We start from the raw sequence: 70317 nt of genomic DNA, 5'->3' as shown, positions 1-70317 counted from the left end.
TTAAATGGGCAGGTTCAGGCCCGGCAGGGAGCATGCGCTGCCGCGGGCGGAGCGGGGCCGCCGGGGGGGGGGGGGGTTGCTCCGCCGCCCCGGGCCGCTCCCCCCCCCCCCCCCGCCTCCCCGGCCGGGGAGAGCAGCCCCTCTCCCGCGGAGCATCGCCGCCGAGCCCCGGCAGGAGCCACCGCTCGGAGAGGGGCTGCCCGAGCCCCGCTCCGCCGGGGCGCTCACCGTGCCCGGAGCGGGTCCCGCCGGTGCCGCTGCCATCAGCCTCGTGGGTTAGTCATTCAGCGGGGACGAGTCATTCAACGCAAATAACTCGCATTTTGAAAAAGCCCCGCGTTGTTTGTTTTTTTTTCTTTCTTTCCCTCCCTTCTTTCTGCTCCAGAATTACCCACAGTATGAACAGTTTCTTGGTTTGTTTGGTTTTACTAATCTATTCATTACTTGTAATTGCTTGGATTGTATGCAAATGGCTTCCATGCTATGGGAAGCTTGTGACCTGGCCCCTGGACGTTATTCATGGTAGATGACTGCTTAAAATCACATGGCGTGTGTGCGTGTGAGGGAGACACACACACAGAATATATATGCTTATACAGAGAGATCTAGACATTATATCGGTATCTAACTTGTCTAACAATAGCTGAAGAGAACCATGAGTTGAGGAAAAATGAATGCTCTTATTCATACACACAGCCCTCGAGATGAGAACCCGTAGAAAGAACAGCCTTCCTTAAACATCTGCATCAACAAATATTTTGTGTGAACACATGAGCAGAGCATAGGAAAAACGAGACAAGAATGCAGTTGACAAAAACAGCTGTTCTTAGTGTTTGCAAATGCTTGGGACAGTTCTTCAGCTGATAGGTCACCAAAAGACTTGTACTCGTTTGTACTATTTAAAGATTTGGCCCTCTGTTTTGCAATGGATTCATCCAGCTCTACCAGTTGCAGAAGCATTACAAAGATCTAGTTATTTTTAATCTTCACGGGGTCCCTCCTTTGAGCAACTTTGTACCTCTCAAGGTCAAAAATCCCATTTCCATGTCACATTTCAGCTTGGATCAGCAGGACAGTCTTGTTTTCACTGTGAGCAGCTGTTCCCTCCCAAAGTCTGCTGAAAGGACTCACCCTACATGGAAAAAGCAGAGAAGCACCTGCATTTGTTGTCGCTTGAACTGATGAGAACTCACTCACTGGGGTGGCTGACAAGGAGAAATGACACCGCTGTTTCCTGCAAAAAGTTTTTTGGCACTCCAGATGCAGCTAGGAACTCACTAGGGGAAAAAAAAAAAAAAACCCAAACACCCAAAAAACACTGAAGAGCTAGGCTATGACTTAAGTTGGTAAAGGGCCAGAGTCCAAATTTGGGTGGAGAGAACTGCCCCTGTTTTCTAGTCAGGGAAGTTCACAAGCAATTAAATAGCTATTAGTGCTGCTTTTTTAAAACTCTTTTGCACTGGAGCATATGACTCTCACTAGGTGGATTCCCAAATGCTGTGCCTACACTGAGCTCGAGGAGCTCGGCATTGCAGGGCTCAGTGGTTAGACTAGCAGCATGAACTTGAGTTTCCTATCTTCTATTCCCGGCTCTGACTCACTGTGTGATCTTGGTTCAGGCACAAGCAGCCAGTTTTAAAAAATAAATTGCAGGCTGTGGTGGTGGATACTCCTGGACCGTCACTAAGAGGAGGCTCTGCTCGTTTCACTCAACGCCACAGTACGCTGGCAGTTTCAACAGGCCGGGAGTTCTGCGAAGCTTTGCGAGTCAGAGAGCAAAACAGCAGCTCCACGTATCAGCTATACTAACGACAGGAGACAGGGCAGGTCATAGAAAGCCTTGCTTGTTACTCTCAAAAGTCATGAGATAGATTAACATTTACAGTTCCGTACCAGTACAAAAGACCAATACCTCCTGGAGACGGACAGGCTTTGTTCAGAAGTGGTGGTCCAGACCAGAGGCAGGGGAACTTGCATTGTTAACAGGCAGATCACATGTTCTAGATTCACCAGACAGAAAGTCGGTTTAACTATGACTAACAGAGAAGATTAGGACAACTGATATTCTGCTACATCAAATACTAGTTCATTCATGCTTCACTTAAATTCCTAGCGCAATGCCCTTCAACTGAGGCACTATAAAAGTTAGGTGCTACTCAAATATTTCAGCCTTCCCATGTCTCATCTCATTTTCCCTTTAATAAAGCAGTGATAACAATATTTACGCACTCTGACAAGCACTTGGCAACTTGTTGATAAAGGCTCCAGTTGGTGTGATGTATCTTTATTACAATAATCTCTTCAAATTCCAGCCAGACACTCTGCCCCTCCGTGGAAAGCATTCGTGGGTTCTAGCTGCCCGTAAACACAGCTCTAGTTCCTCCCTCTTCAGCAAGGCATTTTCACACTTAGCTTAAAGCACACCTGCATCTCACCTGGCTTCTGCTGTACAGGACTAGCTCCGTGCTGAACTGCTACGTCTTGTACTAGTTCCCGGGAGCGCAGAGGGAACCCTGAGCTCTTCTACATGTTTTTTCTTTGCACAACTTTTGCCCCTTCCTCTCCACAATGCCACTGCTTTCATTTACTGCCTCCTGCTCGTGAAGGTTAAATTCTTTGGGACAAGGCCATGCTTTTTTCTAAGCTGACAGCAAGGTACTAGTCCTGCACAGATAAAGAAGAAAAAAAAATGAAGAAAAATTACTCCCCTCTGGAGGAATAAGCACTGGAAGTTACAGCCAGAGACATACATAAGAGAGACTAAGATGGCAGCACATCAGGGACAGCACTTGCATAGCTGTGAGCAAGCACAAATTTTGTTTCATGGTCTGCAACACAGCAGGGACAGCTGCAAGGGCAGCTTTTCCCCTGCACTCCCTCTCACCAGCTCATGCACGTATGCAGCGTTGGAGTGCCGATTTCCAAAACACCGATGCTTGCCTACGGGGCCTCAGCTGAGGCTTTCCACGGTCATTTCATATACATTACCAGAGGGAAAGAGGGCACATGTCACCACAAGAAGTAACATGCAGCCACGCACTGGTGGAACTTCCACTCCTCCCTGCTCAGGTCCTCCTTCCTTCCACTACAGCTTTACAGATCTCGCATCTACCAGACGACAGCTCCCCACAACCGAGCAAGGACCAAAAGACTAGGCGTTTCCTGAGCCTTCTTATGCGCTCCTGTAGCTCCATGCTGACAGCTACTGAGGATCCCAGACCTAGTTCCCAGAAGCACTTTGGCAAGGGCCCAGTGGGATCTTTTGTGGGATCAGCAACTCTGAAAATTTAGACCATGTACTTGGGTACCTAAACATGGCTATAAGAGCCTGACATTGTTTTATACTACTGGTTTCAGTAGATCCAGTCCTGGGCTTATAAACAGACCTAATCATTTTGCTGAAGTAGGACTAGAAGGTTCAGAACATTGCAGGATTGAGCCATCATGGGAATCTGCAAACTAGATTAATTTATCAAAAGGGGGAAATACAGAGTCAACTGCCATCTCAGCTGCTCATGCCTGATTAGATCATAGCATAGATTTGCCCTGGTCTTATCTAAATCTCATGTACCCAGCCAAGTGGAGCTCGTGGTATCTGCTAGAATGTTGACAGGGGTCAGGCACATCACGTGGTGTTTTATTTGCCGCGTGGCAAATAAAACAAGGAGCCAGAGAGCAGGAGACCATCTCAGCTTTACCCTGGGCGCAGGGTGCGCTGTGACAGCTCAGACTCTTCTGCTGCAGCTATGCAGAGAATACACAATCCTTATCTCCTCTACAGATCTTAATCTTGCTGCACAGAGGGATTTCATGGATGCTCTGATTTACTCTGGAAGCCACAACAGCCCCAGATTGGCCAAAGGTAGCTTTAAGCCCATTTTGTGCTTAATTACAGAAAATGCGAGTCCTGAACTTGATTGCAGACTGTCTGCTGACTCACAATGCAAACCTTTCGCTCTCTGTAAGCCGAGAAAATAAACCCGTCCTCAGCACCCCACCCAGGGAGGTTAGGAGGCACTATTTACAGCGCACTCAGATACCAAGGTGGAAAAGTGTTAGAGAAATGCAAAGTAGAAACATACTTTGGTGGTTCTTAGTGGCGTTGCCTCAAGAACAAAGGTGGGAATTCATGCTGGACACTCAGGGCTTTTAGAAGGATCTTTCCTGAGAAGCTGACAGCCCCAGACCTCTCGTGCCAGTCAGGAGTGATGCTGCCAGAAGACGGACTTTGTATAATTGTGTCTAATGCACCTTTAAAAAGAAAAAGCCACTAGAACAAACAAAAGCAGCACCCGGCTGCACAGGCTGTTTATACTTGAGGTAGCCAGAGCAGGCGGCTGCACTTGAGGGCTTATCTGCGCTCTCTTTCTAAACAGGAAATGTATTTTTGACTCAAGCATTTCAGGAGAAGCCACCAGGCTAAAACTTTCAGAATGTGAGGTGCCAAAAATGAGCACTTGAACTCCCTCACGAGACCTGAGACATGGCGGGTGGGTACCCAGAACAGCAGGGGTATCGCCTCTAACCACAATGAGAGGAACTTGGCAGGGCCAGCTCTGCTGTGCACCAGGGGTCCTCCAACACATCAGCTGTAGGAAAATCAAGGGATGCAAGTGGGGCTACCAGATCAGCTCTCGTGCATGCAAAAACTGTCACAGTCAGCATAATTGAGGAGGGAGAATTTGGGGCAGGGAAACTACAGAAATTCTATTTTCCATGGCAGTAGGGGTTCCTTGGTAGAGGCATTACCTCCGGCTGGAGTAGCGCCAGGCTGCAAGGTGCCCGCTCCTGAAGACCGAAGAGAGCAGCACACGCTCTTGGTTCCTCTCTGACAGCAAACTGAAGCTGCAACATCCCACAGGTTTACTATCTCCTTGCTTAGCACCGTCATCCCTAACTAATGGTGCAAGCAGCTGGTTTTCTCTGTGTAGGACTGCAGGGAGGACACAGCATCAGCGCTATACCGGCTTTGCATGATTTTTAGCTCCCCCAGTTTTGCCATAAGTGTCACAATATTTAGTCTCAAAGCACTTGGAGTCATGGATTCAGTGAGGTGGGTTTTTTTGTTGGTGTTTTTTTTTTTTCTTTCTAAAGAGATCCATTTCCACATCTTTTGGTTGTAGAGAAAAGCTTGGAAACATGATTGGCCATAAACTGCCAAAACCAGAAAGCAATTAATATTTTTTTTTTTTAATTTGGAGTCTCAAGAGTTAAACAATCTCATGATTTTTGAGACTCTGCAAAGCCTGTCTCATATTGGAAGGGCTGGATTTGGTTAGAGAGATTTACTTGTTTGGTAGGGAGATGGGGTCACTGTGTACCCCTTACTGGATTCCAAGGCCGCTGCAGCCAAGCAAACAAACTTGCTCCCTCGTCAAAATCGTTATCGATACTGGAACAGGTCCCACTGTTTGCCGCTTCGCGTCAATGTTACTGTCCCTGCAGGTGATGCAGAAAGAAAGAAGCTGTCCGTGAAACTGTGTGTATATGAGTGTTGCTAAACCGGGTTTGAAATCCGGGCATATCTGCTATATTTACAGAGTGCAGGACAAACATTTTAGCATTCCCCCTGCTGTTCCCTGGGCTGCATTCTTAACCTCTGCCTCTTCTAAGCCAACCTCTTTTCCTTGTACACAGTATCATGTGCTCAGTTGCCTTCCCTGACTTTCAGGATGTAGCCAGTTTTGAACTGTGCCACCCGCCAAGCAAGCTGTGGCTGCCCCTTGCCCTGCCAGGAGGACACTGCAGAACCCGGCAGGGAGGGACATCCTTGCTACGAATGCACAAGGAGAAACACCCAACCACAACAGCAGCACAAAATCCAAACAGCTTCACTAAGGGGAAGTTAGAGAGGAACTGAACAACGGCTCTGCTGAATCCTCTCCCCCCTGCCGTGGCTTTGCTTTTTTTTTTTTTTGCTGTCACCTCCGGTGCACAGGTAAGCCCAAATTTCCCCTGTGTAAAAAGGAAGCACAGCTCTGTTTTGGTTCCTTGCCTGAGAGCAGCCACAGACTCCAGGAGTGCAGGCTCCAGCTCTCTGAACCTCTGGCTACTGTGAACTTTAATCCTTAGCATTGCACAGCCGTGCCCCCCACACCTGGCCTCTGGCCACAGCGAGCTCTTTAACCCTCTGCACCCTGAGGACAGCCAGGTGCCACTTAGGAAGGCCACTGTAAAGGTAAGGATCACTTTGCACCACCTTATTCTACAACTTACAGTCCATCTCTGATACCACCCTGCCTCTCCTCCCCTTAATACATCACTCCTCACCCACCCCAGTCCTACAAATGAGGCAGGGAAGAATTTCCTGGCCACTGCCTTCAGCAACAGCCCAGTAGACGCCAGGTTAGGAAGGGTCCCACTGTTCTCTGATGTAGCTCATGCTTTCCTCACCAGACTATTAGGTAATTGCTTGCATCCTGCCTGCTTGCTTCCCACTCTTACCCCAAGGGGGTAAATTTTATTTCACTGCAGCCCAGAGTCACATTGCCATGGGGCAGGGCAGACAACTCTGGTGTTAGTTTACAATTTCCAGCTCACAGGATAAGATTTGAGGGTCTTCCTTGTGAAATAGCCTATTTTGATTCAAATCTGGTTAGATAAAGCTGCCTACAGATTGAGCTCATTCCCACCCTGCACGTTTGGTACCTGCAACTTAAAGCTACTCTCTGCCTTGCCGCCCTTTAGTTCTGCTAAGCTAGAGACAAAGCAATGGATTTCTTTCTGGTTCGGGTGCCAAGGAAACTGTCAGCTCCCATTCAGTCTCCAAGCCATTCCCTACAACACATTTGCTCAGCCACTTGCAAATGATGCACCCCATGAGCCATCCAGTCAATTTCCCAGGACAGCTTCAGCGATGAGCGCTGGCCATGGGACCCTGGGACATTAGGTAGGTAACAGATGAAACCAGGGGCCCTGGTATGCAAGAGGCTGATGACCTTGACTGAACAATAACTTACAAATACAAGTCCCTCTGGAACAAGGACAACTAGACGAAAAAGCAGGTCTTGCTCTTTGTTCCACTTGGGGGCCATCTCATTTCTTTAATTAAATTCTACTTATTTGCAAAGCGACATAAGTTCCAGTTCCTTAAATAAAGCAAGGCCTAAACAATGAGAAATACCTTCTTTGATTATAAATCCAAACCCTTTCTCCAGGCAGCACCTAATGCCACAGCCCTCAGCTCACAGTGGAGGTGTCCCAAGACTCGTTCTGCCAGTGCCCTTGGCTTTTCTGCCTAAACGAAACACGCCACGTTCAGATGGCACTTACGCTTCTCATCACTGCAAATTGACTTGCAAGGTCGTGTTTGTTACCGCAGCAGCCACGCGGACGTCCACGTGCCCATATGCAGCACACCACGCGCCGATAAAAACCCCAACAGTCACAAACCCATTTGCTAGCTTTCAGCCTGCCATACTGAACAAGGCCTGAGCTCCCAGCCTGAAGGGGCTGTAGGAAATTATCTATGTCTTAATATACATTTTCCAGTCTAAACTGAGATCAAACTCCATCCATGAGGTGGAGAACTATGCATTGTTCTGGATACTGCCAGAATGAAGAGATTTCCAGGGGTATTTGCTCCAGCAGCTCAGCTGTTAAGAACAGTAATAAAGAAGGCAGAGAACTGCCACAATTCATCAGTATTGGATGAAGCAGGAAACATGAAACAGAAAATAACTATCAAGTATTTGCTGAAAAAGAAATTTCTTGTCAAACCAGTTGATCAAGAATAATAATCTATGAAACTTTACAAGATTAAAATTTCTCTTTTCTTATTATACAATTGATGGGCAGATATTTGCTTCAGGTAAACAACATGCACCCTGTTTATAGCACACAGTGCAAATATTTCCCAGCATGTTTATTCTGAAATATTTGTACTGTACAGACAGGAAGTGATGACAGAAGAAAGACACCCAAGCTATGCTCCTTTCCAAAGCACTGGCTGGAAGCAGCTGTTAAATAAGCTGCATCTTTGCTGGATGATGAATCCTGCCTTAGAGGAACTGAGATACTAGAGATGGAGAAGAAGGAAGCCATACACCTGTCTGCAAAGAAACATGGAAGTGATCCTGTAGGACTGGGAGAACTTTGATTCTATTGCATTAATTAAAAAAAAAAAAAAAAAGAGATCATCAAAAGAATAGTAAGAAAGTTTTCCATTCAGATCTCAATGACAGAACAGGGCAAACATGGCTATCTCATTTGCTTACCATCATCCCAGGTTTCTGTGTCTTCACAGGTCTTGCCCTTCTCTCCCTTTAATCTCTCTAAAAGCTATTTTTCTTTCTGTGTCACACTTCTCTAGAATTTTTATTGCTATTCACAGCACCAGGAGTCAGGAAGGACGTATTCTAGAACCAGCCAAGGCATCAGCTCCTTCGCTTCTGCTATTCCCAAACAAAATAAAAAATATTAATAGTGAGTGTACATTGATAACATTGTGATGAATTCACCTCCTAATCAGCCTCACTATCTTAAATCCTAGGGATGACTTTGACCTGAATGTTAAACATTATTCCATGATGAACCCTACCAGATCTCATTATTGACAATTCTGTGTCACTCCCAGCCCCAGCAGCTCAGGAGACTTACTAAGGGGTCACTGGCATTCAACAAATCACTTGTTTAACAAGGGAAGAATGGAAGAATTGCCTGGGGTCAAGACACACAAATATCATTGGAGACTTTCCCCAGCAGTGGTCCTAGGCAGAGTCCCCCCCTTTTTCCACATGGTAGAGTGAGTGCTCAAATTTGATGTAATGAGCACTGTCAGAATGGGATCAACTACCGAGGATGATCTATTACCCCGCCTTACTCCCTTTTTTTAAGGAGCTGAGAAACCTCTTCTGGAGTGGATTTAGCTGTCACTTGCCTTCATTTTTATAGGGGAATTTTTCTCTTGTAGAAGCCTAAACATGAGAGCTGGAAAAGATCAGACAGCCTTGCCACCAGAATGAACACAGGACTGCTTGTTACCATGCCTTCTCTACAGCAGGGCAGCGCAAAATCACCAGCTGATAGGCCACGGCCACTTCTCAGTAAAATTCAGAAGGAACATCTTAAAGTGCTCCAGCTGCGTACAGAGACAAGACACATGCTGAGAGGTGCACATGATCCAGACAGCATCCGAGTCAGCCTCATGAGGACAAGCGTCCTTGAGGTTCTTTCTCCTTTTCCTGACTTTTATACAGCATTTCTCAACTGTTCCACCACGTGACCCTCAGTTACAAAGAAAGAGAGCAGCTTCTCTCTCATTCAGCTGTAGCAAAAGGGTAGGGCTGCAGGAGTTTGACATCAAGTCTGCTCCTCAGTTAGATGGAGAAGATTCCCAAGAACACAAGTAATTTGTTTCAACTGACTTTCCTTTTATTTTTTTTTGGCCAGGGTAACTTCAGATATATTCCAATGAGGAATGTGCTGTAACTAGCAGCAGGTTGAGTCCAAGTTTATTATCAAGGCTCACTACACACCAGGACAAACTTTGTCTACACTAACAAGTTTTTAACCTGCTATGCATGCAAGCATAGCCCCCTAGAGCAGTTGCAACACGTGCCTAGAGATGGCATTTCCCACCCTTTCCTTGTTGTAGTAGGTCCACGTACTTCAGAGAAAAGCCTGGAGATCAAAGTAAGTTTTGAGAAATGTTGCAATATCAGTGAGGAAAAGGCTTTTTTAAAAAGTATGTTATGCCAACAGCTATTCTGCCAATGCTGCCAGATAGACCAGGTTTATGTTTAAAGCTTGGTTGGTTGTTTTGGTGTCAGCAACGCCTTCAAGCATTTAAAGCCTTGGGAAATTTTGTTTATTTAATTAGTACAGTGTTCTACCATCAGATCAGAGAACTGGTCTCTTCCTTGTTGGGTTTGAACTAAAATGACTGAACGTGCAAAGAGAATAAATCCCTACAGTCTACTTCCCACGCTACCCTCGTTGGGTACATTGGTCTCAGTCGCCGTCTTTCCAGCCATATGGAGTACTGCTTCAGGGGCATCTATATGAAGTTGTACCTAGGGAAGCAATACTGAAGAGGCAGAGAGCTATCCTTCAGCCTGTCAGATTTGCCAGGGGTCAAGTGAACTGGTTTCTCCTCCCCAAATTGTCTTAGGGTCCAAGCTGTAACATGGCTTGGGCCCCTCTTAAAGGAGACTTCACAGTTTCTGTCCTCACCTACACTCAGCACAGCCGTCCAGGAAAGGCCTGGCCAGCGGAAGGCAGAGTCCATGAATTTAAAGCAGACTGAAGGCGTATTTCTGGAAAGAAACAAATATCCAACAAGCTCACCTTAGATCTGAGCCAAGATAGCAATCTTTAGCATTCATATAGCAACTCTCTTTTTCAAAGTGATCTATTCACGCTAAGAATATTTATGTTTGCATTTAACAGACTTGGGAAGATGAAATATAAGAGGTAACACAAGTTGTTAAACTCTGCAACTTGGTCTTTTACACTTAAAAGCCCTTGGTGGTGTGGGGAAAAGGAGATGCAAGAGTGAGAACAAGGACTTGCACCCAAGGATATTTTCTTTTTCCTTTTGGCACCCTTGCTCAACAAAAGAAGGAAATGGGAAAAATGTTTAAAGTCACTTAAGTGGTATTACACATTTAAAGGCACAAAAACAGTTTAATGTGAATGAGACCAAAAGAATCTGACTTCCAAATATGAGACCTAGTTTGCCTTTGAGAAATGTGTCACATATTAGTTTAAAACTAATGTACTGAACTGTTTCTGGGAACAGAACGAACTGTTTCAAATGCAGTATTATAATCAGCAGTGAAGTAACATTTAAAAAATGCCAGTTTAGGGAAAAAGAAATGATGGCTCTATATAATAAATAGGATTATCCTCCAACTATTCCTTCCCTTCATTCATTTCTCAGGAAGTGAAGCAGAAACACAGCGCATGCTTTGGGAGAGACTACAATAATATCCTCTTTATAAAACATTCAGAAGACCATTTAGATAAAATTAAAAGTCCAAGCAGAAAGAGACAATTTTTTTTAAAAATCAGTACTAACTTCATCTGACAAGAAGAGGAGGACAGAAGTTCTCAGACATAAAACACTCCAATTAATCAAAAATGTTTGAAAATGTTTGTAATGAACAAAGCTAACAGACCCCACTGTTAAGGAAAGCCACTAATTGATAATGCTAACCAAAACGTCCTAACAAGGCTTAGTTAGAAATGCTTAAGGAAGAAAGATAGTGTGACAACAGGAAATTTATTGCTGCTGGAACTATTATCTTATCTACTCAAAACACAAATGTTATTCAACCTGAAAGACAGGAGATTATTCAAATAAAACACCAGTCTCTCTTCAAGCTACAGAATTTGCAAGCGAATATAAAGCAAACCCTTGAATATAAACCAAAACTTATCATTTTGAACGGTAAATGAAACATTATTAAGAGACAGAATAGGAAATGGCTTTGACTTTGTGCAAGATTGTTTTCATTTGTTGTCCACCAAAAAATACGCACATGCAGGAGACTAAACTGCAACCACGGTTTAAGGCCAAGGGCTGAATTTGACCTAGAGACTTTAATTCAGCATTGACTTTAAAAAGGAGCTATCCCTTACTGGTCTTTTTCATTCACAGGGGGAGAGTGCATTCCAATGCTTGCCCACAGTGGGATAACAGCACTTGAACTTGACCTGTATCTATGGAAAGAGGAAAAAACCCCAAAACACACAAAACCATTTCCTGGTCTACATAAAACTCTGAAGCTGGAGATGTGTGTTAGCCCAGGATGTGGTTATGAACAAACAAGCAGCACTCCCAGATCACATTCAAAGTCTAACATATCGCATGTTAGAGACGTTTAATGCTTTTCAATCAATGCACGATGAACAGACACAGAACAGACACCTTTCAGAGCTCTACGTTCTCCTTACCCTACACCTCCAGGATAGCCTTTGTACCAACTCCACAGGAGTTTAGGTTATTAGGGATATCTTTCTGTACTTGATTTATCATATTGCATGGTACCTAGACCCCAAATACCAGTGAAAGTAGTAAAAAAAAAAAAAAAAAAACACTGGTCACTTTGTGGTTTGCTACATCAAAACTATACCTAAAAATATACTTTTAAAGTACAGGGAATTTGCTGGGAAATCTCTCCATTTCCACAATTTTTCCAGGTTTCCTTCAACATGCAAGACTGGCAAGAACAGAACAGCAGCTCTTTAAATTAACTTCGTCCCATTTACTGACTCTTTCAAGGCCACCTATAGGGCCAAAACAAGCCGTACTGCAGAAAACAGATCTAATCTTGAATTCCACCTTTTGACTTTATTTTCATCCTATAACCAAATACTACCAAAAGAAACACAAACAGGATATTCCTGAGGCAAATTTCTGTTAGATTAAAACTTGACAGCTAGTATTCTTTGCCAAGAGAATCTTATCCCCCCGGTTTGGCAGCGCTTGCTGTAGTCAGAAAACCCTATGCGTGTCCACTTCTCAGATGCACATCCATTAAATCTGAAAAAAACCCATTTGTTTCTGGTATTAATTCCCTGTAAATACTACTACAAAGCCAATGGGAACTTTTAACTTATGCTGGCAGAGCATCTGCCTACAGGACTGAGCAGTCAGTAGATACACTGGGTTCAAAACAGCAATATTGAGGAGAAAAGCAGCCAGAGGCTGCATCTACTAATAGGATGGTCAAAGACTAGTGGCAGTGGGGAAGAAGAGTAGCTCTTGAAAGAGTTCACAGATCCTAGAATTGCACCATTTCTTAAAGTAAGTAGTGTTTACTTCTGGGGACAAAAGAAGTGCCACACTTGCTAACTGCTAATTAATCCTAACACTGAAGTAGTGTAGCAGTACCTGAAGGTAACTCTACAGCTGCTCCAGATAAAGAATCCATGCAAGACTGCAGCATATACTAATAACTACAGATAGCATAGCAGTGAGGAGAAATACCTGTCAAGGTTAATTGGCTGGTATGTTTAAAAAGAAAAGAGAGGAATGCCATAAGCTGCGTTACTAAACCACTCTGTTCCAGAAGCCTGGAGCATCATTGTCAACAGCAGCATCCAACACCAAACACACCTATGTTACATAATTGCATTTTACCACACTATGGAATAAAATAAACAGAACAGGTAGAGAAGCAGAATCTGCAGCCAGGCACCAGCTTACGGCTGTCAATAAGCGTACGGGATTTTGTGCTGGGCAACAGAGATGGCATTTCACAAAGTACCCCAAACAGCCTCTGAAAACAAATACATTAACCATCCTATGCTGCAACCAGGGGCAATGGCAACCTGGTCTCCCGCCCAATTGTAGCGAGCACCAAATGTCTCAGAGACCACTGTTCCGTTATGGCTGAGCGTGCTGCTGAACTGGGGCAAGTACAAGACATACCAAAATTACTTGCTCAATAAGGTCACAAGCATAAGTGTTTTGCCACACTGAACCCTTAGGAAAACTAGGTCCCTTAGGATCCCCAGAAGCAGCTTCATCCCAAACCCTACCACAAACAAACGCTTCCAGGCGTTCATCCTGAAGAACCACGACTTCAGTTTTTAAAACACAGACGAGCAAAACACAAACGTAACAACAAGATCTACGATTCACCGTGCCCATAACGACAAAACATTGTCAGCCGACGCCGGTTCAGCGCAGCCCTTGACACAGGCCGCGCTGTTCCCCGCCCGGCCCGGCCGCAGGGGCAGAGGAGCGGGCGGACAGCGCGGCAGCAGCCCGCGCTGCCGGCGGCGCGGCCGCGGCGCCCCCTGCTGGCGCAGCGCGGAGCCAGCCCGGGAGGACCCGGCGGGGGAACGGAAACGTGAGCCACCGCGTGTGGAACCGCTGCCCAGCCTGCTGTTGTACACCGCGAGAACCAAGATTCCGCAGGAAATTAAGAGGAAATCTGCTACAATGGGTTTCTTAAAAGCACGAACTCGCTATGCGGCATGACCTGCGGTGCACGGGACAATGCGTGGGGAAAGCGACCTGTACCTGCGTCAGTACATCTGCATTTGAAATGACAAGCGGCTCGCGATGATGTAGCGCACGTTCCTGATGAACACAGTTGTCCTCTTTCATATGATACCCGGAAAGAACAGGCTGTGTATTTACTGTCATTGCTGGGACATATATGGCAAAATAGAAAGCTCTTGGAGGCAAGCGTGACATTGAAAGGCTTTGTCTTGCCTCGTCATTGCTTTTTGTAATTGGTTTTGAACCTGAAAACCTCAACTCACAACTCTCGTGGAACAACCTGTGAAGCCAAGGATTGTGTTCTTTACAGCCAGTATGACTTAATTCTCTAAATCTTCCCCTCAACTCACAGGTAGCAATGGGAAGGTCGTACTTGCCAAACCATTCTGGCCAAAACCTGACTTAGCCTCCTCAGAGAAAGCACGAGCTCTGCAAAGGAATTAATCCCAAAACTATCAGACATCATGAAATACTAACACATTTCTACATCTCACTGACATTCACAAAATAAAAAACCACCACAGAGGAACAGTACCTTTGAATAGCAGAAAAATTACACAAGTCATGTTTATGGGTTATAAAAGCCCTTTTATAAAGCCATTTTTAAACAAAACCAAAAAGTTTACAAAAGAAAATAAAAGATACAGAAGAATGAGTTGCTTAATATATTCCAAAAAGGAGAAAAATAAAAGAGGGGACACAATTCCAACATGCTGAACAATAAAGGGTTCTTTTTCCTTGTGTTTTTTTTTAATACAAAATACAAGCGAAGGATACACATACTTAAAACAGAGCTCAGGAGCAGGTATGCAGTCCTGGGAACCCTTTCAATAAAAGCAAAGCAGGGTTTTGTTAATTTTTTTTTCTTTCTTTGCAGGTACATACAGAGACTGGAATATGTAAAATTAAGTAGCACAAAAGACCATCACACAATTCTACCAATGAATGTTGCATCTATAAATTCACGAACATGGTCAACAGTCATGTTCACTTCAACCCCTTAAAAAAAAAGTGTTGTTTTTATTTTAAATAAAGCATTAATGTTACATTCAGACTTAACTCCTAGTACCATGCGGTAGATCTCAGTATTGTCAAGGTATTGCAAGAGTCGCCAACCCTATTGGGCCCAGTGATGACAGCCATGTCTGCACACACACACCGACCATGGCCCAGCAGCACTGGAACACTGTTTGCAGCTGCCCCTTTTTCTGTCTGCTCTTGAGATTAAACAAAATTAAAAAGGGATGGGGAGGGGAACTGCAAAGAGCCCGATTTTTAGAAAAGCTCAACAGGGGATTGCAAATACTCAAGACAAATATTCATTGCATACCATATAATGATGCCTTGCTGATAGCCAAAGGCCCAAGGCCCTACCTGGAGTCTCCTCCTCTACCTTCAAAGTGATTATTCAGGGTTTGCTGTGACATGATGTTCATGGTTAAACAAAAATTATGTAGCTCTTATTTACAATTTTTTGTAATAATTGCTTCTGCAGGAAAAAAAAAAGTAAAACTCACAAATCTTCAGAACACAAAGGGAATAAGATGTCAGACACTCCCATGCGCGCACTCACACCCGCGCACTCGCACACAAAATACTTCAGGGGCTTTTACACACATTATTCTGGCTTAAGCTGATTGAGTATTTCTCCATCCCACCCACTACCCCTCCCAAAATATATATATAAAAAACCCTTGCCCCAATATACAAAGCATATGCACAATGGTGTTTTGCAGTCACACTGAGCATGCTCAGACCGATGGACCCACTCGATTCACCGCGGCTGAAGGGGGCAGGCAGTCTAGAGAGTCATTTCCAATAGTGGTTGATACACAGAGTCAGCACATGGTGAGAACTTGACTAGACTTAAAAATATTTGTGTTTTGTTTTTAATATAAAGAGTTCAATGAAAAGACATTCAAGTGCCAGTCATCTACTGAAGTGGGAAGTCTAAAACGAGGATACACTTGATTTGGGGAGGTCTCGAAAGGACACTGTCATCTTTCAGAGCTCTGATGTTCCTCATAGTACTTTAAAAAAAAAAGTCATCTTGGACAGTAAGAACAGAATAGTTAGTTTTGCTTCCTAGTTTCATTAGCACAACTTGTTTTTAAACCTCCCAAAACTGTAGGAAAATATTCAAAGTTCAGGGAAAACTTTCTATTTGATCATATACATATAGAATATATAACTTCCACATATAGATGTGACATCCCCCCCCCCCCCCCCAACCTAACATAACCTATATGCCAGCAACTATTTTGTGACAGTGTCCCTTTGAATATCTCATCTGCTTACATTTTCATATCCTGCCTCCTCCAACAGATGAACGTCCACTTCTCAAACATTTAACTCACGGATCAGTTTGTAGTTTTTAAGAACCATGTGTTCAACAATATGATCTGTTATAAAAATAAACACTTCACAAACAAATTACATAAAGCAAAGCACCAGTTTCTACAGCTCAAAAGCTTCCAGCATGTTACAGTTTACTTCCCTCCCTCCTTAACCTGGGTGCCTCTGTCTATTGTACCTTTGTGACCATCACCAGCGGAAGGGAAAAAAAAAAAAAAAAAAAGGAAAAAAGGAAAAAAGGAATTCAAGCACATCTTCTGCCACTGCCCTGGTAGTCCATCACCTGCGGATGTAGCCATGTGGTGGCACAGGAGCTGAGCACGCTCAGAGCCGTTACCTGGCATTGGTGAGGTTGCCTAGCAGAAGTCACCCAAGGTGTGCTGCTTCTCTCCCCACATACTCTTCTGCTTTGACGAAGTTAAAACAACAAAATTAAAAGCTTCTTCGCTGCCCCATTTCTAAGTCTTGCTCTCACCCACAATCCATTCTGAAACCCATTTAGCTTGGCATGTTTGGCATTCTCATGCTGATCAAACTGAAACTGAAGCAAATAATCTTTAGTATGACATTCCAACTGAAATAGCAAATTTTTACCGATCAAGCCTTATGGCCAGTTAAAGGCAGTACTATTGGCATGTAACTGCAAAACTGGATGTGGTGGTGTGGATTCAGAAGCAGAACGCATGAAAGGACATATAATGGAAGTTAGCTATGAACTACCATTTTAAGAGTAAGACCAGGGCAGGGCACTAAATTAACTGAACTTTGGAATAAATCCATTTACCTCTCTGCAAAGGCTCCAAAACTACAGCTGCGTAACAGAAGACAATCTTTTCAAAGCCTTCTTCCGTGAATGAAACTTTCTGCTCCGTGAAGAACTATTCACACTCCTAAAGAAAGGCATTTTTACAGCTTTCCTTCAAGAAATCAGAATGCTTAATACAAATTAATGAAAAAGGACATTTAAAAATGTTAAGCCTGCCACTACTGAAAAATGTTGTGTACTAAAAAAAAGTATTAACCTTCACAATTTTCTTCTGTCTGTAGAAATGTAAACTGCTGTATTTCTAACAGAGTGACCAAGAGACCATTAGGGCTTAGTGTTTGCACAAATCAGCAAAACAGTAAGATATAGAAAAAGTTACAAAATCCCAGAAGTAGTACAGGATTTACATAGTGTTTGGGTTGTGACAAACTCAAAGACAGGCATCGTGCAGCCTGTAAGAGCCATGAGAGATGAACATATGAGAAAGCAGAACAGTTTTGTAAGATAAAGGGCCAAAATTGCCAGGCATAAAATAATGCAGTCCAAAACCTGAACTGAGAACAACGGAAACATACTTTTCACAGCCTTAACTTTAGTTAACTGTGTTAGAAAAAAAATCCAAAAATATATTTTAAGTGGAACTTACAAAATACACTCTTCAGAAAAAATCTGGTCTAGCGGGTAAAGAAACAGCTGTTTGACCAAATCAGCTAGAGGTATTCTACATTTAAGTAATCCTTGTACCTTTTAATACCAAAAAAACCCTAAGAACCCAATAGACAAGAATAGCTTGAAACATAGTCTGGACTGAAGGGGAACAACTATGTGGACCAGACATTTACAAAAGTGTATGCTACCCCCAAATTTAATCCAAATGTTTTTTAAAACTTGGCCATTTATTTTCCCATATTACCCAAGAAGCACTGGACTAGGAGTGGAGGGAATGCAAGAGACTCTGCTCTCCCAGAAATCTGGAAGGTGGGAAGAGGTGTGGGAGAGGAGAGGGGATTACGTTCGCTTCTTTTTCAAGACTGATACTTCACTCCAGCCTTAAGCTGTTCTGCAAAATTAAACCACTTTAAAAAAAAAAAAAAAGATTTACAATGGCAACACCGATCATCTTTATTGTAACGGCAACAGTAGTTTCATTATAGTAAAGAATGTTAGAGAACTTAAATTTTTATAAGCCAAGGTAAAGTAATTTACCAGCCTCAGTAAAATCCATGGCTATGAATCACACAAGACAATCACTTGGCTGTTACATTACCGTTCCACATTTTAGGCTCCACACTGTGCTCAGCATCTTCAGGCTCCCTATGCCATTCAGCCAAGTGTCCTTCCTGGTCGTATTAGTGTATCACATCTAAAAGCTCTCTAAAATCCAAACAGGATTAAAAATCTGGTAGCATGTGCACCAGAAATCCAACTAATTAGCTGCCTTATGTTACCTTCAAGAGGCTGGTTACAAAACGTGTAGTTCTGTGACAAAAAAACAAGATGCAAAGCTTGTCAGCTATAAGATAACTGTGAGCGACATACAGAAAGCACAAAGGGTTTAAGAAAAAAAAAGAAAGAAAAATGGCAGGTCCAGTTTTCAATATTTCCACCAACAAACATGGCAGCAACCTCTGTATTAGGGTTTGAAAAACCAAGGCTTGTGTACTTTAATTAAAGTTTAAAAAAAGGATATGGCTGCTTTGATAAAAACACATTAAAATGCCACCACACACATCTCAAGTGTCTTGCATTTAGAGGGACATCCTGCTTTTATTATAAAACGACAGCCCTGCTACACTGCTTCCAAACTCCACTTCTTTCCACCTTCATCCTTTCATAGTGTTCCCTATTCAGCACTTCTTAGGCTTAGGGAGCAGAATGATGACCAACAGTTAGAAGCAGACACGTCGATGTGGGAGCAAAGCCTCCCACACTGTAGGATGGAAGGATGAAGAAATGGAAGTGGTATCGTGGTGATGTTCACTATCGATGGAAGTCTGCTGTCCAACACTGTAGCTGGAGAGGCTGAGAGGTATGACTACATAGCCTTTCTGAGGACAGATGGAGGGAGAGAAGAGAAACACTTAAGCGTGACTCATGGGATCCGAGACTGACCAGAGCATTACAGGAATCCTTTGCTTCACATTTATAAAAGGACATCCCTTGACCCAAAAGCTAACGAATTTAGTTTTACACTACCCATTAATTTTTCTCCTTGGAAAAACTTTAAAGACATTTTCCACAATACCAAATGGAAACCAGAGTTTAAAAAATTGTTTTCAATTTCTCTTCCCTATTCTGCCCATCTATAGCCAACCTTGGAAGAAATAAAATAGAGTTAATGGATGTGAGAAGCTTGTAGGTTGTATATCTGAATTTGTATATAATGAACTGCAATTTGCCTAAAGCAGAATAGTATTCTATCCAGCAAAGACAAAAGATCTCGCATCCTAATTGGAGGGTCTTTTCTAAATAAAAGACAGTGGACCATCTACAAGTCTCTTGATTGCTTTCCATGAAAAACATGCCTGAATCCAAGAAACACAGGTTTCCTTCCCATGTTTCCTCTTCCTCAATTGGAATTCGTATCAACTACATTTTTTTCTGAGAGTGAACTTGTATCAACAAAAGTCTGTTAAAGCATAGGTTCATTTTTTCCACATATTCAAATACAGAATAATAGTTTTAAAGAACTCTTACCAGCACTGGGAAATCTATTCTACTTAACGATTTGTAAGTATGGTTTCCACGTATCAGTCTCAAACCTTATTGCTTCACAACTGCAGTATCCCTTGAAAAAAATATATATTTAAATGGTCTGTTAATTTGTCTCAAATGGCTTTCAGATTTGGTGGGGGAGGGAGAACGGAATGGCCAACAGAGAACATTGACTTCAAAATATTACTGTATAAGGGTTTCCTCTTATTAAAAAAAGGATACACTGTATTAAACAGCTGAAAGTAAAGACAGCATTCAAAGCCCATGAGTCAAGCCACAGCCAAAACCGTGTTCTACCCCTAAGTATGTTTTCTTTTCCTTTTTCTTTTTTTTCTTTTTTTTTTTTTAAACAAAGATTTCCTCAACTGCCATTTAATCTTCACCAGAGGGTGCTTCATCTTCAGATCCCTCATCCCCTGACTTCTCTGGTGGAGGGCTGGCTGATTTTTTCTTTTCTGGGGGACTTTCAGGCTCTTCATCCTCTTCTTTGGGGGATGGGGTCTTTTCTTTTGTTGCCTTGGAAGCTGTGGGGCGGCCTGCCTTCCCTTTGCCTTTCACTGGACTGGGGGTCACTGAAAAAAGAAAAAAGCTTATAAAAGTTATGATCAGCAATAAAGACAAAAAAGTCATATGGCTTTATACAAACAGGATTTACAAGACACTTCAGTAGCAGGTTTCATTTTGCTTTGACCATACCACACACATGGTGTTTTTTGCACTCCATATTAGTAAAGCTGAACTGAAAAGTTAGCTAGCAAGATTTAAAAACTATTTAATTGCAAGTCCTGACTAATTACTGGATATGACATCATAAATTAACATAGCTAGCCTCTTGTCAAACCAGTACATAGATCCCTATTATGATTTTAGACTTCCTGCAGAAATGCATCAGATTTTCCTTTGGTTCAGATTTCTCCACCTTCCTCTACCCTGAAAACATCACAAAGTCCGTGAGTCCCAAACAAAGCCACAAATTATATTATTTGGCTATGATACATAGAAAGTCAGACTGCAGCATCTCAATAGGGAAGGTTTTGCAATCTATGCAGTTTTTGCCAACGAGACATAGATACTAACTCAATCTCTTATGTAAGAATTAAAGTCACCTTATTATTTCATAGTGCTGCTTTAAATCACGTTACACGAATTAGCCCTTCAACATTATATGTGAATGCCTACTGACCCCATGATTTCTACCGAGTCTTCTATAGTAGAAAAATAAAATAATAGCCTCTAAAGCAAACTGCGTAACTTTCTTTGCATAGACTCACCTGTAGCCTTTAGCCTGGGCTTTGGCATTTTCTTTTCTTTCCTCTCTGGCTTGGATTTCTTGGAGACCTTTTTATTTTTCTTTTTTGAACTGCCATAGTCACTATCATCATCATCTTCCATGAGGAAGTCTTCATCGCTTCCTGAATCTGCTGAAAGCACAAAGAAATTTAAGTTTTTGGAAAAAGGGAAAGGGAGCAGAAGATACAGTTGAGAGATCTACAAGTTAAACTGTGGAGACAGGAAACTAGGACTCTGTGACCTTATGAGCTTCCATCTATCTGCTATGCTAAAGAAATGTGACAGAGCAGAAGATTTTACATTGGTAAGGATAAAGCACTACTATGACGAAACAGGCAAGTGTTCTGAGGTCCTCAAAATACACTCCATCTCCTTAATAAGTAACCTATCTCAAAATAAATCTCTTGACAGAGAGAAGTTAAGTGATCTTTTCAATGGTACTCTTACTCCATTCTGAAATCACGTTTGCACTCCGTATTTCAGGAACTTACTGCGGTTCATTACCAGCTGAACCTGTCTCCTCTTATGAAACAAACTGTCCTACTTTGATCAATCAAGGATAAAGTACTTTTACATCATCTGAAAGTAGCATCAATGCCTCAAAACCAACAGAATAGCAAGAAGCAGCAAAAAGCATTAAGAACTTTAAGATAATCCTTTAGGGCTGCTTTTAAAGACATACATACATCTTTGCTGCAAACTTCAAACAAAAAATTCTAGATGTGAAAAACGTAAGCTTGGTCTGTTGGACAGATACGCAGTAATAAGTTACTGAGAAGGACAACTTATGTCTTCACTGTCACACTCAAAAAGCAAACTGTGTTCCTTTTGCTGTCTGGCCAGACACATAAACTCATGTCTGGCACTATACCCATGTCACATTGATTTTAACGTTTTACAGTCCCATTTACTCACTCTCCTGGAACTGTGCCTCATCATCCTCTTGTTCTTCCTCCTCACTACCCACATCATCCATAAGCATCTCTCGTTGTTTAGAAGCTGCTTTGGATGCTGCCTGTCGTTGCTGACGCACATTTTTGTGGTCTTCTTTCTCGTCTTCACTGTCCTCTGCAGCAAAAGTCACCAAGTTATAATGAAGATACAGAATACAGACCACCTAACTGTCTTGAGGTAGCATGTGGGCAAGACAAAGGTCAAGTAATTCATAAGAAAGTTAATCAAGACACTTGCTGAATAACTGAGCTGTGAGGAGAACACAGTCACATTCAACCTAATAAGCACGTTTCTGTAGTCACCCAACAATGATCCTGTGCAGTATCTTTCAGTGCAAAGACTAGCAACCCTTTTTTTTTTACCTGCAGGCCTTTTCCTGGATTTGGAGGCTGCTCTCTTATTCTTTTCTGGTTTAGCCTTTTTTCCTTTTTTGCTTTTTTGAGAGCTCTCATAGTCACTGTCAGCTTTGCCATCATCTGCTCCTAAGTCATCATCTTCACTGCCAAAATCTTCATCTGGAAGGAAAAGGTACAAATATGAAGTTTCTTCTATCATTCTGAAATACAGACAAGAACTCCAGGGAAGAGATTAACATACACCTATCTACCTGTGAAGACAAACTTTACAGCAGCATCATGTGACACACAAAAATGTTATCCCAAAGCAAGGCCAGAAGCAACAGCAGCAAAGGCAGCATCCAGCTTAAGATAAGTGTATTAGAAAAGTGCATGCTTCTCTAGTCAGAACAATTTCTTTCCTATGTCAAATCCTACTCCTGTAACTCTTACAAACTGCTCTTTATTTTGAAGATACACTATCAGTACAATGTAGTTAGTTACCTGCCGAGTGTGAATCATCTTTCTTAGTCTTCACATCTTTTTCTTCTGAATCCTCACTGAAAATGAGATAAAGACAGGGTTTGATTGCTGTTTTAACTTCTATTTCAGTCACTGCTGTATGGAAAATATCAATTTTCATAGAGCAAACTGATCTCTAGGCTGGGAACATGCACTTTTCCTGGACATTACCATGTTATACTTCAGGATTACTCAGGTGTATATGTAGTTATGGTTGGAAAGATAATGTTCAAACTCTGAATCACATACAAACTTACATGGAGTCAAGTGAATTGACCAGGAACTAATTAGGTCGATATGAACCATGCACTTCACTCTGAAACCTACCAATAATCCGGATGTCTTCCATTTTATAGTTAGAATTTTAAAGTTTTATATGCTAATGCATGGCTGAGTCTATAAACGGAATAAAGTTTTATTCTGAATAGATTTATAATCATCAATTGTCTTTATGCCATTGTCTTCTTTGGACTCCTTCATTCTGTGTACATTGCTGTAGAGCACTTAACTAGCACATATTTGGTCTACAATCTCTCAAATGATCTGATCTCTGATGGAGTTTCACCGCTCCCTTCTAGTGGCTGCGGACCTCATCAGAGGGTATCCTTATCAAGCAGGTACTAATGTTCTGTTCTTATCCAAACCGCCATCATTAGTCATTACCACTGTCCGGAGAGGGTTCTCCTTCCGGCATGTAAGAACACGCACTCCAATCACAGAGTAAACAAATGTTTTAAACAGGAATGGTGAATACTCTGTTGAGGGCCACTGATGGACAACATGTGCTTCAGGAATGGCTCAACGGCAGAGTTTGCCAAGGTCAAGAAATCCAATAGATCAAGTTTGGCAGTTGGAGCTGACACACAACATTTCTCAAGAACTCTAATAGTTTAGATAACTTGTCGCATTACAGCCCCTCAGGCCCGTATGTTTTCAGTCTTATACAGACAACTGAGGATTTCAATCACTTAAATACATGAGTTCGTTTTACATGCAAGCCCTCTGCAATGTTTGTGATAAACATAGAAATGTTCTTACATACTTAAAAATCCCCGAAGCTAACAGGACATCAAGGTCAACTATTTAGTTGCTTTGGGAGCTGCCTAGCCCAAATTCTTTATATGTCAGACCCAATAAATCTTTGATTTCAGGTGTTACAGGCATTTGCCAGGGTGAAAATAGTCTCTCCCTCAGTTCACAATAGCAGGTGCACCACACAAATATTCCCATGCCTACATTCAGCTTTCAACTTATAGAACAGGAGCACAATGGGGAAGCCTCTTAAGCATACCTGCTGGTAAGTTACCTATATTCCAGCAAACAGTGCAACAGAATAGAGACACACCTTGGGCTTACAGAGTAAGAACCAGCTGGCAGAACTTCCATCCCTGAAGCTGATGTCTGTCATGAAAGCAGTCAATTGACTCAATAGGTCTTATGGCAATCATTTGCTGACCACAGTTATTGTAAAAAGGAAGGTACTTTCACTCTACAGGAAAGACTTTCACTATTCAGTAGGGCATCACTTACAACCGAGTCCTTTCACACTGCTGGAGCAGCTCAGTTATCAAAACAAGTTTGTTTATGAATTAGACAAAACCGGAAATGAGAAAAGAACCACAAAACTAACAAATGGCCCCTACTCCTAACTGCCATTGTACCGTCCCATTTAATCTTTAACCACAGGAATGCTCTGAGCATACCAAAAAAACATGGAAAATGAAACGCATCTTGCCACTAACTTACCTGGATAATTGTACTAGTTGCCAATTTTTGTAACTCGGATCATATTCCTTCCCATTCCAATTGTCTAGCTCTGGAAAGCTATTTTAATGACGAAGTACTAGTGACAAGCACTTTACACATGATTTCTCTGTCTACTCAGATAAGAAAGAACCACCTCAATGTCCAAGCTGGTTATGCAAGCTTTGTGATTGAGAGCTCTGTATCTTACACTGCAGGCCTTGAATCCCACTTACAATCATTCCTCTTAGAAGATACTGCTCCCCACATACAGGACAAGGTTTGGAGACATGTTCGTAACAGATGAAGTGCTTCTTTTACCTGTCCTCCTGAGAATTCTTCCCAGATCGCCTCTTATTTTTAGCCTCCCGGGGAGACGAACGGATTTTCTTGGATGGGGGACCTGAATCTCTTCCATAATCTTCATCTGGACGGGACAGTACAAAATGGTTTTGAATCAAACTCCTAGTTCCCAGCAAACTGACTTCCTCAGCTATAACTTAAACTGACCATTTCATGCACATCAAAAAGAAGCCCTTCAAGAAAAAAAAAAATCACAAAGCTTCAAACAAAACTTTATAGAAGCAAAGTCCTGTCTTAAACTAGTGATTTACCTTTTCTTCTGCCAACAGCACAATAAAAATGCCGCATACAATCAAGTCTGACACCGGAGTATTAGGAAACATACAAAAAGCCTCACAAGAGGACACAGTATCTCATTTTACAGCTAGTCAGAAACAGAGTTATTATGTAAACCTATTAAAAGTTAACATCCATACGTATTTCTACATGCTTTTAACAGCAAACACTTTATTTACTGTCCTGATGGGAAAAAGTATGTCATTACATAGTAGTTTACAGCATAACTTTTTACAACTATTACACAATACCTTATACAATATGAGTAACAGGACGGCAATTAAGTACTATGCATATTTGTTTCCATTAATTATCAGTGCAACCTCATGTAGCCAACAGTAGCAGTATGTCTAAGAACACAAAACATATTCCATATGGCTTCCAGAAATATTTCATTAATTCACACAGAACATAAAGATTTTTTTTAGATGCAATTCACAAAAATGCCTGACATTATGGGATTAACTAGAGTCCACTAAAATAAATTGAAAACATATTTTACTGTAGAAAAAAGTGGCATCAGGGAGATTCTGCCACAGAACATAACACAGACCAAGGAAGAAGACAGTTGCTGCCAACAGCCTCAAGGCACTACAACAATACAAGCATTAAATAATAAGATTTCTATCACCATTGTTTGTTTAATACAAAACATATGAGAATCATTATATTTTCAAATACTTATTAACAGTTCAGAGACTGAAGAGCAGAAACTCCTTAGAATTTAAGATGTGACTAGAAGCAAAACAATTAATATGCAAAGCAATAAATGAACTGCTCTAGCCCAAGAATATTATATTATTAAGAAAAAAGTCATTTACCAGCATCATCTGATTCCTGAAACTGGGAGTAATCGACCACCTTCCTGTTCCTGTTAAAAAGCAGGGGGAAAAAAAAAAAAAATATAAATTAGCAATTCATAATCTCAGAGATACAAAAGCTTTCTTCAAGTAATAAGAAAGTGTCATATCCTTGCTTCCAGTGCAGGATGTGTAGCCCAAGAACACCCCAAGAAAACTCTCATAAATAAGCCACCTACACCTTGAAGAAATGAACACACAGTATATTCTAGCATTTTCCTAAGAAGCTATACTATAATAGACTGGATTATATTTTCAGAATCTGAAAGTGCTTTTTGATAAGTAGCACTCTCTTACGGCTCATGACTGCAGTGAGGAAGAGCCATCTTAACCTACGCTACGTGGTTCTTTCATTATTAAAACTATAGATCTATCATTATATATCACTATACTAGTGAAAGCACTATTTTAAAGAATGCATCAGCCTGAACTTTAAGCCAGAGCTCCCCCTAACACCCTGTCTCAAAGCTGTGATATTTAAGACTAGGATTCCAGGTATAAAACAAGTACACAAATATTATCATGAATTAGAGAAACATTTCCTAACTGCTCTTTTTTGAATTTCTGCTTCTCACAGCTCAATATAATCATGCTTGCTCTCATACCTTCTCCTCGAGATTCCCCCCCCACCATGTGATCCCTGTTTCTAAGGCATTTTAAGTTTTCACCAGGGCCTTCCAGGAGCTTTCTCAATTAGTGACTTTGATGCTCTAACAAGATGTAAGAGAGCTGTTACAACGCTGAACTGTATCACTAGGCACAACAGTTGAAAGAAGATACGCATTTCACCCAACCTATGTTTTTGGACAGCGAATGAGCATGGACCCATGCCTTCTTTACCTCATCAGCATCTTCTCTGCTCTCTAACCAAAGTGAAAGTAACACAGGCAACGAGGTATCATTAACAGTGCAAATGCAACGGCCAATTCTAGACTAGTTAACTACACAAGCAGCTATTACTGAAACTAATACCTCACTTGCCAACAAAATTAGATCTGTTTCTCTAACTTACCAAAACCTAAAAAACAAAATATAAAGTAATTGTTGGCTATTTTCTCAGCACCTGTCCCAACTACTTTATTGAAAAGACATAAATGCCCTGTAATACAGCTACTCAAGGGAACCAAGACAGCTATGTAACTGAATTATATTTGAGTTCTAGCTGATAATGCCTCAAACTCAGACTCCAAACATCCACCTCTTATGGCTGAGATGCAACGGGAGGAGGCACAGCTGAAAGGCACCAGAGATTCAGACACCCCTCCACACACACTTTTTACAATCCCTCTGACCCAAAGCCAATGATGAACTTGATTTTGCAGTAATCACCATGTGAGCTCACCTCTACAGCTAGAAAAATCAGGTGATGGATTTAAGTGACCTACCCAGCATCACAGACTTGAGGACCGCTGCAAAAAGAAGCCAACACAAGCGCCATCCAGCACACGAACCACAATGCCCTTCCCCTCTCCTGCACTGCAGAGCACGACTGTTGAATTTCACATTCAGTTCCCATAACTGAACTGCACTTTGTGATTAACTTCATGCATTGCTGGTAAGACTGTTTAGTTGAAAGATACCCCAAAAGTCATTGTTGCATTCTGGCTGTTGATCCATTTGAAATCAATTATAAGTCGCCCTCCTGTACAAGTACGTCTATTCATGGCTTACAGCAGCAGCCTCCAAAAGATGAAGGAGCATAATTATTTTATTTCAATCCTACACCAAGCCTCTTAAATTCCAAAAAAACCCCCCAACCCCTCAACAAAAAAACAAGCAAATAAAAGGAAGGCAAGACCAGTCATTAGATTTCTATAGGTTGAATCCCATCCAAGCTTCAGAGTACGCGTGAGTGGAACAAAGTACAACAGCAATGTGCTACAGAGCACTGCTCACTCACTTGCAGTCTGAATAGGGTAAAATACCAATTTAGGAATACAACTATTGGCAATGCTTGTTATGGTGTACTGTCCAGGGACTCAAATTCCCGTTCCAACAGGTAGTCTTCCTGAAGATTGCCTCCTGACCCATCTCACATGTGAAAACACTAATTTTATTCTGATAAGCATCTGAAGAACAATAAAGTTATAAATAAGACATTTGATTTGGTGTAAGTATCACGTATTAGGTTTTTTCCTCACAAAGTGTAAGCGGGGGGGTGGGGGAGTAGAATTGCCATATATTCTGTTCTAGCAGTTCTGTAAAACAATGGTTTCTGACATCACCTATCTAACAAGCAAGACGGAAATTGCAATATTGCCACCTTGTAGTAAGCTGGTCATACACAGCTTCATCTTGCTTATTTCAGTCAAAGACCCATACTAAATCAGGTACTGAAAATGTAACACAGTCAGATAAAACATTAACCAAGAACATTGCCCCTAAGGAAAACATCGTTCCTCTTTCTAAGCACTGTACCCTATGTTTTCAGCTAGAAAGTAAATCCTGCTAGGCTCTCAATTACCTGGTCAACAGGAGTAGTGATATTTGTATCCAAAAAAAAAAAAAAAATCACTATGGCAGAAGAAAACAAGAGAGAAGGCTGTTTGGCTTGCTTTATCTTGTTTTGCAGGACAAGGAGAAGGGCGGAGGAAAGAAGGAATATCTACACTGATATTACTGAAGATAGAAACTTGCAAGTCTTCCCAACAGAACTAGAGAAGCTCACAAGGGCAGAAACGTCAAACTATTCTTGCATCTGCCATTCTCCTCACTCTATACTCATCATTCACCCCATTTAGATCAACTTATGTTCTTCTTTAGAACTGTCAACAGCACTGATGTGCAATGCTTAATAACTATGAGTTTGCAAAGAGACACCGCATCTTTTATTACACCAAGGTGATAAAAACATAGTAGATAAGTTCACTGGAGTTAAGAGTCAGAAAAAAAATATTGCTGGTTTTATCAATGAAGAGTATCTCTTTGCCACTAGCAAAAACTAGAAGATGTTAAGGCAAGCGACCAGACATAAAAATAAACTATTTGTTAAATTCAGTCAGGCTGAGCATAAAAAGACAGTCTAATAGACATCTGGGATGGATATTGTTCAATCTGGTTTAAAATATGCCCTGAAATTTTAAGATAACTTACTTGCTAATTCAGCTTAACATTTAAAGTGTGCATGTGAGAAGGAAGTGGGGGACAAAAAGGTATAGAGAGAGGTCCCGATAGCATACGTTTTTAGTAACAGCTGTCAGTCCAATATTTCTGGAATAAAGAGTAACTCATCTAGTAAGTCATCAACATGTTACATCGGAAGCACTTACTTAGCAAAGTAATACTCAAGTAATTTAATAAGAACTCAGAAATGCACAGTAATTCTTACAACACACAGTCGATGCCTACCGAACCGAAATTCTGAAATGATGAAAAGCAATATTAACATTTCAAAGGATCACTAAATGCCTGTACAACTGAATAAGGATTGTATAGTAATACCCCATCTTCAGCTAGTGAGGTCACTAACCCTCAGTCTTTGAAGTCAACATGACAGAATACAAACTAACAATCAGTTAGAAAGCTTTTGGTTTTTTTAAAAGGGAATGCTTAGATCCCCAGATATTTCCACAGGCATTAAAATCCACAGATAAATTCCAAGTTTAAAAAAAAATACATATACTCCTGACAAACAATGCTAGAAGGAGTCTTCAAAAAGCTAGTAACCGATCTCATCATGCACTGAAGAGGAATGTTTAGGTCAAATGATTATCAGCAGCAGTAACAACCTATCCTCTTATACAATATGGCAAGTAAAATGAATGACAGATTAAATGGTTACTGATTTTTTTTTTTTTTTTTTTTTTTTAAACTACAGCATTTAACCAATATAGCCATCAAACTAAGCATTTGTGAAAAAAGTTATGGACCTTTCTCCACATTAAAGGCTTGGTGCAGGTCCGGCACAGAGTGGTCAGTTTCACTTTCTGGTTCTCATTCCAGTTGGTAAAAGGCGTCCCACTTTGAGGTCAACATATTCTTAATAAATATTGCCATTAAAAGCACCACTTTGGTGCCTTTTTTATACACAGATAAGAAAAAAGACAGCTAGGAAATGTTTCTTACAGGTATTTTCAAAGTTGTGCAAAACAAATATGCAGTGCTAGATTTAGGCCTTAAATGAACATTCACTTACAATTATGCATCGGAAGTTGAAACATCGAAGCCTAGTGACAGTTATGTACCTAAAACACGTCACTATGGTGTTAGTCTATTTAAAAATTGGCACAACTGTACTCAGATAAGACTCACCGACTAGAGGTTCCCAATTACAGAGGTCATTGTTTGGGTCTGGACTTGGTGTAACTCCAAACGTCTGTAAGACTAGGCACTGCTCATGGTATCTGCAGAATTTTTAGGGATACACATGACTTGAAACTCCATAAAACAATTAAATGATTTATGCAGCAACAGTTTAAGCAGTCTTGTGCCCATCCTCCATTTGAGCCTAACTACAATTGAAAAGATTTTAAAATACAATATAGAAATGTTCTGATGCAGAGCAGGGGGGAAAAAACCCCAAACCCCAAAACACACACACATACACACAAAAAAATAAATTCTGCAACCTGTGTTGTTCCTGGTATTTTGATTTTTATTGTACCTCTGCCTTGCTCTCTGTTTCTCTTTAGACTGAAAGTTTTCAGAGCAAGGATCATGTCTTTTTACTTATCTGGAAAGTGTCTATAGCTTATCTCTGGACACTACCACACGTTATTACTCAAGTTAAATGCCAGTCCCCAAGGAAGTGTTGCTTTCCTGCTACCCCATGGAAGTTTTCCAGAATTACAATATTTATACTTCACACTGTCCAGGTACAACACTGGCAACAAGACAAATTATATTTAATAGATAAATACGTTTTTTCCTGCAAGTAAAATTTCAAAGGACCATCCTTCCACTGTAGTGCCAATGCAAGATTGGGATTCAAGAGTTACTAATAAAGAAAAATTAAGTACGTAAAGCCTCGAAGCACTGAGATAGATCAATTCTTAACTGGCTCTAATCTTAAAATGAACAAACAAAAAACCCCTGTGATTTCCATACCTGCCCACACCATTTCATTTTGCAATGTCTGCAGGAGAGGAGTACCAGCAAGTGAAAGTGACCAGTGAGGAAAAGCAGAAGCAAAGTCCATCAAATTTAAAGTCAAAATTCTTACTTAAAACACACGAATTCATGCTGTATATAAAAATAGTGGCTCAAAATGTTTTATTTCATTTGTATTCAAGAACAGACAGGGATATAATAATGCAGCCACCAGCTCCAAATGCTCTTTGCAGTACTTCAGAGGAGTTAGCCACAAGATGCAGAGGTTCAGTAACTGTAGGTTCCTTTACTTTTTACTTCTTGCCATTTTCTAACAATAGTGCAGATACCATCATTATCCACCCAGGAGAAGTTTAATTGTGTAGAAAGTACTTGGCTCTAAGTGCCAGGCACATGAAGCCTGTAAATACCGGGACATTATTACTACTTCTTAACAATTTTAAGAAACTGACTTCAACAGCCAGACTCAGTCTTAAGGCAGTCTTCTATCCACAAGTGGATTAGAAACTAGCAATGTATGTTGGATTTTATTAAGTTCATTGTTTTAGGTGCGTATATATTCACTAGAAACTAGCAGACATAATAAATTAATTCAAAGACCACTGAATAGAGGAAAACCTTTCCAACACTAAATCTTACTCTGATGAGGAACCTTTCACCAGACTTCCACATTACCAACAATAAGCTAAGATATCCAGAAAAAAAAATGTATACAATTTTTAAAGTTTTGAATTTAAATCTATTAGGAGAGTTCTCTAGTTACTACCTAGTAGAGCAATATAATGTCCTAGCTACTGAATGTTTACATTTTTTCCCCTGAAAGGGCTATTAAATACAGCTAGATAGTGGATTGCTAGATCTAGACTTCACACATGCCAAAAGGTTTTCTGCTTACTAACAGGCTGCTGGACTTTGGCACTTAATTTTCCTGTAGACCAGTGCCTGTCAACTGAGGGTAAGACAAGTCAGATCTTTCACAACACTGCAGGATTGTACAGATTTTTTTTTTAATTATTTTTTAGAAATGGTTGCTTACAAAGTTACTTAATACCAGAAACCTTAGAAGCTATACTTTTAAAGATACAACACTTTCCTTACCTGTAGCAAGACTCCAGTGCTGGCAAGTAAATCACCAGCAGAACGTACACTGAAGTGTCACCCTGAGCAGCAAAGTCACATCACCACTGTATTTCAGAACACAGGCACTGTCATTCAAGATCAGACCACTAGTCCATCTAGTCCAACATTCTGCCTTGCAAAAGGCCAAAGCCTGATGCTTCAGAGCAGGGTATACCCAGTCCTATTAATCCACCTTTTGGACCCAAGACAACTCCCTAAGACTGGAACTTTGAGCTTTATTTACCCTTACCTTTGCATGCAGGAATACACTATTGGTCAAAAAAGAGCTATGAAAAACAACCATTTCATTCATTACTGTGCCAAACCTTCCTACTTGGCAAAGTAGTCCTAGTTTAGTTTCCATTTATTTTTTAAACTCTCATATATTAGAGATATTACTTAACCATGAAGGCTATGACCTATAAATGTATATATTTAAGTTTTATAGCTCCAATTATTTCATACTTATTATTCCAAAAGATCCAAAATACCTAGGATCCACACCCTAGATCAGGCTTACTGGGAATAAAAGTACCACCACTTACTTAAAGTATCTTGAGAATGAAAAACTTTCAGAGCATTCGAAGAATACCTTATGAAGCCTCTTACCTTTTCTATAAAGACATTTCAAATTACAAGTTCACTCTCTGAGTACTTTCCAGAGAAAAGTAAAAAAGATTACACTCCTCCCCCCTCAGCAAACTTTCAGATACATGGCAAGTGCTCTATGCCGTAGATTTTCAAAGTTATCACGATTCAACAACGTAGTTACGATTACCCTGCAACTCCACACTCCAGGTCCAACGCTGTTTAACGAAAGACACAAACACCACGACCTACCTCCTTTACTGTTGGGGAGAATACAGCCCGTTTAGCTAAATAGCCCACGGTTTCCTCCTTCCCCACGACCCCAAATCAGCCCTCTCGGGGGGACGGGGACACACACCAGTAGAAAACCGACCCGGGGAAAGCAGTTAGCTACCAGGCGAGAGGAAAAGGGCGTGTGTGTTCAATGCTGTTCCTACCAGAGGGGGCGGCTCCTCCGAACTCCTCCCCTAAACGTGGTTTAACTTGTACGCACTGCCCCTCTCCTCCAGACCCTCGCTGGTCACGGCGTATTGCATGCGTGTCCCCTCCCCCAACCAGCGTGGTCTGCTCTGCGCCCCCCCCCCCATCCCCGTCCGTCTTCCCCCCTCCTGGAATGGGGTGCAGGGGGCTGCGACAGAGGCCTGCTGGCGAACACCGCCTCTCGCCCGCCCGTTCTGCACGAAGTGGGTCACGCTGGATCGCCGAGATTCAGTTTTCCCGTTACAAAATGTGGGACGCTGTACGCAGCCTCTCTCAAGGCCTCCCCTTTGCACCCCCCCACCCCACCCCCCCCGTAACAGCGCAGCCATACGCGCTGCCGCCTCCCCGCTCCCCCCAGTAAGCCCCGGGCGATGCATATCACCCTACGCCAGGCCAGCAACAAGGCGCGTTGCAAATAAAAAAAAAAAAAAAAATATAAAAAGTTGTAAGGGACAAAAAAAAAAAAAAAAAAGGAAAAAAAAAGGGAAATACAGGCGAGAACGGCCCATGCTGCAACCGCGCGGCCTCCCTGCCCCCTCCGCCGCGCACGCTCTCCTCCCCACGGCCACGCAGCCGCCCCTCGCCCTGCGGGAGCCCCGCCGCACGCCGGCCCTCCAGCGAGCGTGCACCGTCCTCTCCACCCCTCCGCGGCTCGGCCCGCCTCGCCTCGGGCTGCCCCTTCCCCGGGCACGGCCTGCGGCGAGGCCTGCTGCGGGGCGGGCGGGAGGGCCTACACCGCCGGCCCGCCGCCGGGGGCCGGGCCCAGGAGGAGGGAGGGAGGGAGGGAGAGAGGGAGGGAGGCAGCGCTGGCGCCGCGGGTGGGAGGAGAGGCGGGAGCGGGGCCTCCGCGCTCCGCCAAGGACTCACCTGACAGGCCTGGACATTTTCCCCGGCGGTTCGGGCCCGGCCCGGGGAACGTCGCCCAGCGCTGAGGGGAAGGAGAAAAAAAACGGTCGCCTGGTGCGGGCTCGGCGTCGCCCGTCCCCTCCTCGGAGCGAAGCGGGAGCCCTGGGCCCAGCGCCTCAGGCCGCGCCTCCGGAGCCGCCTCTTCCCCCTCAGGCGCTGCCGCCGCCGGCCCGCGCCCCGCCGCGGGAGACACCCGCTCCTCTGCGTGGGCCGCGCGGCCCCCCCCCCGCCCCCGGTCACCGCTCCGCCGCCGCTGCGGTCGCCGCCGCTCGCCGATCCCCCCCGCAAAATGGTCGCGTTCGCAGCGCCGAGAGGATGCGAGCGGGGGGCGGTGCAGCCTACCCCGCTGGCACCACCTCCTCCCCCGCTCATTGGCCGCGGCGGGCGGATCGCCGCGCTCCATTGGCTAGTTCGAACCATCACGGCGGGCAGACCCTGCCCACTCTCCCCGCGGGGAGGGGAGGGGGGCGAGGACGCCCCACACGCTCAAGCTGCTGTGAGCGACAGAGCGGGCCGCGGCGCTGCCGGCAGATTCGCCACCGGTTCCCGGCGCCCCCACGCCGCCGTCCCGCGCGGGGCCGCCCCGTCTCGCCCCACCGGCCCCACGCCGCCACCGCCGGTACCCGGCCCGGATTTTCCCCGCGGCGCACGGGGGCCGGCGGGGCCGCGGGGCCCGACCCGCAGATTCGCCGCGCGGGGCCTGGCGTGGTTTTGGAGGGAAAACGCGGGGAAGCGGCGCGCCGCCTCGCAGCGGCCCCGGGGGCGTCGAGGGCCCCGCAGCGCCGTCCCCGGGCCCGCCCGCCAGCGCCGCTCCCCTGACGGTGCCCGACCGCGGCTGCCCGACCCGCGCGGTCCCGCTGCGCGCCCCACGCGGGCCCCCGCAGCCCCGTGGCCTCAGGGCCCGGCCCACGCCGCCCCGGGGGTTAGGGCCTACAGGGCCCTGCAGCCCGCCGGCTCCCCTCAGAGCGCCCCGGCGCAGGGTGTCCCCCGCCCCGCGGAGCCCGGGGCAGCGGGTGTGAGCTCCCCTCGGGTCACCCGCCGCGGCGGGCCCGTTTTCGGGGCACTCTAACGAGGGGCAGCGCTGCCCCGGCCCCACCTCGCTGCTCCCCTTCTCCGGAGCATGCCGCAGGCCACCATTGCCCCGTGGGGCTGGGGTCTCCGCGGGGGCAGGAGCCGGGTTTGGCCGTGCCGTGCCCTCGAGGTGCGCCATGCTTATCGCGGCTTAGGAAGGGAGGTTAGGGCCCGGGAGGGTTGATCCCAGCGCCATTCCTCTTGTCGCAGGTCCTTTGTCATGTAAGCGTGCCGCCATTCAGGGCCAGACTTCAGAGGGGTCTGCCGGGGGAGGAATACACAAACGGGTGAGGCACCAGGGCCGGCCAGCACAATGTCTGTCACAGACCGGCCAGGAACACCCGGGGCGGTTCACACCGAGTCCCTGACACACGGACATCACGCCATTCCATTGCACTTACCGCAGCATTCGTTCTTCCTCCGATAACCTCGACTCGAACAGCACCTCTGCGCGCTGAAGGCAGCCCCCGTACCAGATGAGGTGATGTCGTGCAGTGGGATTGATAATAAATCTACCTACTTTCGTATGTTTACAGCACATCGCTTTTCATTTTGGTTACACTGCTCAGCCCTAGATTCGGTGTGAAGTATTTTTCTTACACAGAAATGCAGAAAATTAATTTCAGCAGGTGTAGATTTTATTACCGGTACTGATTTCATAACCACCACTGCTTTTCCCTGTACTAGTCAGCGGATATAAAGAGCACGCACAACTTACGCAAAGTCCCGGGAAGGTTTTGGGTTCTTTAAACTCCCTAGAAACCCAAACTTACTCATTTTGTTTAGAAAAGCAGCTGCATTTGCCATGGAAAAATAGAATGTATTCCACAATCCATTAAAATGGCAGCTTCTGCAATAGCAAGTCACTTTTGCTTTGCACTTGAATCTTTAGAGAGACTCATTCCTCCATTTTATTAAAAACAGTACTTAAACCCCTTTTTTTTAATACGTTGGGTTATCTGAGAAGACTGGTTTGACAATACAGATATGGCCAGCTTTTACCTAATTATAGGAGTAATTTGAGTTCCTTTAATGCCTTGCTTGAGCTTAATTTGTTTCCTTTGGAATTACTGCCATTTTTCTGATCAATTCAGATGTGCCCTGTCCTTCGTGCAAGTCAATACTCATGAAAATCAAGCTGATCAGGAAAGAAAGAGGGGCATTCAGAGCAACTGCCTGCTGGCATGGCCAGCCCCAAAATACACCCCATGAATTAATGAGCCGTAAGGAGGAAGGTGTATTGACAACCAACCACATCAAGGAATTCTTTTCTTTCTCCTCTTAGCTGGATATATTGGATTAAAAGCCACTATGACTGACTCACAGATGCGAAAGTTTTGCGTGCTTACGTCCCCCTTGTAGGTCAGTAAGACTACGATAATTGAGACAGCAAGATGTTTCAGTGAAAAGGATCTAATTTGTTTTGCTGGCAACACAGGGCAGTTCACACTGTATGCTTTATACACACCCTGTTATTGACAGCAAGACTGTTTCTAGTTTGAACTTGTGAACCCATTTGTTAGGACTGTTGGGACAGGAAAACAACAACAACAACAACAACTACACAAGCAATGTCAAACTTTTATTTCAAACTTTTGCAATACTGCATTAGTTACTGATTGATGTGGAGAAAACCTCCCAGCAGTTTCTTCTCTTTATATAAACATGATAATACTTCAACTTTACAGTAATCACAACCCTGTCTCTAAAATACTTCTGTGTAACTGCAAGCGGTTGGGGAAAGAAAAAAAAAAAGCTAAGTTTTGGTGTTGACTTATTTCTGAACTATAGTCTGCCCTCATGCTTTCAAATTCTATTGCAGTAAAAATTTCCAGCTATGTGGACCTATAGTATGCTGTCATCAACATATAAAATACACCGTTAAACTTCATGTGGTTTTGAGTCCCATGACCGTAAATTAAAGTTATAGGAATGAGAAAAAACATGTGGAAGAGAGGGAAATGGGTACAGTTGGCCCAGAGTCACACAAAGAGTACAAAGTCAAAGTAGGCACTGCAGAAGGGAAAAACAAGTGCCTTCATTTTCAAAACAGGTCACTCCTGACGAAGACACCAGTGAAGCACAGTTCATCATAATAAAGATGAGGCTTTTCTGATTCGTATTTGAAAGATTAAAGTTTTTATTGGTCTGCATGAATGAGACTCAACTTTGTTTAAAATATTTCTTAGAAACTGCTTCACTCAACTTGGCTTTTCCCTTTCCGTTGTTTTAAAAATGAGAATTATTTCAGCTAGCACAAGCTGGGCACAATCCATTTCACAGGCAACCGTTCTTTCCACACTGCCTATCCCAGCACAGAGCATGTTTAGATGGGGCTTTTGAATCACTTTGTTTTACAGGACTGACTCAAGGGGAGGTTTTTTGTTTTGTTTTGCTTTTTTAAGCACCTGATGTACCACAGAGCAAGCTCTGAAAAAACACACACATCTGCACAGTAAAATCGTTTTCCTGTCTGGTTGGGTTTTTATACCAATCTCAAGCAACGACTGTTTCTGTTGTGCAGGCTTGTTTTTTGACACTTGTCTACTGCGTCTATTAAGATGTTAATAAGCAGTAAGCAGTGTGGGGAAAAAAAAAAAACCCAAGGCATACACCAGTACCGGAAACCACTGGGCAGAACAGAAATTATGTACAATAGAAGAAAACCTTTAAAGATCATCCTTTGGCTTTTTGCTTGTTTCGGAGAGGCACTTATGAAAAAGAGGTCCAGATGAAGAGGTCCCGACACCAAAGAGGCACTGGTACCTATCAAACTGACGTGCAAAAGGTATAAAGATGCTTTCCCGCAAGATGCATGGCCTAGCAGCTAGGCCATCGAAACAGGAATTAGAGGTTTTCCTTGCAGTGCCAAGCTCTTACTGACTTGAGTTAGTTGGTCCTGGGCAGAGATTTCCACTGCGTGCCTCGGTTTCTCCATCTGTGAGGACAGCTCTAACACTTGACCTCTTTGCTGAAACGCTTTGAGGTGCATATACAGAAACCAATAAATGACACATGAATCTTAATGGTTTCGTGACAGATCCTTTAAAAAATTAGAGCCTGCTCCCCATGTTCCATAAAGAACTAGAAATACTTATAGGATTAAAAAAAATATTTTTTTTTCTTTTTTTTTTTAAACACAATGTTTAGAAAGTAAAATTCAACAAGACAGTTCCATTTTGTTGCTAACCAGTTCTACATGTTTCACGTGTTTCTACAGTGAATCCAACAGTGCAGAAAAGGGTATATTTAAGCGCCTATAAAACCGAATTTGGCAATATTTGCACAACAGAATCCTAGCCCAGACATTTTAGTTTTTAATTAAAACAGTGGAACACAACACTAATTCTAAATTTCTTAGCCCTTACTTTTACTTATCAATCCTTTTCAAATCCAGAGAATGAAAACTCAGAATTTTTTGTGTTTAGTGAAGGCAATCAGTTCCCGTTCTTACCACCTTCTCCCTCCATAGATCATATAAAGTAAGAAAAGACAGGCAGAAGGAATACTTTGCCAAAGAAAAGCAGTCCTAATTCAGCAGGAATCAGGACAAACCAATGTATAGTCCTGTTTTCAAATTAAACTACTCAAGAAGGGAAAAACGTTACTGAAGACCACTTGTTCAAATCCTAACCTAAAACACAGGCAAGACAATTCTATAGCATAGCATGCTTATATCAAATGCATACAACGCTATATAACTCCAGCCCTACAGACCGAGTTTCCTATTAACTCTCCCGAGATAACTATCTAGCGTGCTTTTACCAATTTTTTGTTGTTGTTGGCAAGAACGGTTCTCAACAATGAGTACCTGGGGATATGTTAGGGAAAGCAGGCACCAGAAGGCAAGGGGGGAGCAAGTTCTCTTCATTTCCTTTTGTCCTGCAAAGTCTTCTCCTTTGCTTCCCCCTTGCACCACTAAAACCAGCAGGTGGGCTTGCAGGGAGCTGCCTTCCCTGCACCGTCCCTGCTACCAAATTCACTCATCGCTACAGAATAATTGTGGGAAGGCAATTCATCAGCAATTGCAAAGCTGTTTGAGATGGCAGGACACAGGGTGTTCTAAAAGTGAAAAGGGCTGTTGTTCTGTCATACAAAGGAGTTTACAACCTATTCCTCATTCAGCTCTCCGTGCCCTAATAAAGTGGCAGCAGAACAGAATACGTAGGATTGTGCTAGACAGAGGGTGAGTGAGAAGGAACGAACAGAAGGCAACCGGGCAATTCTTGACAAAAATTTGAGGTCTCTGCTGTTAAGCACCACAGTCAGTACACACCAAAGGAAGGGCTGTGCTACACCATTTCTCAAATTCACACTGATAATTTTACAGGTCTAGTTACGTGGGACAGCATCCTAATCCACACCTGGCTTCACATCTTGAGGACAGTTAGTGGCAATGATGAGATGTGTTGGTCTCTTCAGGACACGTAAGCAGAGGGATGTAGTTCCAGAGCATGAAGTACAGAGTTTGCTGTAATCCCACACTGGGAATCGACAGGCACAGAGAGACGGCTTGAACTCTGTGTGCGTCAAGGGAAGGTCACTGTAACGCTTTGGACTGCTGCCTCTGTGTATGGGGGGTGCAGGCGGTGGGGAATAAAAGGTGTAAGAATATTAAAAATATACCTTCGACATCCTTCGCCCTGCCTGAGACAGGCCATCACATGTCAGAAGATGAAGTGCTCAAAATTAAAAAAAAAATTAATCCAAGCCATGTGCTTGAACACGGACCGTGCTACGTTACTAGCAGCAGAGCTCCCAGTTGCTACTACACTAGAAGAAAGAGGAATCTTCTTACTCCTCTCTTCTTTCCACTCCTCACACCAAGGCATTGTAGCAATGCTCTACTGAGAACAAATATGCACTAAACAGAGGACAGTTCACGATCATGTAAAAAAAAAAAACCAAAAACCAGTGACAGCCAGTTTAGGAAAAAATGATGATGATAATAATAAAAGGACATTGCTGCTAGACCCAAGGCAGGTGGTGTAGTCAGTGCATCTAACAGCAAGCCCAGCCTGGCGGGGTTGTCTCTTTTATGTTAATGTAATCCCCACTCCCAGCAGCAGAGGAACTTCCATCACCAGTGGATGAGGACATCATCTTTTCAATCAGGACTCTAGAAGACAAACATATGTGAGTTTGTTTTGGTTTTTTTTTTAAACAAGCAGCATCGGGCCACACAGTTTTTCATCAGTACAAAAAAGAAAGAGCAATTCATTCTAGAAGGACACAGAACTCCAGAACTTTAATGACTGAACAATCAGGTTAAGGAACCTCATAGCACTGACAACAGCATTACTGGCAGCATCAGAAGATTCTGCAGTGACCGGATAACTAACACCACCTACGGCAACCACCTCACCTCGGGTCCAGTTTAGGACTGGGACACAGCAACAGGCTTCCTAGGTACCAACTGCCCAGCCTCCAGATCAGGTGTGAATACCCAGTCTAATACCTTTCAGAAAAGGCCAAATTCTCCATCCAAGGGTTGGTGCATCACGAAAGAATTTCTAATATCTTTGCACAAGAAGTCCCATCCTCCTGGTAGAGGCCAGCGTATGAAAAAACATCCCTGGTGTTGTTCAAAGAGTTTCTGTTTTCAAAAGCATGTCAGAGCTTAACCAAGGAGAGAAAAACTTCTGACCTTTCAGAATTCAGTTTCCCTTCGGGAGATTCACTTGCATGTTATTGCTGCTATTTGTTACTTACTGACAGCATCTCCCCTCGCCTCAAAGATGGCCGTGTCCGAAAGAGGGAATTAACTCTTAGATGTATCACCAGTCATTGTGCCTACCTCATGGACTCATTAATATTCTTGTTTTCCTTGACAGACGTCTCCACCCAACCAGAAAAGCCATTTTCTTTGCTGAACCGATCCACCTCGTCTCTTGTCACTGCCCATGGGGAAAGGTCGCACTGTAAAACAAGAACCAGTCATTTTAAAGTTTAGCCTTTTAATTTTTAAGCTGGGAGGGGAATTCTCCCCCTCAGCCATTTACTGCCTGTGTGCGGGCAGGCAGCAGGTAGGCTCAGCCCTTCGCATCTCCCAGATCGCAAGCTGATAGAGAGTTCTTCAGGCAAGGTTCCTAATGGGACGTTGCAAGCAGCAATATATTTATCTCGTCTGAGGTACTGACACACCTCAGTCAAGCACGCGTGGAATGGAGGTTCATCCAGCACAGGACAAGAAAGCATTGTCACTCATCCAAAATTTGCCCGGCCTCTCAGCAGCAAGGAAACGTGTTACCGGTGTGGTGCCACTGAGGCAGCCACGCGGATGCCAACGGGACGTACGGAGAGGCAGTGAGAAAACCTGTCCCCTGACAGCTTGTATTAGTGTGACTGCAGCACGTACAGTCACACAGATTTGCCTACTGCAGCCAAAATTGTTACCTTAAAACCGGGGGAAAGCATTATTTGTGAAGAAGCGGAGAAGAAAAGCCACTTCCCTGCCCACCCATCACGTTTTTGAGTCATCTCCAGTTTTAGGCTCTCTCAAACCAGGCAAGTCTCAAACTGAATCTGGAAAGGGCTGCTGAGCCAACGTTGGCACATGAAGAACGTAAAGCTGGTTTTTAAATGAAAGAAAAATAAATCATTAAAAGACAGCAACCAATCTACACAGTGAAACTTGACACTGCCTCCAAATGAAAACGAGACATCCCTCTGGCAGCTCTGAACAGAAACTTTACCTGCAGTATCATACACAACCTTCCCAGGCTACTGCAAGTTAGAGACCAAAAAAGAAAAGCTTTATCATCCAGGAGCTACAGAGCTCAAGCTCCGACAGCACAAGGCACTGCATCCTAGGACAGAGCAGTTAACACCTCCTTAGTGCCATACACGCATTAAGTCCTACCAGTGTCCTAGTTACGGAGGAGAATCTTTGCTAGAGAAAGAAAATTCAAGGAGAGTTAAGGAAAGGATTAAAAAGACCACAGGCTATGGGACAACTCTAGGCAAGGCTTAGTGCTGAAGGTGTCTCCTTCCATTTTGCACTCCCGTGCACACAGACACACACACAGAGCGCGTCTAGAGCTGCTCACTTTGTTAGCCAGCAGTAGGCAAGGCACGGGGTTCCCATCCGGCAGCAGGAGCTTGCTGTCCAAATCCTGCTTCCACTTCTGGCTGTTGCTGAATGTGCTGATGTTGGTGACGTCAAACATGATGACACAGGCTGACGCCTCCCTGTAGTACAGCCGCGTCATGGATGTGAAGCGTTCCTGCCCTTCGGGATCAAAAGGAAAAAAAATTACCCCCTAGAGTTACCATTTTTAGATTTGTTCACACAAATAACACGTTTATCATGGTACCTCATCTTCTAAGTTGATGCTAACAATATTCACTTAAACAATGAGGAAATACGGGCACTGAGAGGTGTCCTGCCTGGGGTACCTCAGCAATGCAGCGGCAGAACTGGAACAAACTGGGCAGCTCTTAATCCTGACCCAGACACTCAGATGTCCCAGAAAAACCTGCATTACTCCTGGTGTAACAATTTAAATCTAGTGTCTCCGACCACACGTTCACCTCCCCCTGAGCAGAATCCCGCCAGCAGCAGGGTGCCTGGCCACCACCAGCCGTCCCTGCCCCGGCAGGACTGTGCCACCAGCGCCGACACGTGCTGCTGCCTGCTGCGGGCACAGCGTTGCAGACCAGGCTCTCCAGAGAGAAAAATTCCATAAAATTCCAGAAAGCATTGCAACTCACATACACTGTTACTGCTGTTTATACCTTATGGCCTGCCTGTACTACCAAAACTGCATCCAGAGAGTAACCCCGCCGTGCTGCTGCATGGTTTGATTGTACTTGTGTAGAAGGGGACACACCACAGAGCACTCACATTGCACCACATGGGTCAGGGTGAAAACCAGCATTTCTGACACCGGAGAGATTTCACTGTGGGCTCCCACGCAGCCCTGTAGCTGGTCAACAGGCTTTTCGCTCTGAAGCCATCGAGAACTGAGCACTTTGAGTTACCTCAAGCCATCTGACCGCCTTTGCACACCTCTGAGGTGGCAGGCAATGCGGCAGGGACTATCGGTGCGTGCACCTCCTTCTGCTCGGGGCACGACAAAAGCACCGTGACCCCTCTGCTTTCCAAATCTTAAACGCCTTTTCGGGGCTGAAATTGAAATCAGTTTCTTGCTGCAATCCTCTTGCTGCAAACTTCTCCTTCCTGTTTTCTTCTTAAGGATTCCAGACGCACGCGTCTGAGCAGCGAAACTGGAGGAAACCACAGCCCTGTTCTCCTCACCCCTCTAGATCCAGAGGTGCCATTTTAGAGACGCTACTGCACCGACCTGTCCTCGGTCTTCTGGTGCTGGGGAGATTCAGGAACCGTGTTTCTCTGCGCCCAGCCAGGGAGCGGGTGCTCCTCGCTCCACTTCATCCCGTATCACACTGTCCCCTGGAGCGTGCCCCGCTCCCGACCCAGCCCCACCACCTCGGGGGCACCCAGCCGTCTCCTCTTGCCATGACTGCTCCCGAGGGATCCGCTGGCTCTGCTCGCACAGGTCACTGAGCAGCCAGATCGCAATCCTGATCCCGGCAGCCAGAGCAGCACGAGGTCAGTGGAGCTGCTCCACGCAAGGATCAGGCATTCCTGGCTCGCATGCCAGAAATCAGGATTTTAACAGAAGACTCGGAGCTGAGAAGTTACATATCCAGCTACAAATGAACCTGTTTCCCCATTCACTCTGCTCTGGCTTTGAAATTGAAACGAAATGCTCGATAGGATTCATCATCTGCGCTGCTGCATTCTTTGCAGATGGGCTTTTGATTAAATATTTAAATTACTACTGCAAACTAGAGACAGCACTGCAAACCAGAGCAGTCCTGCCCCTTGAATCGACAGGCTTTTAGGATTTATTTTTGTAGCAGGCTCCTATTGAAAGAGAAAGAGAAAAAGGAGAGAAGGAGAGAAGGAGAGAAGGAGAGAAGGAGAGAAGGAGAGAAGGAGAGAAGGAGAGAAGGAGAGAAGGAGAGAAGGAGAGAAGGAGAGAAGGAGAGAAGGAGAGAAGGAGAGAAGGAGAGAAGGAGAGAAGGAGAGAAGGAGAGAAGGAGAGAAGAGGGCCAAGCCACTGAGAGCTTTAAATTCTGCTCCTGAGCAGCTCTGCGGTTCGTGTGACCATACCTGCAATGTCCCAGAGCTGAAGTCGTACTGTCTCCGATTCCGACCACTGGACCACCTTCAGAGCAAAATCCACTAGAGAATCCCCAAAAAAGAAAGGAAACGTAATTAGAGGCATTCTGCACCACGGGGCTTGTTCCTCCGCAGCCTCTCACCGTTCCCCAGTGCAGGCCAACCCAGCAACCGCTTTCACAGCCACGGCAGTTTGTACTGGACTGTGACCCCCACCAGCACAGACCAGACACAGAGCAGGAGGGTCTGCAAGCGCTGACCCCTCTCCTCCATCGCAGAAAGCTGCAAAATAGGTGTTAAATCCGGAGGGCTCCACACCCTGTCCGCTCCACACCCTGCAGAGAGGATGACCACACGCACACAAAATGCCTTCAGATAAGCAGAAGTCAAGCGCGTTATCAGCATCTCATCCCTCCCCGGGATGCTACGCTGGGCTGCTCCCTTCCTGAACCTCAGATTACAGAATTAAATAACACAACGAATGGAGCAGTGTTCCTCCCTGTCTTGCAAAGCCCAGCCTGGCAGGTCTGCTGTCGGAGCCCTCGCAAACGGCGGCAGAGACGCTGCTCTGCAACTCTTTGGGAAGGAGGAGAGCAAGGTGGAATTTTCCAGCAAACACAGCGCTGGGTGGGCTCCGCTCCCCCAAATCACGGGGCTTTTCAGAATCCCGGACCACCAGGGTCTGTAACCATCCCATGCACAACTCCCCGTTTGCAGCAGGGAGCTCAGACTGATCTCTGGAGTTGTAACACTAGCACTAGAGACACTAACCAAGAGCTAAGGAAGCAGAAATTAAAATGCTCAGCAGTAAGAATTCCTCCAGCACATAAACCTGAACAACCACAGGCAAACAAAAGGATACTGGAAACCTTATTGCTTGGAGAGCTTTAAGGAAAGCTTCCCTTGCCCCACTCTAAATGCCAGTAAAATGCTGGATTTGCTGCTGTTGCCTGTCTTTGCTCTGCGCTGCCTAAACCATTCGGCCGCTGGTACGTGGAGCTCCGTGTCTCCTTCACAGCCACGGCTTTCCACCACCTACACCTCAGCCGTAACCAGTGCACAGAGTGGAAAGGGGAAACAACTGCGTTTTTCGCAGATTACGATGCATCAGGTTTTCACTGCAGGGGGAAAACCTTCCAGCTACGCTGCCAGCCGTGCTCGACAGGGCTGGAACTTCTTGACGCCAGGAACTAATTAAAAAAAAGTAAAAAAAAAAAAAAAAAAAAGATCTGCAGCTTTTACCGCTGGGAGTGACAGTGCGGGCACAGTCCAAGCACTCTGCCCCAGTGGGATGTGGCTCTCCAGTGTTTTCAACTTCTAATTCATCCCCTCCTGATTCATGAAGAGGAAGATTTAAACAGCCGTGCTCGGCCCCCACTATTTTGGGTCCTCAGGGAGATTTGCTGGGTAAAGCCTTGGCCCCTCCTGCTCCTTGTAGGTTAGTTATTTACACTGATGTTAAACAAAGAACAACCGATCCCACCTAATCTTGTTCCCAGCCTCCTTGTTACAGAGCTGTTGTTTTCCCCATCACCTTTCCAGAGCGCTGCCGATACTTTAGCGGTGGTTTCATGCTGTTAAATAAATGTCAAAACAACACTGTCGTTGGTTTTGCTAGGAAGAGCTGAGGTGGTCATCTCAAACTCTCCAGGTTAAAACTCCTGGGGGTGGTTGTTCCCAGGGGAGGAGGGACAGTGCACCCCGAGCCTGCCATGAAGAGGGACAGAAGCCACTAGTTTGTCACCGGGGGCTCGCTGAACACGGGCTGCGAGCGCAGCAGGAGCTGCATCCAAGAGCTGCTACGGGAGTTGCAAAATACCGTAACTACCGATGGGCGGTTGTTCCTTTTACAAATTCTTGCTTCCATGTCTGCAGGGAAGGAGAGGAGCGAGTCTCCCACTAGAGCCTACGAGCAAGGGGGGCTTAATAGTAGTAAGTGCAATAGTGACACAGGCACTGCAAGCCGAACGAGGACCCCGCTGCCCTTCCGAAGAGAAGCTAAACTGCAGACCGGACCGTCACGGTCAGCGCTTGCTTTGCAAGCCAGACGGCAGCCCTGTTAGCGAGGCAGCCGCCGGTGCCGGCCCTCCGGAGAGGCCAACCGCGCTGCCGGGCCCGCCGGCCTCGGCGGGACACCGGGCCAGCCGCCTGCGCCGCGCCCGCCCCCCCGGAGCCCCCTCACCTCCCACCGTGGACTTGTAGTGCCGGTTGAAGCTGTCGTTGGCGTAGCGCTGCACCAGCGACGTCTTCCCCACCGTGGCGTCCCCCACCACCAGCACCTTGAACATGCGATCGCGCTGCCCCATCCCGGCCCCGGCCCCGGCGCCGCCCGGCGCGGTCATGTGAGGGTCAGGTGGAGGCAGCGGCGGAACCGCTGCCTGCAACGGGGCTGCCGGGACCTGTAGTCCGCACCGCCGGGACCTGCCCCTGCCCGCCCGCGCCCTGCCCTCTGCACCCCCGGACCCAGCCCCATGCGCCCCCGAGCCTTGCTCTCTACACCCCTGCACCCCCGGACCCAGCCCCATGCACCCCTGCACCCCCAGGCCCTGCCCCTTGCACCCCCGAGCCTTGCTCTCTACACCCCTGCACCCCCGGACCCAGCCCCATGCACCCCTGCACCCCCAGGCCCTGCCCCTTGCACCCCCAGCCCCATGCACCCCTGCATCCCCAGACCCAGCCCCATGCACCCCTGCACTCCCAGGCCCTGCCCCTTGCACCCCCGAGCCTTGCTCGCTACACCCCTGCACCCCCGGACCCAGCCCCATGCACCCCTGCACCCCCAGGCCCTGCCCCTTGCACCCCCAGCCCCATGCACCCCTGCACCCCCGGACCCAGCCCCATGCACCCCAGCCCCAGGCACCCCCAGCCTCTTTGCAACCAGCAGACAAATAAAAAGAATCCACAACGTGCACACACACACACATATATATTTTTTAAAGCAATGCTACACCATTGTTGGGATTCCTTCAAGGTCTCAGGCTAATGCCAAAACGTTTCTCTCTGGAACACGTGTGCAGTAGCTCCCCCCAGCACCCTTTCCCCCAACCAGAAAAGGAAAACACAACCCTCCTCCCAGCCCCAGGAGACCAAGCTATCAAATGACCCATCCTGCGCCTAAGCACCCCGATATTTAATCTGTGGGGGAAATGACCTGCAACTTCGGGTAGCACGGCCCGGGGCCAGAGAAGTCAGAGCCAGCAAGGCCTTGGTGGCGGCTCCCCAGTCCCTGGCGTGGCTGGCGCTTTGTTGTAGGACTCTCCAACAAGATCCTTCTTTAGGCGAGCAGCCAGGAGGCACAGCCCTACAGGAAAACAGCCCACAACAGCAAATCCCGCAGCTGGGGAGGATGGGAGTCCCTCCATGGCCACTAATTCCTGCAAATTCAGGGGCTTAGTGTGCCCCAAAAGCATGCAGGACCCTTTTGTCCCACATCCCTTAATCAACAGGCAGAACAAGCCGGGGCAGGGCTTCTGTACGCAGCAAGCGGCCGAGAACAAGGACCCGGGGTTCCTGCCGGGAGCCCCCCCGCAGCCGCCTGCATCCAACCAAGGGCAGGGCCGAAGCCAGGCCGCTAATCTCTCCGTTATACTAATCACAGCTTGCTTCGTGCACAGCAATTTATTTGATTTTCTTAACTCTCGTTCCACTGCGTATCAAAAGAGTTTCAGCGTAAGCTAAAATAAGCTGCAAAATGTGAGAGACCTTAAACCAAGTAGAGGCGCGTATGAAGGAAAGAGACCACAGTCCACATAAATAAATGTCATCTTTATTTAACCAAATATAATTTATCAGTTAAGTTGACATCTGTCAATTCAGTTATAGGAACTATAAATAATTAAGACAGTCTTCTTCCTTTAATAAAAAGAGTAAACCAGTATTTTTCATTTGCAGTCAGCTGTAGAGTAGGCATGCATTTGAGTGCAACTGGTGGGGAAAGTTTTTGACCATCAGTATTCTTCAATTTTAAATTAGATTCTTGCCTGACCTACTCCCCACACACCTCAGACCTTATACAGGTGTATGGACACCACCAGCCCAGCAGCGTGACAGCTCTCAATCACCTCCGGGTCTCTTCACATTACAGGAGACCATGAGCGGTCGATTCTTCCTCTGGGGAATCTTTTCTTGGGGAACTGAATAGTGATGTGACACCTAAAAGACCAGGAGAGTTTCTCACATATCTATCTATCTATCTAAAAAAGCTTAAGTGTTAATGGAAGGAAGTCTCATATCTATTCCTCAACATTAGGCAGAGAAATCAGGTGAGCAGCAGAGAATACTCCAGAAGTCCCTGGCCTGAGACTTCAGTACAGCAGGGTGTGAAGGTTGGGTTTTGTTGGGGTTTTTTATTTTTTTTTTTGAACAGAGCTTTGGCCAAACGAGATCTGCGAGAAGTCACGTCACTAGGGCGGAGAGCACGAGGTTGAGAGCTACTGCCACAAAGGACGTGTTGCAAAGATGGGGAAGGGGAAAGCAAGCCTGACGTTACGTTAGCAAGGTAGAAAGGGGAACGCCATCTCAAAAATGTATCGCCTGCTCTTCTGAGGGTCTGAGAGCGAGCAGCCTGACAGGGCAAGGGTCCCCTCTCTGCCTCCTGAACACTACGCACAGCTTCGGCAGCACCAGCAGCACTCAGTATACACCCACTGGAGCAGGAAAGGCTGCTCCTGCAACTTCAGAGAGGTCCTTGAGCAGGCAAGAGCCTGACTGCCGTTTGGTTTGGATGCATCTGCTCCTGTGGCTTTCCAGAACTGGTCTCCCACTCACTGATCGTGACCTTCCTTTCCAACACGCTCGTCTCTAGAGTAAAGAGCAGCTCTGCAACCAGATCTCTGAGTTGGGACGATGCCCAATCCCAGACTAACTTTGGTCTTGACTTGGACCATAAGGGGTGCATTCAGCTCTCTTCTTGGGGGAGGCAGGAACTGTTCCTAACAAATCGCTCCTTAACCTAAAAAGCAAAACTGCACTTAGGCAGGGCTTTGTAGAGCTCAGCTAGTTCTGGCATTGTCCAGAGTAACAAACAGATCTCCCAACCTGGCCTTATTTCAGATGAAGATCAGCATTCAGCACCACATCGCACCATTTTCCAGCTGAGCAGAGATGCCCAGCGTTGCTGGGACAGAAAGCCAAAAGGAGAAGGCAAGCATTGGTTTGTATGAGAAATACAGAAGTTAACCTAAAGGAGGAAATTAGGCGAATCAAGGATGGTCCTGTTCTGCTGTGAGGGACACACTTAAAGCAAGAGGACAAGCAGAGAACCACAAACCCAGCAGCTTTCAGGTTATGTTCTGGAGCTGCCAATAAGTAGGACAGGCAGCGTCCAGACCAGGGGCAGAACCGCAGCACTCCGGGCCTGCACAGCTCACCGAGAGCTTTGCTGTCATTTCAGGATCAGGATGCAAGGTGCTACTGCGCTGAGCACTGTAGGCATTCCCCCAGTGTTTGGGAAAATACTGGCAGCTCCCCAAGCTTTGCGCAGTGCGGCACTGAAATTAGGCTCCATGGGATATGCTGTATTTTCCCCACCCTTGACAGATGTTAAGAGCTTTCCCCCCATGCACGCTTATGCATTCAATTTGTATTCATGCATTAGAGCCTGTTTAATAGCCCTGTCTGCTTGAGCACATCATTTAAACTTGGTGTAACTGGGTGAAGTTTCCAAGTCGATAAGACCTGCTTACATCAAACTGCACTCAGTTTACTGCATTGATTTATATCCAAATGGGAAAACTAAAAAGTGTTGAGTGCCGACAGCGTTCAGGAGGATCGTTTACAAACGCCTTAGTCACACAGCCAGAACAGGTTTTCTCTCATTACGCCGCTGCAGACTGCATGAGAGTCCTTCCAACACGCACGAGCAGCAGAAGAGAAGGCATCTCAGCCACCACCGAGCTGAACAGCACAAAAAGCAGAGGGGAAAGAAACAGAGCAGGGAACCCTGCACTCGCAGTGCTCGGCCAGCGCTTGCAAGCTGGGCTGTAACCCTGATGCCAGATTTTACACGCCTGCTCAAGGGCAAGCGGGTTCCTTTGCTACAGTCCCATACAGAGAGCTGCACTAAGAACCAGGGCTTCAGAACTCTGACTGCGCCCGCTGACCTGTTTTCCAGCTGGCGCCTACACGGAGAAATCCAGTGGCTGAACATGAATGTCCTTTTCTAAGAGACACCCAGAGCCTAATGCTCCCAAGTTCAAAATGCCTCAGGCTCAACTGGGAGAGGTATTGGGTGGCTTCTTCCCAGCTGCAACGGGCCTGTCAGCAGCACTCAGCAAGTGAGAACACACAAAATAGGATCTATTCTTCCAGCCACCCCTCCAGGAAAGAAAAGTCAACTGAACCGAGCAGGCTGCCATGAAAATAGCGCTGTGCCCATACCAGCACGAAGGCAAGGCTCGCACACAGCATCCATGACGGCTCCAGCAGATCCACCAGCAGAGCACCAGCAGGCAGAAGGGAAGAAGGACGGATGGGGAGAGCTTTGTCTTCAGACAAAGCGCAGAGCGTATCCCTTTGCACGCAGCAGTAGCTGAACTCAGTTCACGACGAGAGGCAGAACAAGTAGTCTGCAGTTTGAGATGCTGCCAGATGGTTGGCAAAAGGGAGCCTAAATCTGTCAGCAGAGACCAGCCTGCTCACAGCCAGGTTTCGGGGCTCTGCAGTCCTCAAACCCGAGATCACTCCCTTTTCTTGTGGGCACACAGCAACGGGTGTTTCGGCATAGAGGACCCTTCCTCGCCATCTTTGCTAATCCCTCTACCAGAGACTCGCGCGCTTTGGATGCTAGGCACAGGAGGGGGATTCAGAGAGCGAACACAAGGGAGGAGGGCGACAGGGCAGAGAAGACAGGAGATACCCCATGCCCTCATCCATGAGGTTGTACTTTGCTAGAAGGTGCCTGTTCAGTAAAATAAGTCTGAACCTTACCTCCAGTGTTTAAAACGCTTATGAAGCGAAAAAAGCAGCCCTTCACCTCTAGTGACTGGGACAGGGTGGGCTCCCTGCATGATCTGACCGATCAGTATCTTCACTGTAACCTTGGTTCAGACATAACTACTATGAAATTGCACTTGGTGATTGTCTCGTTACACTTTTTTCGTCCTTCCTAAAACTAGATTTATTTTCTGTACAAACTTCGCTTGAAATATAAACCACATAAAATTCCCATTGAAAATAATGAGAATCCAGTATCAAAGATGAAGTCTCAAGAGAGACAGGGTGGGGGGAGGAAGCAAAGAAGAGCAAGGGTGGAGGAAAAGAAACAACAACAACGACAACAACAAAATGAAAGGAGGAGGAGGAGAGCTGTGAGAAGGTGGGGGCAGCAGGGAGAGCTAGTCTCCCACATCGGAGTCCCGGTCACCGATGAGCCAGAGAACGTGAAAGCTGAGAGCGAGGAGACCTGTTCCAATCAGGTCCCCCAGCGCTGTCAAGTATGGGATGGAGAAGTTGTCAGGATCGAGGTCCCTGCCCCACATCCAGTGCACCATCCAGTCAGCAATGTACAGAAGAATGAGAACCTGGGAGGCAGGAAGAAAAGAGCCACGTCAGCCACAAATCCTGACCGCTGCAAGCCCAGTCTTCACGGAGCATCAGCTGGGGCAACTCCAGCCGGGCAGGTCAGGCTCAGAGACACACAACCTCATCCCGAGGAACGGAGCTGCTGGGAGGTCAGAACCACCTTGCTGAGCGCTGCACTCCAGGCATTTAATGCGGGCTGCATCCCCAAAGCAACAAGTACAGCACAAAGAGGAACCTGGCGCGTTTCCGTGGGCCCCTGGGCATCCAAATCCCCTGTGTCCTTAACAGCCTCTGCCCTATCCTTCTTCAGCTTCACATGTCACCACCAAATTTAGGCTCAGAAGGGAGAACACTGGCAGCCAAACACCAAAAAGTCTAAATTTTGCATCTCAGTTTTCAGATCTAACCAGAACAAGCCTGAAGAGATATGGGGCAAAAAGGGGACTCGGAAGCATGCAGGATGCTCGGGCAGGGACAGCAACGCCTGGCTTCCAGCAATAAAAGAGCGACTGCTCAGCAGCTGAAACCACCAGAGTGTGATGTTCTCCCCCATCCGCTTCAATGCAGCGAGGCTCGTACCAGTTTCTAAAGACAGAAGAAATCTGCATCGGATCCTCTCAAGCTTTAGGTCTGGGACAAGGATTTGAAGTGGCCACAGGCCTTTGGTGTCTCTGGGGCTGGGAGGGTCTCGCTCAGGACACAGCGGAGCTCAGGACCACAACAGTCAGCACATGGCAGTTCCTCTGCTGCCAGCTCCCGCTCCGGAGCTCCCAAGCCTGCAGGCTGCTCGCAGCAGTGGCTTTGCAGAGCGGCTGCGAGCGGAAGCCCCCTCCAAGTGCCCAAGCACCCAGCAGTTCACAACCTAAATTTAGCCTCCTGGATGACAGCACTCCGCTCTTGCCTCTGATGGATGCTCTGACTCATTTCCTCACGCTGGCTTCGGTTGTTGATTTTAGGGGACACTGAAACCAGGCACAGCTTCCACAAGCGGAGGGAGTGAGCAGGGAGGAGTAAAGCTGGGCTTAGTAGGAAACTCCCTAACTGGAGTGTCTCTCCCTGCCCTCCAACGCTGGATTTCTGCAGCATGAATACCCTGCTCTGTGCACAAGCCCCAGAACAGCCATCGCTGTGGGCTCACACAGCTCCTGCGAGGAGACCGGGAGCCCTGCGCTGCAGAGCTGGCAGGTCTCTTCCCTGCAGAGGAGGCAGGGAAAGGGCAGGATAAGCTACACAAGGCACGCAGTCCCTGCAAATTCCACATCCTGTTTTCTTCACCAGCAGTTTTAAGGTGCTAAAGGACCTTATAGGATAGATTAACACACACGAGGTAAACACTTCTGTTATCAGAAGGACTTAAAAGTGACAAAAGACATATTCAAAACTTGCCAAGAATGGTAGGAAGGAAAAATGGTGTGTGCAGGTATCAACAAAGAAGGATTTATTCAATTTGATACCAGCTCATTTGACAAATACAATCTACTTGGCATACCTCTCCCCAGCACATACATCTCTTACCCTAGGGATAGGGTATATCGCTGTGCCTTCAGCAATGTATCTACAACTGAACTGGCTGAACAGGTCCCCGCTGCAGATGACACGGCAGTGTCCCCTTATTCCCGCCTGAGGGGTTACAGCCCCTGGAGGGGCTCCAGCTTACCTGGAGAAGTGCAGCTGTCATGTAGAAGACTATGAAAATCAGGGTGAGCGTAGTGTGTCCACCTTGCATGGAGCTGATGGTGTAAAGAAAGACCAAGTGTCCAGGCACCACCAGAAGAAAGAGCACACGAGCAGAGCGGGAATTCACATCTGCAAGGACACAAAGGTGGAGTTCAGGCTTAAGATAGGCTTGAACACACAGGAAGCCTGCAGCCTCCCTGGGCTCCAGGGGACAAGGCAGCACAACTACAGCCAAATCAAAGTAGGGACCAGCACACTGGACCCTCATCCGCACACTGCAGGTTTAGGCTGGAAGGCAGCACCCTGAACGATGACCCAACTGTCAGGACACCCAAGGACTCTTTGCACCAAGCTCGGTAGGAGAGCTTAATTCTGCACCCAGAGCAAAAGCTGTTCTCAGACCTCAGCTGCCAAAAGGACTCACGTCCCACCTCTGACAACGCTCAGTACAGAGCTGTCAAGAATTTACCGTGAACATTGAATTTCCTCAGAGCTCTGTCTGTACCTTGTCTGGTGATCAGTTTTCTAACAGATCACCACCACAGTGGAGACCTCTCGCCCCTCCTTGCTCTTCAGGGACAGCCTTGGCCCAGAAGGCCAGGACTCAGGCTGCAGGCTATCAAGCCTCTCTAGGAAGTCTGGACAATAGTAACCTCTGCCCACACTCTGTGCTGGAATGCAAGTTTGGGCTGTGCTCTGCCACACAACTGCCACAAATAACAGAGCTGCTAGGAAGCCTTCGTAAGTGAGAAGCTTTCTGTAACTGCAGCTCTATAAGCCCAGCAGAGCTGCAACACTCGAGTAGCCTCAAGGCAGGTTTCAGTGTCCTGGACACATCTGGAAAAGATTTAGAGGGTGGAGGATTTAGAGCATTAGACAGTCAGGGCATGGGACTTCTGCACCATGTTCTCCTCATCCAGCAGAGCTATATCCTCTCGCACAGCGGCTTTGCTAAAGGTTTGACCGTCTCTAGAGGGCAGGCCAGGCCAGAGGACCAGCCACATCCGTGAGCTGACCGCTGCCTCTGAGCGGACCTCAGCCACCATTTCCTGTGACAGTGCTCCCACGACTGTCACAGAGAAGTTTAGCCAGCCAGCTGCAGCAACTGCTGCTGGCAGAAGTCAATATAACACCCGACTTGGATACCTGAGCTGAAGAAAGTGCTGCAAGGGCTGGGGCACTTGCGAGGGGCTGTTTCGGAGCTCTCTCCAGGCATCCCACTCATGTGCAGGTAAGTGGAGATGCGACTAGCCTGCACTGCCACCAGGTTGCCACCCACACCTGCAGATAAGGAGAGAGCAGTAAGATGATGTCTCAAACACTTTGAAGAGAAAGAGCCATTTTCAACAGCCAGCAGATCTGGAATTGCCAGGTGCTGGAATAATGCAGGACAGTCTATTTTTGACCCGAATTCCACTTTTGCAGGATGTAAAGAGCTGAGACAAAGCACACCGTTCTGTGATTTCCCCTTAGGCCCCTTAGTAAAATAGATGCAATTCTATTACTGTAGCTTTGATTGGAAGAAACGTGTGAAACAAAAAAATGATGAGTCAGCCACCAAAACAGACACAGGAAGTTTAAAACTATTATTTTTCACATGAGGCATAATGAAACTGTGGAACCCACTAGCACAAGATGCACTAGCTCAGAATTAACTCTGTTTATTGCAAAAAGTAATAAAAAAAGTTTCCCTGGTTCATTAGGCAGAAAGGAGGTCAAAGTTTTATACCAGAAGCAACTAGATTTCCTGACTCTGAGTTGCAAATCCAAATCTTTATGTCGCCAGGTGCCACAAGGCACATATCTTGGAAGATGGGGGTGTTCCACCAGTCAGGAGGAACCAGGAAATGAAGACAGTTTTTGTTGGGCCCCTGGAAAATGTGTCTTTTAGGCAATAGCCTCCCCGGCCAGTCACCTTCTGGTGAAAGGCTGGCACCAGGGGGAGCCAAGCTGTAAAGCTTGAGTCAAACCACCATGTCTCACTGGCAATCAAAGGGAATTAGTCTCCTTCATCTGCCTGAAATAAGGCACACGGGACAATTCCACTGTTTGCCAAGCGTCTCCAAGAGCTGCAATACCAGAGTGGAAAGGAACTCACCATTAATAACCGGTGTGAAGACAGCCATCCCAGCAAAGTTTGGATCCGAGACTGTTCTGTCCAAAATTAAACCCCCAACACTGCAGAGGGAAGATTGAAGAGGTCAGTGCTGAAAGCTCATTACAAAATACTCACACAAAGCACTGAGGGTTCTCTCTGCTGCAGTGTGTACACCCAAGGGTGATATATACACCTATTAACGTGCACCTATGGTTGCAGTTGTTGCACATGATTTTAAGCCTCAATATTTGATAACAGAAGACAGTTTTAGCAGGATCTTTTCTCACTGCTGCCAAAAACCATCGAAGACTAAATCCCCTAACGTACAGTTTACTGCAACACAATAATCATAAGCAATCCTGCCCTTCAGAGGGCAGAGAGGGCTCTCGTGCAGAGGACTGCTGAACAGGATCTGTGTTTACTCCGTGGCCATGCCAGAGCCTCCCTATGCAGCAGCTGGAACATTGCTAAGGCCCTGGATTCCAGCAGTCAGGTGCTTAATCACTCACGTGCCTTGGGACCTAGAACCCCATGTCTTTGTCTAGAAAACACAAAATAACCTCCAGTTTCCTGGCAGTTTGGACCGCGGAAGCAGTCCTACCTGCTAATAGCCATTGCGATAATGACTGGCTCCCAGCCAGAGTACAGCACCTCCCGAGTTGCTGCGTTCTTCTTGGCAATGATGATCCAGATGGGCAGCAGAGCTATGAAGAAGGCGCATACCAAAGGATTCACGTAGGCTTTGCTCTCTGAGGGGGAAATAAGCAGAGGCAACAGATCAAGGACACATCCCACTGCAGAGAGGCAGGGTGCTACTTCAACTGAGCTCATCAAGCCTGCCTACAGACTGCTGTCACCCCTGGCATCAGAAACTCCAGTAAGGGCAGGCAAACTAGACCAGACCAGCCTCAGCTCTGCAGGACATGGCATTTCCTTCTCCTGGTGTACTCACAGGGGCTTTATCAACAGATCCGAGTGAGACCTCTTCAATTTCAACTGCTCATTCCCACTTCCCACTCCTGGGCAAGACCTCCCAGCGTTGCTTCACCTTTGGCTGAACCTGGCTGAGTCACATCCCCGGCATCCCAGCCGCCAGGGAAGGAAGATGGAGGGGAGGGAGGAGGAAGTCTAGAGTCTACAGCTGCAGCTCTGCACTGAGGATCCCCAGCTGGTGCTGACAGTACGGAAGATGAAATCCAAAGCTGCCTTCTCCCACTGCTTTAGCCACAGACAAGCCCCTGGCACTTGGAAGGGGACAACCTCTCCCTTACCACTTTACCTGGTGAGAAGGAAGTATGCAGATCACTGCCAAGACTGTCTGCAGCTACAAGGCAGTAAGAACGTCCGCTTCCTCCCCTTATCAGTTCTGACTAGGTCTCACTAACTGAGGTAGCTTCCAGGCCAGGCATCCTATATACCCCGAGAACAGAAAGGGTAAAGGAAGAGGGTGAAATGAGAGGGAGACGCAGCAGCACGTGGAAGGACCAGGGAGAGACAAAGGCCTTTTGTTGCTCCTCACCCAGCTCTTTGTACAAGCCCCAGCTGATTCCTGAAAGCAGAGCCAGGGTGATGAGATCCCCCAGGCTGGCAGCAATTGGCGTGGCGACGTTATCAGGATTGATCCCCATCTTCCTGGATCCGATGATGACCCCAATCATAATCATGCCTACAGCCAAAAAGAGCAAGAAAACAGGATGAGGCCAAGGCGAGCCCAGCATTTTAGGAAGAGGTGCACGGAGGGTGTGCAGGGTCTGTCTCTCACCCAGAACAAGGGAAGCAATGAAAGCAGTAGCCACACTGCTGGCACAAAGCAGGACAGCATGGCCAATGCTGAAGTGCCCATCTGGGATCCATCCGAATACCACTGCTGCGATCGAGGCCAGGAAGCCAACCACAGTAGCCTGAACCTGAAAACAAAAACCAGGCAGTCACCAAGAGGACTAGAGAGCAAAATGGTCCCGGGGTGAGGGAAGAGAGAAACACCACCAAGGGTACCATTTCAGGTGGATTAGCATCCAGCAGGGAAACACCAAGTCTAACCTATAGGGCAAACCGTTATGGTAAGATGACTGTGGGACAAAAAGGTGCCATTTGCCTCCCCATTAGACATGCAATATTGACAGGCAATAGCAAAAACCAGGCATTTAAACCTTCTGACACTTGTTATAGTTGGGCTTGCACCAGCTACCAATATTTCCACTTTCTTCTCCTTTCACTTTTTCTTACCTGTATCAGAGCCATGTTCCCTGTTATCATCCTCCAGAGCTCTTTGGGTGTATCCATTTGGCCAATATTAGCCTGCAGGAGGACATCGCAACATCATTAAAGACTGACAGCATTTTGCACTTGCTAACAGTCAAATTCCTGCCTTCCAGCTATGCAAGTTTGTGCCAGGAGCAGGAGAGAATAATGACCTCAAATCCTTAGCTCTTATGGGAGAGCAATTCAGTAGAAAAGGTGTGTGTATGTATGTGTGTACAGCTGGGGCACAGCTCCGCAGTAACATCCCAGTCTGTGACATGCAGTTCTGTGAATGTCACTGTGCATACACCCTGGGTAACTACAGTGCCTCTGGTCTCGCACTCCAGAACACCAAAGCTGTTCCCAGTTTCAGCTTCAGCACCTTCTCCTTCCCAGCTGCAGGAATGGGCTGACACTCTCCTACGTGGCAGGAACGGAGCCAGACCCACTACAGAGGGGGTTTTGAAGGGAGTGTAAAGGGGAATCGACGTCAATAGTACGTCCGATAAAAATCTTGCAAAAGCAACAAGATATACTTTGTCCCCATGCAGAGTTACACACTGCTGCTTATTTACTCATTGAATTCACTCCACTGGTGATCAAGCCAAGCCTGGCTCAGACCCAGTTAGGTCATGCTGCCCCTCAGGTCAGCCAGCCAGGAGGGAAATAGGGGTGCACCGACTCTCAGGTCGGCTGTGCGCCCCAGCTCCGATACAGACCAAGGCCAGAGTAGCATCACGTGGGCAGAGGAAGCTGGCAGCAAGAACTACTGTTTCAGTTAAAAGCTGAGTAAACAAGGCTAATGCCACGTGGAGACCTACTGAGTAGCGGGAAGCAGCCATGGCACATGGGTCATCTGGCACCGCTACAACTGCGGGAGATGCTAATCAGACTAACCAGAAGAGACGGAAAGTTGCTCTAATTCCCTGGCGTACGATCCAAAATAACCCAGCAGAATCACTGCAGGTTGCTGGTTATTGCAGAGCATAAGGGTTCTGCTCTTCCCTAGCACCTTCTAGGTCTTTATGGAAAGTTGGAAGAATAGATAAGCAGAGGGTATAAGCTTATATCCACTCTTGTATTATTAGAAGCTGACGAACATGAAGAGGAAACAAAGGAGAGGCTCAAACAATCTGAAGTGGTAAATGCATGTTGGAGTTACTGGCTGACAGCCTCAAACTCAAACTCATGCACAACAGTACAGCAGCACTTTCTTCCTCTCAGGTTTCCTTGCTGGTCTCCGCAAAAAACCAAGAAGTCAGTGATCAACTAATCCTTCTGCTCTCCTTACTGCATGCGCTTGAGAGAACTGCCAGCTCTTTTCAACCAGCACTGAGATGCACCCATCTCTAGAGTGAATTATTCCGGTCAATTTAGTGATGAGGAGGAAGGAATGGGGGAAAACCAACAAAAAGTTGACTGGAGTAGCACTGAGCACACCCAGCACAGGAATTTGAGCTCCATATGAAGCCTGACCTTAAAATTCCAGCCACATGGCAATTAGGTTGGGATTAACATAACCTAGCTGTAGTCACTGGCAACAGGATTTTAATCCTTTAACTAATAGGAGAGTTTTGCTTCTTAATTGTGAAAGGAATTTCTGAGGCGCCTGAATGCAGCACTAATTAGAAACCCACAGTCTGAGAAACCACTCCAGGCTGCTTTCCTGCGGAGAGAGCACGAGTCCCACACCGTGAAGCCCTAGTCAGAGGGGAGCTCCCTCTGCACACCTGCACGCGGGTCCCCCCCGCTGGGGGAAGAACAGGGCAAGGAAAAAAAAGGAAAGCCCAAGAGATCGTCCTATCCCACCACGCACAGACACAATGAGGCAGAGGGCTAGGGGATTCGTGTAGAGGCAGCACAGCCTTCTTTCCTGCCAGGGCAAGGGAAAGCAGAGGACAAAGGCTGGGTGTTGGCCCACAAGGCTAACGCCACCCCACAGTCGTCAGCTCGGGGGCAGGAGGCGGCACCGGGAGACCAAGCTGGTGCAAGGGCAGCAGCCGCTTGGCACAGATGGGCAGGCGAGCCGGACGGGTGCTCTCTGTGCCAGTTTCCTTGTGACCCTGCTGCAGCCACCAGAGCAGACAGGGGAAAGTTTTGCATTCCTGTGACTTTCTGCACAGTCTTGTTTCTCTGCCAAGCCTGCTCCAGCGTTGCTCCATGCCAGCCCCGTAAGGGAAGAGGACAGAGAAGTGCCATGCTGCCTTTGTCCCAGGAGAGCCAAGCACTCACCCCGATAAGCCCATGCTCAGAAAGTGCAAGCTGGCCAAGGCCAAGAGGGAGAACGGCCTGTGTCTGGGACAGCAAGGATCCTGACATGATCCGAACAATAGAGAGCGAATAAAACAAAGGGATTTGTTTCCCAGAACGAAGGGGCAAACAAAGCTCAGCCTGCGACACAAGCTGCAGCGCTCAGCCTCTGTCCCTGCAGGCCCTGGCACCGGAGCACAGCTGGGCCAGGGGCAGCGCGAAGCCTCCCAGCAGCTTTGTCCTCCCCAGCAGCACCTGGGCAGAGGAGACCAGCACCGAGGAGAAGCAGCCACAGCCCAGCTTTTGCCAGGTAATGCTGGCACGGCCATCCCCCAGGCAGCTCAGCACCCTGCTCCTTCAGAGAAGGAAGAGTGAGGGCTGAACCTGAGAAGGAGGTGGTCCCCACAGTTGGCAGGAATTGGCAGGCAGGGGCTAGGGTGCAGAGGCCAAGCCAAGGGCTAGTCCAGGGAAATGCTGTTTGCCTTCCTGCTCCCCAGGGACTGCAGGGACAACCTCAGACTCTACAGAATATGATGCTCACGTGCCACTGGTTCAGTGGAGGAGAGCAGCATCCCTTAGGGTACATACAGGGAGCATGAGGGACAAGAGGGGCTGCCGGTGACAAAGGCTGGATGAGCAGCTCAAAACGCTGGCTCTGCTGCCATCCAGGAATGCACAAGAAACCCTGGGCCTCAGACGCCGACAAGAAGCTACTGAGGAGCAAAGAGCCACAGCTGGCATCACACCATTGCTCAAGATGGAAGAACAAGAGAAACAGAAGAGCAGATATACAGAGACCTTTTCAACACTCTCCTGTGCTTTCTCATGCAGCAACCAGTAAGGGGAAGGCTGAGAGGAAGGGAGCACGCTAAGAAGCAGCTCTCTGCTAGCTATGCTTGCTGCCAGCACCCAGGCAGGCAGTTCTCCATCCCTACATCTCAGCGAGCACTTCCTGAGTAGCGCTCTCAGGCCAAGGCACATCAGCTCCTTTGCACTGTCAAGGCCAAGACCAGGCTGCTTGCTGCAAGGGCTCTCTCTTCCAGCAATTCACAGCACAGAGACAGTAGAGTTAAAAGCTTGGCAGCAGGCAGCTAGCACCTTGCAGATGTAAGATTCAAAGCTATATGTACTCCCATCATGGGAAACACAGAAACATCAGGCAGTCACTTGCTGTCATGCTCAAGCAGAAGATGCTTTGGAGAAGGAAGGAGTATTATTGTCGCTGTTAGGAGAGGATGTCAGTCTCTCTCCAGTGCCGCTCAGCTACAGAGACAGACTGCTGTGTTATAGAAACATTTAAACACAAAGCAATTCATTTACAGCTGGACTAACACAGTATTCTGAGGAGCTAACAGAGCCTGCCCCCATCTCTCACAGGGAGCTCACTGTTTCACAGGAATCAGACTGAATTCTAGCAAGAGAAATGCCCAGCCATGCCTCTCCATCAACTTCAAGAGGCTGTCAATCTACCTGCTAGCTATCACTGCAAGGTCCCCTCTGTTTTAGCCTTTGCTGTACAATTCTCTCCAGGCTCTCTCATCTCCTAGCCCTGCTGAACCTGGCTTGTTTTAGCCTGCTTTGATAACATGCCTGCACCCAGCTTCCTCATGAAGAAAACTGGATCCAAGCACTCCAGACATTCAACTGCCAAAGCCAGCTCACACACTGTGCCTCCAGGCCCACGAGCAGCCATGACAAGGAAGTGATCTGTCAGCAAAGCTTAAGGACTATTAAGCCTTCAAATCTGATCAGTCCAGTGGGATGAAGACACCTTCCCAGCACGCTAAACTCCAGGCTCTGGTTTCTGTGGTCACTGACTGAGAGATTTTTGTCTGCTCAGCCACCACACACACATATGCCTTCCCACCCCTTCCCAAACCAGGTATCCCGCTCCCTCCCTCAACTCCCTGGATACTCACAGCTGTCGACAGGCGAGACGCCAGAGTCATCTCTAGGTTCCCCTTCAGGCCCAGTAATGCAGGTACTAAGATAAATACCTCAGTCACGTATTTGAAGACATCCCAGTGCTGCAAGATTAAAACAAAGAAAGACCATTAAAAAATAATCATGGCTGTTAAAAACCTTTGCTCTGGACTGAGTATCACTTACTCATCTGCCTTTGCAACCTGGCACTGCCGGTGTGTGGCTCTGAGCAGACAACCCAGTTCCCCTTCTGCTGCTGCACTTCGAGTTTTGCAGCAATTTTACTGCTTTTCACATTCGTGTAGTAGTGACCACATGTTCCTGCTGAGCTTAAAAACCGGATCTCAGCCCACAACTTTCAGTTAAAAATCCCCCAAAGATTAACCACTGACAAAATGTTTATGCATACAGAGGCCAAAATAGGGAAAGATGAAGAGACTTTGCCCAATACTTGCTGTTTTTGGCAGAATCGAGTACTAAAGTTCGGTCAGTCTCAGCTGAGAGCCATTCCCTACACGTATGTCTTACAAATACATTTTGGAGCAAGGCATTGCTGCTCCCTGATCCTGCCAGCTCCAAAAAGCAGCCCACCATGGCCTCTGTTCCCCCCTACCTCACCGAGGAGATGCGTGCCCTCCCTCACCTGGCACCTACATTACTCAGGTATTTACTAACTACTCTGGCTCTACAATCAAGTCAGCTCCCTTGGGCATGAGGCAGAAGAGGCAGCCATGGTTATTTAGGAAAAAGTGAAGAGTAACTGCAGGGTAAGCAGTCTTATAGGAGAGCAGCTGGCTTTCATGAAAACACAAAACCACCCCCAAAAAAACCTCACAACCGCATTTAAAAAAACCCTGCAAGCTACACAAACCTCATTGCCCGATTCTTTATTTTCATGAATGTTTTGCAAGAAGGCCCTGTGTCCAAAATAACTCCCACTTCCCACATTGCCTGACTGCCGTACCCCTTAAAGGACACCAAGCACTGCTGGAATCGCACTCTCAACAGCTGGCTGCCGTGCTGAACATGTTAACAGTCACGGCTCTTGCAGCTTTCTTCCTGCAAACGTTACCTGCAATGGGCTCCATCTCTCGCAGCGCTCTCCTTGGCAGTGTCAGACCGTCAGGCTAACTAGCCAACAGGACACATTTTCTTTCTAGGACAAGGAACACTATCGGCCAACACCTTACAGCAAATACAAGTCACTCTACCTGCATGACTAACACGTTCCTGTGGGGAAGGACTTCAGTTATTTTTGTTTATTTTTCCATCCTTTGTGCTGCTTGCCTTCACCACTGAGCCAACAAATTCCATTTTCCTGCCAGGTCCTTTGCAATACCATGTTCAAGCTGCACTCACTTGAAAGACCATTTGAGAGAAAACTGTGATCACAGGAGGCAGGTAAGTGCTTGAGATGGATGAACGGGGAGCATTTTTCCTCAAAGGGAAAAAAATGTTTTCTAGTCAATAAAAATCCCCTTAACGTTTCTGACAGCTTGGTAAGACAAGCTAGCCATGCTCTCCAGCTCCCAGGTGCACGGATGAAAGCTGCTCAGCTATTGCAGGCACAGCTACAACCCTCTCTCTGCTCGAAGACAAGGCTCCTGAGAATACCTGGTTTCCAGACTCTCCTGATGCAATGAACAGTCCTTTCCCAGCCGCTGTGATGGACAGCACCCAAGGAAACCACCATGGTCCCTGCAGCCCCTGCTCCAACCACTCTGCACCCAGCTAACCTGAGCTCCTGACTTGGGAGACCTTTCCACCGCAGCCAGAGGCACTCTGAAAGGGTACGGCTCTGCACGACTCTCTGAGCTGGGGCACATTTGAGTTCAGTGCTCACTGCTGAGCAAGGCAGGAGAGAGAATCAGTCTGAAATACTTCATCCGACACAGCGGCATATCAGGCTGTGCTTCCTTTAAGGTCACATCTAGGAGCAGGTGAGCTTGGCTCTCCTCAGTCTATTTTTAGGCAGGCATTATGATTATTTTGCTGCTTGTTGTACCGATGAATCCTTCGCTATGACTTCCCTTAGCAGTATTTAGAATTCAATCAGCAAGCAACACACTCCCACTTCCCAGCAGGACGAGCTGGGTGTCACCAGAATCACTTAACGAAAGGAACGTCGTCATTAGTCAGACCGCAGGCTGGAAGCGCTGTGCGAAAGTTTCCTGGCTCTTTCTGCCTCCAGAGATCACAGAGGCAGGATCAGGCAATAGCTAGCACAAGTTCGCAGCCCTCCCTCACCTCGTCCCAACTCTGGCTTTGTAAATTAACCTTTAAAGGAGGCTGCACTGCAAGCTGGTGCCAGAAGCTGCTGCAACTGGAGCCTGCTAAAGCAGCTCCCTGAGCAAGACAGGGGTGTTCCTGGAGAAAGGAATAAAAGCCATCTTTGGGGAAGGAAAACAAGGAGATTTCTGCAGACATCAGCAGCTTGCTCACTGCAAAGAGCAGGACCCATGGGCTCCTGCCAACTTTCTTAATATAAGATGTTATACAACACTGGTCTACGGGCATTTAGTACGTCTCGAAGGCCTCCCTGGCTCCTGCAGAGAAGAAAGCTCCCTGTCGAGATGTCTGACCATGATGTGGCTCCACAGGGAGAACCAGAGCCAGACTGTTTGGGGCAGACAAAAAAGGGAAAGAGAAGATGAAATATGAATTTAAGTTCAGGACTTAAAAAGTCGAGCTTTTAAAATCCCTTTCCCCTCTGTAACAGCTCCTCTGAGAAGTACAGAAATAACCTGTTTTCAGGGGTGAGGAGGGAAGCTAACACAGCACACAAGATCCTCCAAGCTCATCCAGTCTGCTCCACGCAAAGGCCAATGCACTGCACTGGGGAGCAAAGGGGCTCCCACTGGCTTTCAGCAGAGCTGTAGAAGAGAATTATGGAGAGAGGCACTTCATCTCCAGCACCTCCTCCCTGCCTTCCAGGGAGGAGGAGCAGAGAGACTATAAGCAATCTAGGTTTAACTTATTTCAGCTTCATTTTCTACTAAGCCTGTGGTCCCTTTGAACACAAATCTACCCAGATACCAGAGCCACCAGACCGCGGTCTCTCCCATGCAGCACTGGAGGGGCAAGATCGGACTCTAGCCTGCCAGAGGTTCTGGAAGAAACATCAAACCCCAGGTGGTGTTTTGCAGTTTCCTCCAGGCTCACTGCCTTTCAGAAGCTTTGCACCTGCAGACAACAGATATTTCCAGCGTAACAGCTGCCTCTCAGCTGCTGTCATTTTTAGTCACCGCGTGCGAAGTTAAGGCTTACAAGAATCATGAGTAACAGCGTGGTTACAGATTATAGCGGGATGGTGATTCATGACAGCTCAGAGGGGAGGGATGTGCTGCAAGTTGGAGCTATGACTGCCTTGGTGTGGCTGCTTCACACAGTGTGCTTCTCCCAGCACTCTCCCTCCAAAATGCCAAGGAACAAGCAGCCTTAACAGGAGAGCTACAGCTCCAGGGCTGGCACTCCCTTCTGGCCCCGGCTAAGACCCATCCCAGAGGGATGCTAACACCAGAGGTGGTCAAGCAGGGGAAATGAGCAGACTCCCTCCTCCATATGAAATACCACCCATCCCATCCAAAGAATCTCCAGGGAGCAGACAAGTCTGGAAAACAACAATCGGGGCTCTGCTGGGAGAGGGGACTGTGCCAATAGTCCTCTACTGTACACAAAAAAGCAGCTGGTATGCTCACATGTCACCTGGCCCAAAGGCCTCTCCAATCCCAAAGGGAGCAGAGGCAAATTCTCCTCCTGAGAGGCAAATTCATAGGGACACATTAATGGGACAGCCTGGCCAAAGACCAGGGCTGCTTGTTTTCACAGTGGGGAGACCAATTACAGCTGGCTGATTAGTCCAGTTATCCAAAACGGAGGAAATTGAGTGTATGGAGCCCTCCATCCATCACTAACCATGGCTGCATCCAAAGCAATGGGACTCCAGTCCGCCCCAGTACACCAGCCACCCACTCCACATGCTTCCCTCCTTTCATCCAAGGCTTTGAGTCTCTGGGAAGCCAGTTATCAAGATCAGCTCCCTAGACTCTGCAGGCAAGCAAGCTGAGACCACACGCTTCCCATCCCCCTTTTCCATCCCATGGCATTTAGATGCCTCATTTAATCCCACGGCTAAAGGGAGTTAGAGGAGTTGGCAGGACAAGCTGCATAGCCGCATGCTGAGCTGCTGCGGGACAGAGGAATTCGAAGCTTTATTTCTAATGGCCATTAAAAAAAAGGCAGGAGAACACAGCACTGTGCTGCAGTATCCCACCCCTGCCCCGCTCCTCCTCGGCAGAAGGGCTGTTCCTTCTCCAGGAAAGGCTTTAGGTTGGGTTCAAATCACTGGCTCTGGGAAATTGCCAGAAGAGCCACAAATGAGTTTACGGGGACCTTGCGAAGAGAAACATGCTTGAAATGTCTTTCTTTTTAAGAAAATTATTCCGGTAAATCTCTCCTGGATTAATTTAGTGCAGCCAGCCTTTCCTGTTTTGAGTGACTCCACAGCTCTCTCAACAGGTTGTATCAAGAGAAACCATAAGGATGACCAGTGTGCAAAGGCACGCAGGGAAATAGCCATCAGGGGCAAGAAAGCAAGAGAAGTGTCTGCTTGACCACCCACAAACACAAAAAAAGCATGAATTACCCTACTGGCACACAGCTCGGGTGGAGATGATCGTAACTGCCAGCAATACAGACAAGTGACTGACATTCGAGCCTTTCTATGCCAACACTGCGAGGGCCTGTTTACATCACTTTAGCTAACAGAGGAGCTTCAAGCAGAGCATTTTTGGTTGACCACAGCTCCAAAATGGCTGCCTCCTCTATCCAAACAGTTTCATAAGCCTACACTGCATGGATGATCGAGTTTTGTGCCTCAGTCACCGTTTTGGGCTGGGCATCAAGACAACTCTGCACAGCCTGTCTTTCAGAGCAAAGGAGAAGAGGTTAAGCAGCTGATCTGCTGCCAGACACACACATGCTTGGAAAACACGCACTAGAGAGACCAGCGCAGGGCCCACGGTTTGCGAAGTCACATTTCCCACATAAAAACCTGAACAAGCTGCACAGTTGCTGGGTTGCCACAGTGTCACCTGCCACGAGAGACCTAATGAGAGATCATGTCTGATAACACATCAGTTTTCATCCAGAGGTAACAGCCAACTCTCTGGCTGGCCTTTCCTAAGGATCACCTCCACATATCACTCAGGAGGAACCACCCTGTTAGCCCAGTTGCTCCTGACCACTTCAAGAGCACAAGAAGGCAGCGTAAGGCTGCTCAGCCAGCCTTCGACCTTCAGAGCAAGCCACCATGCAAGTGTCCTGCACACACTGCGACGGGCAAATCATGGACCTGGCTGGCACGAGCCTGGCGTGCTGGAACAGCGCAGCAAACATCGAAGATGGAAAAGGGACACAGGACCTGTGGAATTAGCGACTGGAACTGGGATGGCTACAGCCACCATTGGGGACCGGCTTTATTTCAAGCCGTAATGCACAGAACGGGCTCAGTTCCCTGGCAGGTGCTTCAGCTGCACATACGCCAGCCGTAACCTCCTCCTCCTCGGAGCCGGAGCAGGGCAGCTGTGGTGCAGGGGTGCCCGCAGCCTCTCCTCCCCTCACTCCAGGCATCACCGAGGCCTCTCCCTGTCTCCCCCTACCCCAACCAGCATGTGAGGTAACTGGTCTCCTCCCCTCACAGTTGCTATCTGCTGAACTAGCCTTGGCATTCGAGTCCCTCCTGGCTTGGGATCAAGCCATGGTCTACAGAGACAGGATTCAGAGCCCAGTGCCATGCCAGGGAAGTATCAATCCTACCTGCACAATGTCCAGCACCATTCCAGCAGCAACTGTCCCAAAGCCTGCCAGCAGGAACGGAAAGAGGACTTGCAGCCCGATGGAAAAGGAGGTCTCTTTGAGGGGCGAGGCTGGCTCAGGACCTCGGTCTGTGCTGGTGTCATCACTTTCATTACTCTGGCTGCCATTTTCCAGCAGGGCATCTTCTTCTCGCACCCCTTTAGCATTGGCACGGGACTCCAACACCACCACTTCTACCCCATCACCATCAGGTCCCAGGAAATCTGAGGGCTCCACCAGCTGCCCCCGGTCCGGACTGGTGAGACAGTCCACGGGCACAATGGGCAGCACAGCCCCATTGGCCTGGTGGGCCTCCTTCTGCTCTGGCTTGGAAGACATGCTGCAGAGAGGCTATCCTAACGCTTGGCTTGGTGTGCCTACAGCCAGCAGCTGTTCCAGAAGAGATCTTCTGCCAGGAGCTTATACAAAGGGCCTTTCCGGCATCTAGAAGCAACCTCTCTTATCCCTGCTCGCCTGCCTTTGAGTGCAGAGACTGCTCCTGCAGCAGAGATCCCCATCAAGCAAAGTCCAGGAATGGAGGACACCAACCACTGAGCTAGCAGGGAACACTGCAGGAACTGGGAACTACAGCAAATTCACTCTCGTTCTCCTCCTCTCCAGCACTGTGTGGTACAGCAGCCACCGAGACAGGATCCAAGCTTTTCTTCTTTGATGTATGACAGTTTAGTGCATCTTTCTCCAGGTCTTCTTCCAGCAGCACAACTGCTGTGATGGGGCACACAAGGCAGAGAGAAAAACAGATGAAGTAAAGACCACTGAATAACACAGAAGCTTAAAGGGATGAGGAAGCAGAGAGTAGATACAAGAGGGACTGGCTTTCAGAGATGATACAATCCAGAAAAGCTCTTCTTACTACCAGGGCTTTGTCACCTTCTCCAGTGGCACTGTCCCTCTGCAGAATTTGAGTCTGAAGGCTCCTGTGGGCTTTTGGTCTGTTTCAGCCTGCTTTGTGCTCTCTGCCAAAATGGTCAGCAATACCAGCAAGCTCCAAGTGTCACTGTCGTCCTCCTCTTCCAGGAGAATTTCTCACCTTACAGCACAAGGCAACGAGAGTTCTTATTTAAAGTAACAGCAAGTTCCCAGTTAAGGTTACTTACTGAGCTGAACAGGCTGTAGGGTGGGAGCTGGCATTTGGACAGCCTTAGATTTAATGTCGCTCTCCAAGACCTTGTCTTTCACCTGAAATATATGGGAGGAAAACACATATTCTATTGGGTTTCGTGGCAGTCAGCATAATGGCTCATTCATTCAACAATATTTTCCTCCAGCATACGTTGAAGGTACAGCCTTCAACGTACAGCCGTTAGCCGTACTACCCCTTGACTCTTTAAACCTTCTTTCACAACCCTTCGCACACTTCGGGGGGGCTGCGTCAGGGGACGTCGGGGGAAGAGCAGCTCTCTGTTCCCCGTGCCCCAGAAGCGAGCACCCAGGAGGGACTCCCAAGCCGCAGGACAAGGGCACCCTGCCCAGAGGCCAAAGCCCCACACGGAGCCACTGGACACAACCGCGGCAGCCGGCGCCGCCTCCCGTGAGCCCACCGCATAGCCAGAGGAAGCCTGCGGAGGGAGCGCGGCTGCGGGCACGGCGCGGCCCGGGGCTTTGCCCCCGCTCCGGCTGCCGCAGCGCCGGCCGCAGCGCCCGCAGAGCCCCGCAGCCCCGTGCGCGGCGAAGAGCTGCCGGGCGAGCGCAGGGGGGAGCGGACGGCCCACGCTCCCGTAGCCCCGCAAGCCTCCACCTCCTACAGCGGACCCGGCCGAGGCCCAAGCCCCGCCGGCGGGGCCAGCGGCCCCGGGGAAGCGATGCCCCGAGCGGAGCGGAGCTGCCCCGGCCGTCGCACACGCCGGCCCCCCCCCTCCCTGCGGCACGGGGCTGCCGCGGCCCCCCGCTGCCCCTCCGGACCCCCACGGTGCCGCCGGTGGCCACCACCACCCACCCGCCCGCCCGGTATCTCACCGCTGCGCACCCGCGGCGCCGCCGCCCGCTCCTCTCCGCTCCGCCGCGCTGCGCCGAACCAGCTGCAGGCTGCCCCGCGCCGCCCTGACATCACCGCCCGCCAATGGTGGCCCTGCCCAGCGCGCCGCGCGGCGCCTCCATTGGCCAGGCGCGCGTGGCGTCACGCCTGGCCCCCGCCTCCGACGAGGAGCATACCGCCCACGCAGCCGTGGGTGAGCCGGGAGGCCCCGCCCTTTCCCGGCGCGGAGGCGTGGCCTGGGGGTCACGTGCCGCTGAG

General features: G+C 47.0%; 3 protein-coding genes across 11 annotated transcripts; all 3 read right to left on the bottom strand.

Moving 5' to 3' along the window:
- Window positions 1-16205: 16205 nt before the first annotated feature.
- Window positions 16206-34391, bottom strand: NUCKS1 (nuclear casein kinase and cyclin dependent kinase substrate 1). 3 transcript variants are annotated; one of them, XM_050911293.1, is made up of 8 exons: window positions 34240-34390; window positions 26098-26147; window positions 24959-25064; window positions 22877-22932; window positions 22400-22552; window positions 21999-22151; window positions 21065-21214; window positions 16206-20365 (listed from the first exon to the last, which is right to left on the bottom strand). In XM_050911293.1, exons 1-8 carry the CDS (start codon window positions 34254-34256, stop codon window positions 20166-20168), a joined length of 885 nt encoding a protein of 294 aa, XP_050767250.1. In that variant the 5' UTR covers window positions 34257-34390; the 3' UTR covers window positions 16206-20165. The 3 variants fall into 3 exon arrangements, with proteins under 3 accessions (XP_050767250.1, XP_050767251.1, XP_050767252.1); XM_050911294.1 differs by having other exon boundaries at window positions 21065-21211; window positions 34240-34389; XM_050911295.1 differs by lacking the exon at window positions 22400-22552 and having other exon boundaries at window positions 34240-34391.
- A 2525-nt stretch (window positions 34392-36916) lies between these two features.
- RAB29 (RAB29, member RAS oncogene family) lies at window positions 36917-46821 on the bottom strand. Of its 2 annotated transcripts, XM_050911486.1 has the most exons (5): window positions 46680-46821; window positions 44489-44560; window positions 42399-42580; window positions 41147-41268; window positions 36917-40468 (listed from the first exon to the last, which is right to left on the bottom strand). In XM_050911486.1, exons 1-5 carry the CDS (start codon window positions 46801-46803, stop codon window positions 40351-40353), a joined length of 618 nt encoding a protein of 205 aa, XP_050767443.1. In that variant the 5' UTR covers window positions 46804-46821; the 3' UTR covers window positions 36917-40350. The 2 variants fall into 2 exon arrangements, with proteins under 2 accessions (XP_050767443.1, XP_050767442.1); XM_050911485.1 differs by lacking the exon at window positions 44489-44560 and having other exon boundaries at window positions 46680-46803.
- Window positions 46822-48247: 1426 nt separating this feature from the next.
- On the bottom strand, window positions 48248-70061 carry SLC41A1 (solute carrier family 41 member 1). Of its 6 annotated transcripts, none has more exons than XM_050911355.1 (11): window positions 70041-70061; window positions 68025-69263; window positions 62204-62311; window positions 58020-58091; window positions 57556-57700; window positions 57313-57459; window positions 56395-56542; window positions 55794-55873; window positions 54842-54976; window positions 53676-53824; window positions 48248-52017 (listed from the first exon to the last, which is right to left on the bottom strand). In XM_050911355.1, exons 2-11 carry the CDS (start codon window positions 68400-68402, stop codon window positions 51832-51834), a joined length of 1548 nt encoding a protein of 515 aa, XP_050767312.1. In that variant the 5' UTR covers window positions 68403-69263; window positions 70041-70061; the 3' UTR covers window positions 48248-51831. The 6 variants fall into 6 exon arrangements, with proteins under 6 accessions (XP_050767312.1, XP_050767314.1, XP_050767315.1 ...); XM_050911357.1 differs by lacking the exon at window positions 70041-70061 and having other exon boundaries at window positions 68025-68789; window positions 68938-69274; XM_050911358.1 differs by lacking the exon at window positions 70041-70061 and having other exon boundaries at window positions 68025-68789; window positions 68941-69274.
- Window positions 70062-70317: the final 256 nt, after the last annotated feature.

Source organism: Gymnogyps californianus, chromosome 27, assembly GCF_018139145.2.
Source record: "Gymnogyps californianus isolate 813 chromosome 27, ASM1813914v2, whole genome shotgun sequence".
Taxonomy (NCBI): Eukaryota; Metazoa; Chordata; class Aves; order Accipitriformes; family Cathartidae; genus Gymnogyps; species Gymnogyps californianus.
Note: the sequence above shows the minus strand (reverse complement) of the source record. Positions and strands in the feature narration are given on the sequence as shown.

Coding starts and splice junctions, on each gene's coding strand:
- NUCKS1 (XM_050911293.1), bottom strand. Junction 25,065..26,097: donor TCAGGAATCAGATGATGCTG/GTAAATGACTTT, acceptor TGTCCCGTCCAG/ATGAAGATTATGGAAGAGAT. Junction 22,933..24,958: donor AAGAATTCTCAGGAGGACAG/GTAAAAGAAGCA, acceptor TCTCATTTTCAG/TGAGGATTCAGAAGAAAAAG.
- RAB29 (XM_050911486.1), bottom strand. CDS start 46,803: ATGGGGCAGCGCGATCGCATGTTCAAGGTGCTGGTGGTGGGGGACGCC. Junction 44,561..46,679: donor CTACAAGTCCACGGTGGGAG/GTGAGGGGGCTC, acceptor GGGATTCTCTAG/TGGATTTTGCTCTGAAGGTG. Junction 41,269..42,398: donor GCCTACTGCTGGCTAACAAA/GTGAGCAGCTCT, acceptor CTTGTTTTACAG/TGCGACCTTTCCCCATGGGC.
- SLC41A1 (XM_050911355.1), bottom strand. CDS start 68,402: ATGTCTTCCAAGCCAGAGCAGAAGGAGGCCCACCAGGCCAATGGGGCT. Junction 53,825..54,841: donor CAGCACTTTCTTCAGCTCAG/GTATCCAAGTCG, acceptor GTGTCCTTGCAG/ATGTGAATTCCCGCTCTGCT. Junction 52,018..53,675: donor TGACAGCTGCACTTCTCCAG/GTAAGCTGGAGC, acceptor CCTGCCTCCCAG/GTTCTCATTCTTCTGTACAT.